The sequence below is a fragment of the Typha latifolia genome, chromosome 12 (assembly GCF_019914945.1).
Source record: "Typha latifolia isolate L0001 chromosome 12, TyphaL0001v2, whole genome shotgun sequence".
Classification (NCBI taxonomy): Eukaryota; Viridiplantae; Streptophyta; class Magnoliopsida; order Poales; family Typhaceae; genus Typha; species Typha latifolia.
Genome location: NC_133097.1, coordinates 1,192,716 through 1,264,804, shown reverse-complemented (window position 1 = coordinate 1,264,804; position 72,089 = coordinate 1,192,716). Strand labels below are relative to the sequence as shown.

Below are 72,089 nucleotides of genomic sequence, written 5' to 3'. Positions count from 1 at the left end.
TCTGTGCTTCCGAAGTCTGTCAAAGGGCTAAGGCAACCACATTGAAACCTGCTAGATTACTACAACCTTTACCTATACCGGACCGTGTTTGGGAAGACTTTTCTATGGATTTCATAGAGGGTCTTTCGCTAGTACGTAGTTATTCCGTTATCTTTGTGGTGGTTGACAGATTGAGCAAGTATGCGCACTTTTCAGCATTGTCACATCCATTTTCAGCCAAATCAGTGGCTGAAATTATTGTGAGTGATGTTGCTCGGTTACATGGTATGCCACGCACGATTGTTTCAGATCGTGATCGTGTATTTATGAGCGACTTTTGGATAGAGTTTTTCAGATTGCAGAGGACTCGATTGAAATTCAGTTCGGCCTACCATCCACAGACGGACGGCGAAATCGAAGTGGTCAATCGAGGCATTGAGCAGTACTTGAGGTGTTTTGTTGGAGAGATGCCGAGATGATGGTTAGAGTTCTTACCGTGGGTGAAGTGGTCTTACAACACCACCTACCATAGCAGCATTGGCATGACTCCATTTGAGGTGGTGTATGGACGCATGGCTCCGACGTTACGCGCTTATGATCTAGTGGCATCTATAGATCAAACGGAGGTGGATTTAGCTTTGATGGATAGAGATGCCACATTGAGGAGATTGCGTGCTCATCTTAAACTTGCTCAAAACCGCATCAAGCAAGTTTATGATCGCAGCCATAGGGAGCAGGAATTCGACATCAGCAGTTAGGTGTTTATGAGGGTGCAACCGTATCGATAGGTGACCTTGCGTCCGATGCGTAACCAAAAGTGTGTAACAACCAAAAAAAAAAATTCCTCCACTGCATGGCATGACAGCTCGTGCCATGCAGTGGCAGCTGGGTTGGGCGCCACGCGCCCCAAGCGCTGGCCCGACCAACCTGGCCGAGCCAGTTGGCACAGTGGGCCCCCGCCACCGCCACCACCGCAGTCTCCCCCCCACCGCCTCTCTCCCTTTTCTTCCTCTCTCTCTCTCTCTCTCTCTTTCTTTCGGGTTCTTTCTTACCTTTCTCTCTTTCTCTCTCTCTCAAACACACTTTCTCTCTCTACTCGCTGCCGCAACCACCTCCACTAGCTCCGGTGAGCCTCCATCCTCTCTCTCTCTCTATCTCTCTCTTTCTACCTGTCTCTCTATCTCTCTTTCTCTCTTTGTCGGCTTCCTCTCAGGACTGCCAAAGGATTGAGCCGTCGGCGAAAGGCCAGTCGCTGAGTGGCCACCAGTGGCCGCACCCCTCCCCTATGGCCCAACCCTGTTCTTTCTTCTTCTTTCTTCTTCTTCTTCTTCTTCTTCTTCTTCTCTTTCTTCTTCCTCTCCTCTTCCTCCTTCTTCCCTTCTCTCCTCTGACTGCACCCTGCAAGTGGTGCTGGGCTCGGCCCAGCGCCCTACTGTGCATGCTGCTGGGCTGAGCCGAGTACTATATATATAGTTATATATATATATATGCACAATTAGTTTAGCTTAGTTAATTTAATGTATTTAGTTTATACAAATTAAATAAAATTATATCATAGTTAGTATATAATTCTAATTATATCTTGTTTAGCAAAATACCTCCAATATAAATTACTATTTTAATCCTAAGTAGGTAATAGTAATTATTAGGATTATGTACTTATATTCTTATGTAATTATTTGTAGTAACTTAATTCTTATTCTCTTAATTGTCAAGGAGAATAATAGACAGATAAATTATATTTTAAATACACTATTAAATAATATAAATATGATTAATAAATAACAAAATAAATATAGAAATGAAGAGTACATAATTACAACAAGAAACTATCTTTCTTGCCGGGTTAATTTTAATGAATAGAAAGACTGACATTATTTGTTATAAATAATTTCAGATCCTGACCCCCCCTGTTCAAGACCCTGTGGACCTAGCTATCGAGGCTTAATCGTTGTCGTATCAATGTGAGCGAGTGGTTGTTTGGTATTTGTAGTGGTGGTGAGTAGTCTTATCCCCTAAACGTCTTTCTCAAATTATGTTATATTATATATTATGTACATACATGTTTTGGCCTCCAGCATAATTATATGACTTTATCTAGAGATGATTACAGTCGAGCATATTTTATCATGCATCTAATTAGGCTGATCTTGGATATGAGCATGATGATGATAAATAGAGATGATAAGAGATGATTATATTGTTATAATGTTATGTCCAGTTGATCTGTAGCATGAGTATGCATGTAATAGATTAGCATGAATATGCATGTGTTGACTACATGATCGGAGACTATATTGCATTATTTTTCTCTTGATTCCTATTCTACATAAATTCCTGTTATGCATTGACTTATTATCGAACTGGATATATGCATATGATCTATCATTTAGAAGGAAAGCATGAAATGTAATCGATAGGATAGTTGATAGAAAGCATGAGGATACCCGAGTGGGTGCGAGGTATAGTCGCGATCCTGTTGGCCTTACGTCTGAGGTCGTTAGTCTGTGTACGCAACAGATATTCGGACACATGTCGTTCGCTAGGGCATATGTGGTGAGTTATTCTCACAAGATTTCTATCAACTATGTGGGTGCCCGGTCTAGATGGATGTTGATACCCTAGCGGGTGGCGGGGTATGGTTATATTTGAGATACTCTTGCAGGTGGCGGAGTATGCTCTGAGCCTTCGAACATGATGTTGAGACTGGGTACCGAGTGTTAGCTGTGCACAATGGTCTAGTATGATGATATTATACCGACATGTCGGTGATGATTGTGATGTTGAGAAATGCATAACCAACCTACCACTTCTACCGTTGGCAAGGTCTCTCCCAACTTCTAATCTCCCTTGACTGTCGAATCCTACCTCTTTTTTGGGATCTCGACCACTTCTTTCCCTTCGTCTATATCCCTTAACCACATCCACCCTCCACCTTCATCTTCATAATCATCCATAACCTTAACATCCACTCCACCCGTCACCACCACCATCACCCACATTATTTCATATTTTTGTCTGAGTTGCAGTTCGAATATGCGAACAGTGTGAATACAAAAATTGTAGATAAGGGAGTTGTAAATCTAATAAACTTAGTTTCGTAATTTTTTAACTACAGGAGACTATATGATGAATATTTTTCCACAATTGTGCGGACTGATTCATGTAATAAATCTAGATCTTGAAAGAATCGTTCCGTAGCCGACCTTTTGGTACAGGAACCCATCACTATCTAGGATTAATATAGTAATTTATATTGCAGGTATTTTGCTAAATATAATATAATTAGATTTAATTCATATAAATTAAGTACATTAGATTAACTAAACTAATTAAATAATTAATAATATAATCAAATATAATTTAAATAGTAATCAATAATATGCATATATATATATATTAAAAATAACTATATACAGTGCTGGGCTGAGCCCAGCACCATGCGCAGCAGGGTGCTACCCGAGAGGAGGAAAGAAGGGAAGGAGGAGGAGAAGAAGAAGAAAAAAAAAGAAGAGGGCTAGGCCGTAGGGGAGGGGTACGGCCGCTAGTGGCCACTCAGCGGCCGGCCTCTCGCCGGTGGCTCAAACCTCTGGCGATCCCGAGAGGAAACCGAGAGAGAGAGAGAGAGAGAGAGAGAGAGAGAGAGAGAGAGAGAGAGAGAGAGAGAGAGAGAGAGAGAGAGAGAGAGAGAGAGGAGAGAGAGAGGGAGGCTCACCGGTGGATAAAAGGGTCGACGACAGCTCTTCTCGACGGTCAGTGACTGCGTGAACTAGAGGGAGAGAGGGGGAGAAAGCTAGAGAGAGATTGAGAAAATGCGGGGAAGAGAGAGAGAAAAAATATTAAAGAGAGAGAGATGGTCACACGGCGGCGGAGTGGCCGGTGGGTTGGGTCCCACCTCCACGCATCGTCGCGGCATGGAGAAGAGTGGCTCGGTGGAGGTGCATGGCACCTCCACCGCTGCCATGGCATGGTGGGCACGAGACCGACCACATCATGGTCGATCGTGTCGTGCCCGGCAATTTTTTACCCTGCATGGGTTATTACAATCCGAACCATGTCATTGTCAAAAGAGATGAAGAGGATTTGGGAGATAGCGCGGATAAAGGGGGCTTTTTTCTAGATAGCAAGAAGGGGAATAAGGCTACTTTGGAGAGCATCTAAATAGGAATGAGGCGAGACAAAGTGAGATCGAGGGAGAGGAGCAATTGAAGATGGTCAGCAGTGGTGGAGAAGATCTAGTTATCCTCATGGCCAAGGGGATGAAGACGGGAAAGGCGAGTTGAGGATAACGATCTAGAGCAGGTCGACATAGGGATTAGGTAAATTAGGGAGTGGGAGTGGGTTAGGGAAGGTGAAGGAAAGGAAGTGAGAAGGTTAAGAGGTGCTCCAACTCACTGCCAAGTTCCGGCCAAAGCTTATCTTTTTCTACCATTAGACAATAATTGCAATGAGAGGAGAGGGGGTGGTGGTAGAGGGCTGAAGGGGATGTGAGAAGTTCTTGTCAAAAATGGACGAGAGGACATGTTATAGAGGCTAGCGGTAAAAGGAGGGAGATGGTGAATTGAAAAATATGAGGCAATTGATGTTAGATTTATCAAAAAATGAGATGGAGTAGATAGCTTATAGGTTTAGTTATTTATATATAATTGGGTTAAAGGATATGTGATATCCAAATCCAAATCTAACTAACTTATTTAAAATTGTATCCAAATCTGAATCCAATTCTTTTAAAAAAAAAAATTTATCTGTATTCGGATCCAAATCCGAAATGGGTAACAAATTTACACCCATATCTGATTGGAGTTAATCCGACCTATTTTCAACCCTAGATAGTGCACATGTGTTAGTGTCATATTATTAGGTAAGTAGGGTGTCGACATAAAGATCAGAAAATATAATTACAAACACTATTATAATGGAAAAGTTATGTGATGTATGTTAAATATACTATTATGTGAGTAATATATCAACTTGGGAATTCTCCCACGCAAGGGGATATCATCACCATAAATAAATTGGTGATAGTAACACACACACAAACACATAGATAAAATTATCTAACAATCAAATAAGTGTCATGCTATCTCAATTATGTGCTATCATCTAATAATTCTACTACATTGTATATTAAGGTCATTTCTTTCCATCATGTGTAGTTAATCATAATCATTTATTCACATGGTCACACAAATGGAACGGGAAAAAAACCAATCTGAAAGCCCCTTAACTCTATTTTTATGGCATGATAAAGTAGGTTAATGCAGATGATTAGTATTATGATATGCTAGTCTACTAGCAAAGCACTTTTTTGCAGAATATATACAAAAGGAACAAGTGTGTTTTACTTTAGTAGCATGATACACTATGCTAGAGTTTTTTCTTATTGCATTAATTATTTATTTTTATTAAAATAAATTTTCTGTAAGCTGCGTTCGAACGCAAAAGGGTGCACGTTCGAACACCTGCATCAATTCACAAAAAAAAAGAGAATGTGAAATGTGTGTTCAAACGCGGTCTGGCACATTCGAAAGCCTACATCAGTTCGCATCGACAGAGAATGTCTTTTGTGCGTTCGAACGCGGTTGGGCGTGTTCAAATGCAATCAGTGGGAGTCCACTATAATTAGGGTTAATAATTATTATTTTGGCTTATTGGCTAGCCTCTATAAAGGTGTGGATGGCAGCCAAAATCATTATGCTTAATGAATATTAGTTTCTTGCCTCATCTATTCTCTCTCTAGTCTCTTTACCATAATCTCCCTCCTCCCTCTTCACCAACTAGCCACCTATACCGTTAGCAAAGTCTCTCTTAACTTATAATCTCCCTCGTTTGTCGAGTCCTCTCTCTTTCTTGAATCTTGACCACTTTTTTCCCTTCGTCTTTATCCCTTAAACTACATCAACTATTCACCCTCATCTCCATTATCATCCATAACCCTAACATCCACTCCACCCGTCACCACCACCTTCATCCCCACTATATTATGATTTTGTCTCAGTTGTAATTCGAATCTGTGAAGGGCGTAAATACAAAAAAAAAAAAAACGTAGATCAGGAAGTTACAGATCGATTTAACTTGGTTTCATAATTTTCTAACTACGGAAGAATATTTGATGAATATTTTTTCTCGATTGCATGGACTGCTTCTTACAATCAATCCAGATCTTGAAAGGATCGTTCCGTAGACCTATCATAGCACAAAGAAAAATTATTTCAGAGACCGTCAATACGAAGTAAAGTACCGAATAATTAACCAACTTTTATTGTAAATTTTGATATGAAAGTAGTATGTATACATACAATATATACATCTAAATATTAGATACATGACATAGTTCTATCAGATATCACCCCCAATATGCTGATATGGGGTTTAATCCAAATCCTATTATAAACCTATAGGTGAGGGCTTCATTAGCTCGTCAAATACTTTAATAAACCCAACAAGTTTATACATCAGAACTTGCATGTGATGCAGGACAACGTCTTGATTGTAGAGTTGAGAAAAAAAAGTAGGGAGAATATTTTATGCCTATATAAAGTAAAGGACTTGCAAAACTGTTAGTTAGATGGAAGTCCCCTTCCTTATCTATCAGATTCACCACTTAGCTTAGTTGAATATTTTATGCCTTGTTGAAAGGTGAATCCTGAATCTACCTACATTTACAATGAATTAACTATATGATATATTGTGGCTTGTGTAGGGCCCTATTAGAGTTATCAATATGATGTTGATATCTAGAGTTATTCTATAATTATCAGCAAGATTGCATAGGGATATAACTTATATGAGAGAATGGTTGGCTACGGATCTAAATCTAAGATGGGAACTGTTCATATACTATGATAGAAACAGGATATGAGCTTCTGGGTCTATATCTTTATGATTGGAAATAGAAAGCACATGAAAGTCATATTTTCTAAAGTATGCCAACCTCATTGAATGAGAAAAAGTTCACTTTGATCAAATAGAATTTTACCACTTAATTTTGTTGGTGATAATCAGGTCATAAGAACTTATTACAGTATAACTAATTCAGGGAAAGCAGTCATAGAAAAGGTCATGTATTAGTTTACAAAACAATAGCAATATAGATGGAAATGGATCTACTTATATTTTACTAGCATTGCACAAAAAATTACTTAGTACTTGACATGGCTCAACTTATATACAGTATTAGGGTTTTAATAATATATATGCGATAGAGGTACCTGATAACCTGAGTTTTCATTTGCAAGATGTGGCTATAGGCACAAACTTAGTATAGATCATTAGGAGGCTAAAGTTTGTATACTTAAATGTAGATGATTTTACACTTCTATGTAATCGATTCATCCAAATGAAGCATCAGGTTAGATCAGCCAATGACCTTACAATTACATTTATGTCCATTCATTTAGTAAATTATCATCAAATACTTCTAAGAAAAATAAGTATTCAAGAAGATCAAACACTTCTTGAGTGCATGTAGAAATAAAAATTATATTAGTTTTACCATACTTCCGTTTTTTAGTAATTTGTGCGATCTCATCCAATTTAGTTTTTTCTTTTAAAAATATAGCTTCTTTAGTAAGTCTTTCTGTTTCCAGTTTAGACTTTTCAAGAAGATAATTAAGCTCCAAAGGCTTTATTCAATTGAACTTGTAATTTTTCTTTTTTAGTTCTAAGTGCTTTAGTTTGTCAGGAGTCTTTGATGAATTTTTTTCTTCAATTTACATGTCTCCTGGTACAACTTATGATATGCCTTTTGGATGTCTATGTTATCATTCTCATCGTCCTCCTCAGGTGTGCTTAAATTCTCATAAGAATTGTTAGAAGATAACAAGGAAACAGTAAAAGCAATAATTTCCTTGATCAGATTCTAAACCATTATTCTTATATTTATTAGTATTGTTCCAAGAGGTTTGCATAGTCTTGCTCTTATTTTTATGATTTTAGCACACTTGAGCGATACGATCGTAACATTGGCATTCATAACATTGAACCACTCCCCTTTGATAATTGCTTCTAACCTTTTTTCTTGAGTTATGTTTAGAATTTTTACAAAATTTCTTAATCGTTTTCATAAAAAATCTCATTAACTTAGGATCAATATCATTACCTTCATCAAACTCTAAAAAATCATGCATCCTAACTTTCCAATATAAATTTTTGGATCGATTTAACATGAGAGATTTATTAATATCTTCCTCTCAAAATATCTATCTCCAAAAGATCTCTCTCTAAGCTAAGAGAGCCTACTCTAATATTAATTGAATAAACAATAAAATTTATGTAAATATTTAGGTATGCTATGATACTAATTGAATAGTATAATAAATATCCTAGGCGATAGGATCTATCACATGCTATCGATAATAATATATAAAAAATAAAATGTGAAAAAGACAATCACAAACATAACTTTTTACTTGAAAAATTCTAAATCGGGTAAAAAACTACGGACTCAAACTCGAATCAAAATTAATCACTAAAACTTGTAGCAATTAGCAAGAATCTTACAAATCACCTACCGATTCTCACAACTCAATTTGTACCAACTTTGCTCGCTAGACCCTGTGACACACTACTTTTCGTGATAGGTTTTCAAACTTCAGTGACCCTCAAGGTTAATCATTCTGTCTTAGTAACTCTCAAAACATAGTTTTTCTAAATTTGATGTGAATGCATTGAGATAAAAATGATTTAGTATGTTCCATCTAAAGTAGAGAATTAATTTCTAATCACCTCCAAAAGATGATATCTCAATTAATAGTAGATGACTTTCAAAAAGATGATTTTCAAATTAATACTTAATGACACTAACTCATAGGGTTAATTAAACCCTTTTATATGTTTCTTAGAGATAAGATAAATATCTCTTTAAGAATTCTCCACTAATTCTCCTAAAGATAAGATAAATACATTTTAAAGATAAAGTTAGATCTAAGTCAAATCAGATCTCACGTAACTCCAGAAGTTGAAAATTATATAGGAGTGTTTGAATGCAGCCCGAGTGCATTCAAATACAATCACTTGAAGTGTGTACACGTTGCGAATGCCCAAATATACATTTTTGTATGTGTAAACGCATTATAAACGATTGAAGGGTGTGTTTGAACAACCTAAAAGTATGTTCAAATGCTCTTCGAGTGACAAAGTAGATAGTTGGATGCAAAGTTGTTAGTCTTGTGCCCTTGGATAATTTTTTATACTTATCCAATCATCATGACACCATATAAGCACTTCAATAATGATTATAAAATTATTTTAAATACTTTGACTTTAAAATTAATCTTTTAGTTTAATATTTTTATCAAACATCTCATAACTTATTATAACTTGTGCATACGCTCATAGATAAAATCTAGACACATTACATGAATAAAATTATATTTTAAAATATAATTTATTAATTATAGAAGCACAAATAAAATCTAACATATATTATACACACATTTATACTACTATTCTCTTATAATCTTTCTAAAATTATAATAATGAAAAAGAAACCCAAGGTAGAAGATAAATCTGAAAACAAGTTCCTTAAGGTTCTCAACACAATACAAAATTTTCCCTTAGGTGGAGTACAACCTTGATTTGGCATTGTCTGTATGATAGATTCTTAAAAACTGTCATGTCAACTTCTTCTTTGTTGAGGACTTTCTTTTTCTCGCCTTCTAAAAGGCCTACAAACCTGTTGGTTCATGCTTAACTAGTCAAGTAGATGAACAATCCTATATTATACTATCAAGAGGATTAGCTGTCAAATGCATGTCAGTGCAAAAATATGTCTAATATGAAAAGAACTAAAAATTCTGAAGAACAAGCTTTACTCATCAACTGACAGAGTGAAAACTATCATTGTGCATAAATAGTGTTATAAGTCTTACCATTAATATGGATGAGCAAGATGACCTGACGAGACTCTTGAGCACCATGTTGGACAATGATCTAGCTATATTAGAGAGATAGATTACCTCAAGATTTACTCTTATTGTTGATATGTGGGAAATCACATATCAATCTGTAAAAAGTCAAAATTAAAAGTGTGCCTTTTATGATAAAAAGGAAGCCAAAGAACCATATTACATTGCATAAAAATTAACAAAATTAAAACTTCTTAACCACAAAACTTACATGATTATAACATGGCCTTTATATAGAGCACTTCATTATTTCTTATTCTAACTGTGCACTAAATAGAGGGGAAGGGGGAAGAGAGCTATCATGTGTGCACTCTACCTCATAGTATAAAAACTAAGAAAGAAGTATTAAAAAATTCTAATATCAAAGCTCTCGAAACAAAATTTTCTTTTAAAAAGAAATAGAAATTTGATGTAACCCTATTAACCGGGTGTTACACTAAATTGTGCACATTATATAATCGACCAAATCTACCTTAGATAGATCTAAGGTTTGAAATATAAAGAAATTATTTACCAACAATCTTAAAATACAAAATTTTCAATGCCAAAACAACTTCTAACTTTTCAACCATGGCCTTATGACTTGAGTTAACATAATTTGACTTCTTTCAACACATACTAAATATATTTAAAAATACATAAAGTACTAATTCCCTTTTAAATATACCTTTAATCAGTAATAAGATATACTAGTATAGCACCTCATGTATTAGTCACCAAACCCGAATATTAGGGACTTAATATTATCTATTAGCATTTATTTAGTTCCATTTCCTAAAGCTTGTCCTTGAGTTTATACTGAGAATGTTTCAAAACTGGTGATATTTTGCAATAAAATGATTATGGTGTTAAGTGTAAAGGCATCATATTATGAGGTATTCTTGATATCATTTATTAGTGAGTTTATCTTTTCTTACATGATGAACCTCTAATTTAGTTATTTATTTTTAATCTTAAGATCCAGGCTTTTTATGAGTTGTACTAGGAGTCAATTCTCCCCTTACAAAGCATATATGATATATATCAACAACCTCCAAGGCCACTAAAGACCATCACATCATTTAGAAAAAGAAAGGTAGCAACGACCTATGTCGTCTACGTGACTAGAGTGCACTATAACCTACAAAGCTAGTATAGTGGTGAAGTTAAATAACGCTAGAGCCAAAGAACTTGCATAGCACAGGGAGACATTTAGTGTTCAGGTTAATCGATGAACAATTTGACTTCTTTTTTCGAAGAACTTGTTGACTATCTTCAAAGGAAGGTTATTTCATTTCAAAAAAGAATCATAGGTTAGTGAAAAGTTAGGAGAACAAATCAATAGACGGATGACATTGAATCATCTCCTTTGTTATTTCAGCAAATAGCTAATGTATATCCGTTTCGATTCACTTATATCAAAATATCAATGTCTTAGAGGTTTTTCAAAACCCTAAAGCTAATAATTACACAAAAAACTAATTCTAATTGGGAATGATTTGTCTTCTTTATCCATAACAAATCACTCATTTATTGATATATAACAACATAATAAGAATTATCACAAGTGTGCATATCACAATTGTATATAATGTAACCAAAACTATTCCCTTTATTGAATAATCCTACATCAGCCATCCCAATCTAATTTTAAGCTCCCTCTATAATAGTTCGTAGTTAAATTGTAAGAAAAAAAATAAAACAATAAAACTTTTGAACATCTTTAATTTCTAAGATATAGAATGATCAAACCATGTATCAAGAAAACTAAACAATTTCTATCAATAAATCGTAGTTCTTGTGAATACGACTCAACTAGTTGATCGTAAGTACTGCAAATAGATATTACGATCAAGTAATAGATCATTGATAATAGATTATAGCACAAAAGTGAGAAACTCAATTTGAGATAAAATTCATAATTTTAAACTATTAATCTCACATCTAGGCCAATATTAACCATAAAAAGAGGAAATAAAGAGAATATAAAAAGATTCTCGATAATTTATTAGACTTGTATAAAACCTAATTGGAGATGAAAAATAGAAAAAAAAATGGTGAAAATAGAGGGTTTACATTTCATAATTAGCCAACAATTGGGAGAACATCGTCTTAAGGGATCTTTTGCGTTTGCATGTAAATAGGGCTCTTCCTAACTAGGAAGGTATAAGGAATAGGGACAAATGCAATTCGGTTGGGCTCTTATTGAATCGAGTTCGGATAGTGAGCGTAACCAAATCTATATTATAGTAGGCATTAGAGTTCGATGTATGAATGATATTAGGGCTGTCAAACTAATCAAGCTGACTCGAGCTTGGCTCCATGAGAGTCAATCAAGCTCAGCTCCTAGATAAGTCAGGTTTAATCAAGCTTGATTTAAGTCAAACTTAATTTAGATTTGAATTATGTTTGATTCTCTTTATTGAGTGGCTCAAAATATACCCAAATATATTCTCGAAATGAATCTATTCAATTTAAGCTTAATACTTTGGCTTAGACTCAAATATAATACGATGAAATGGTTATAATAGGAGTGAAATAATATACAGAAAATACCTTCAACTCGTTCTCCTATTGTAGGTTGGCATCCATCTTGTGAAATTTTGTGAGAGGTTGTTCATCGATTAATGTCAGTCTCTAGAACAATAGGGTGATAGCCTCTAACTTAACAAGGGAGCTGGCTTCCTAAAAAGTAGAAAGCATGGTTACATGCTCTAATGGTTGTTATCATCTGACAAATTTAGAAGTAGAGAAATAATATATGTTTTAATGACAAGAGGGAAAAACATGAAGGCTTTGTTTGTTTTGAGTTTAGGAATCTCTCTTGAGCTAGTTTAGGGACTCCTAAACTAGTTCAGTAACCAAATATATTTTTATCTTTTTTATATTAAATTAAGTTTACTCTCCAAAAAAAATCAAGACTAACAAATTAGACTAATTAATTAAGTTCAAGGCTTAGCCTCAAATCAAACAAGGCTGAAAAAATTTGGACTCGTGCTCTCACCCTCACTATTGAATATGTTGATATATCTACGTAGAACACATGAAACCCAACTCCTCTAACCTTCCCATTTGGTGGGAATCACCACCTTTTGGATAGTTTAAAATTAAGACTGACATCATTTAAGAACTAGAGTTAGGTTGGGGAAGCGGATTTTATAATCTAATAGGCTGATAATGCCCCTTACTTTGTAAGGGTACAATGTGGCAAATATAGTTCTATCTTAACTGCTAAAGATGTAGTGATGTGTGCTTCAAAGATGAAAAGATTTCAAATGCATAGATTAAATCTGATTTGCTTCTTTTGATCAACATTATCAATAAGACTAGTTAAGCTTCATAATCCATTAACTCTATTATTTTGATGATATTATTATTCTCACTCATAATTTTTAAAATTATTAAATTTTTCACATTTATAAAAAGGTCAATCATGTTGCTAATTGGCTAGCCAACTAAGGTAGAATTATAAATAATAGGTGTAGGTGTCATGGGGATTTTTTTTAACTATTTTATGTTTCCCGCATTCAAACTTTTTCATTGAGATGCATTACAAAAGTCTTTCTATTTAAAATCTTCTCCACTATTCCCCCACTAGATGTTCATAACATTTGTCTCTCGTGTAATAGTTCTTTAGAGTATGTGGACCACTTGCTATTAGGTTGTAGCTTTATTATGGTTGTTAAGTTTGTTAACTATCTCAACCTCAAATCAAACTAGCTCCCATCAAATTTGGAAACGTGGATCAGCATGTTGTACTCTTTGTCTTTTAGTTGATCAACTTGCATATGCTTTCTCCAACCTCTTGGCAATATAGAATGCTACAAATAACTAGATTCACAAACAAGAATGGTTGTATCTCCTTGTAGAACTGAAACTGGTTGCACATTAATCTTAGCCCTATCATTTATAATCATCCCTCTTTCGCAGCATTCCACTCTCCTCACCCCTAGCTCCATTAGTGATTATATCTGTTGGATTGATGCCTCCTAGAAAGCTCAATCGTGAGTGAAGTGGGCATCTATTTGATCATGTACCCCTCACAATTTTGCTTCTGTAAAATATTTTTTTTACAATATTGTGGCAATGCCTTGATAGGGGGAAGCTTTTGCTCTCCTTTCAAGATTGTAAGAACTCACCTTTTGTCTAACAACTTGTGTTTTTAGATTTTTAGCAATTGTCTCGACGTCATCAATTCAGTTAATGATATAAGAGGACATGTTAATTACTATCTCTAGTATTATCAATGCATATTTAGATTGTATTACTATTAACCCTAAGATCAATGTTTTGTACACCAACAAAAGCAACAATTTTGTAACTCATGCTCTTACTGAGTTTGTTATGCATGAGAATTGTGACAACAAGAGATTAATAGTTGCACTTTAGTCCTACCAAAGAGGGTAAGTGCTTAAGTTATACATGTTTCGTACAATTGAGCCAAACCACAAGATTAAAGTGTAATTTATAAAGAAAAAACATATAACGCATTACACAAAGCATTTTTTTTCATAGTTGTGTAAAGGGAATATAAATATGACTTGAGTTATTCTCAAACTGCTTCATAGTGATGGCCACAATGCTAAGACACTTGGCTATTTGTTCTTTCATTATCGCCTCTTTGTCCTCCTACTCGCTGAAGAAATCTCTTCCCCCCAATCCCATATTACGTGTGTCTTTTTACAGTTTTTCTTAATTTCTACAAGGTCTTTTTCTGATGTCTAATAAATACCTTTCAATTTGTTTTATCTTTTTTTTCTCGATTGAGCTCGATGATATTTCAATTGTCATTTTTACCCTACAAGATTAACAGTAAAGAAGCTATTGAGAAGAAGAAGGTGAATCTATGAGTTTTCTCCTCCCATTAACTCTTTTTGATCTTAAGATACAAGATCCATTTTGCTTTTTATGATGTTTAGTTTACTAGGAACATGATAGTTAAATTTTTTTTTTTGATTTAGTTGCTATTAGATAATACAAGTAAAGTTTTAGAAATATTTATTGTGCATACGATCATCAAGGCTGAAAATTATCTAACAATCTAAGACTTTTTATGGGAACTAGTTTGGTTTGAGGCTGAGATAGTTAATGAACCAAACAACCCTAGCAAAATTACAACTTAATAGCAAGTAGTCTATATACTTCAAAGTGCTATTGCATGAGTAGCAAATGTTATGGACAACTAGTAGGCAACAACGGACGAAAAAGTTTGAATGCAAAGACAAAAATAGTAAAAAAAACCCTCATCTCACGTACACCCATTATTTATGGTTCTACTATAGTTGGCTTTAGCATCACTCATCTATTGCCATCTTGGACAACTATCACTTACCATCATTATCACATTATCACACAAAGAGACAATAAAAGATTCCTACACAAATCTAGATGCTTGACAAAACTAATTAGAGTTAGACAAAAACATTCTATGAATGATCTCATGGAGGTAGTTGATATATAAGTATCATATTATTCAGTATAAATAGACAAAAAAAGATATATCAAGAATTAAGATAGACCTTTTCTTTGTCAAGAAAAAGGAGAAACTAAGAGGAAAGTAACTCTATATATGTTCAACATAGAAGTTTCTCAACATATTTAATAGTGAGGGTGAGAGCACGAGTCCAAATCTTTTTATGCTTTTCCATCTTATTAGTAAAATACATTATTTCGATACTTCTAAATTTGCTAGATGATAACAACTATTAAAGAATGTGCTTTCCACTTTTCAAGAAGCCAACTCTCTTGTTAAGCTAGAGGCTATCATACTATTATTCTAGAGATTAAGGTTAACAGATGAATGATCCCTCATCTTCCACAAGATGGATGCCAATCTGCAATAGGTGAACAAGTTGGGGGCATTTTTGATAAATTAGTTTACTCCTATTACAATTATTTTATCGTATTATATTTGAACCTGAGCCAAAATATCGAGCTTAAATTGATTAGATTTATTTTGAGCATATTTTTTAGTACATTTTGAGCCACTCGATAAGTAGATTCAAGGCTATTTTAAATCATGTCTAACTCAAATCTAAATCAAGTTTGACTTAAATCAAACTCAATGAAGCCTGACTTATTTAGAAGCCGAGCTTAATTGATCCTCATGTAGACGTGATCATCGGGCCTAGCCCGCCCGTGCCCCGCCCGGTTTGGACCGGGCTAAGCCCGGCTTGGACCCGATTTGGGTCCGGCCCGGCCCAAGCTCGAACTACCAACGGACGGCACGGGCCAGAAAGCCACCCATTTGGCCCAGCTCGAAAGGCCGCCCATTAAGGCCGCCCATTCGGCCCGCCCGCTACAGTGGGAAATTTTATACACTGTACCATTTTATAATTTTTTTAGCCTATCTCTCCCATCACAATTTAGCACAAGTACAAGTACTGTTTAAATTTTTTTACCCCACTTGTCCCTCTCCCATCGCATATCAGCCCATGTACTATTTAAATTTTTTAATATACTTTTTTTAAACAGAGAAGAATAGAAATATCTAAAAATAAATATGTAATGGTAAAAAATATTCTGAAAATTAGAAAAATAGGACCTCCACTTTTTTTTACCATTTTACTTTTTTAATAGAAATAAACAACTATTTTATAGGGGTATTTTAGTAATTTTAACTTTTTCCATGCTTATAAATAGATGATAAATTTTCTAAATTCATCACACATTCTCAAATTCTCTAATCTCTCAAGTTCTTTCCAAATTAAAGGTTTCAAGATTTTTAGTCATCAAATTAGCAAATTCTCTCCAATATGGATTCCTTTGATGATCATATAAAATCGCAATTGGAGGGCGGAGATTCAATTAATCATACACCCGCATCTCAACCTCAACCTGATTTGGAAACTCTAACTTCGGCTTTATCATCAGGAAGTTTTAAGCTATTAAAGTCCGAAGTTTGAAAGTATTTCAAAAGGATTGAAACGAAAGATGACCAAAGTAATGTTATAGATTGTAGAGCTAAATATCTTCAATGTAATCATAATTTTTCTGCATTAACTAAAAATGGCACTGCTCACTTAATGAGGCATATTAAAGACAAGCATAAAAAAGATCAACTTGATATTGGTCAAATGTTGCTTAATCAAGGTGCTTCCGAAAATATTTCTAATTTTCAATGGAATTATGAAAATGCTCGTAAAGAAATAGGTAAATATATTATTCGTAGAAATAAACCTTTTGCTATGGGTGATGATCCGAAACTTGAAAGTTGTTTACAAAGATTTTAATCCGGCTTTTAAAAGAATTTCTCGTCATACAATTAGAAGAGATGTTTTAAAATATTTTACTGAAGAAAAAGAAAAATTAATTTTAGATTTTGAAAAATTAAAATCTAGAATTTCTTTTTTTAGTGATATTTGGACTTAAAATTAAAATCTAGAATTTCTTTTACTAGTGATATTTGGACTTCATGCCAACGTTGGTCTTTTATGTGTATAACCACATATTTTATTGATGATAATTGGAAAATATAAAAATGAATAATTTCTTTTTAAAAGCTTGACGAGAGTCATACTGGTGAATATTTTTCTCGTACTATTATTCAAGAGTTAACAAGTTATAATATTCAAAATAAGGCTTTTTCTCTTACTCTTGATAATGCATCTAATAATGATTCCACAATTTCTAATCTTCGATGTTTTCTTCCTTTACTTTGTAATAGTGAATTATTACATAATAGATGCATGTGTCATATTATAAATTTAATTGTGCAAAGTGGTCTAAAAGAAATTGTTGGGCTAATTCATAAAATTAGAGAATAATAAAAGAGCTAGAACATTTGCAAATATGTATAAAATGTGTGGATTAAAAGCTAAAAAATCTCAATTTGATGTACAACATAGATGGAACTCTACTTATGAAATGCTAGAATTAGTACTTCAATATTAAAAAGCTATAATTTCTTATGTTTTTCTTTAGATATTAATAATGAACTAGAATGACCTACTGATTTAAAATAGGAAATATAGAAAAAATTAAAAAAAATTAAAAACATTTTATTGTTTTAATATTGTTGGTATGCAACTTGTTAATACTGTTCAACTTTTATTGCTTTTAAAAATGATTGGACTTTATATAAATATTTTACAAAAAATGGAAACTAAAATTTTGAACATTTTCCTTTACTTATTGGTTTTGGCATTTTATTAGAACCTCATATTGGCCTTTTTGATATTTTTAATGGTTTATATGAAGATAAACAAGATGACTATGTTTCTCGTAATGTAACTATTAAAAGTTATTTTAAAAGATTTTTTAATGATTATTCTATTATATATGGTACTTCTTCCTCTACGCCTTCATCTTCTGTTATTCCTCCTGAAAGTGGTAGTACTAAGAAGTCATTGCTTGCCCAACTTAAAATGAGGAGAACTTCATCAATGTCGGGGGGAATCACTGAGCTTCATGCATAGTACAATCATTTTGTAAGTGAGAATGAAATAGATAATTTAGTATGGTGAAAGGCAAATGAGACGAGATTTTCAATTGTTGCTCCTATAGCCTATAATATATTAACCATTCATTTGTCTACTGTACCTTCAAAATATCTTTTTAGTACAAGTGGGTTTTTGATTGATCAACGTAGATCATGTTTAGGAAAAGAAACAATTAAAGCGCCGATATGCCTACAAGATTGGTATGCTGTCAAATCTAGATCACAAATGGACGATCATTTTGTAATAGAAAATATAGAATTTGAGTTTTTAAATTTCAATGACTAATGTAATTTTATTTTATTTTTTACAATTAATGGCTAGATTATGCAAATGATAGATAAGTAGGTAGGTGCCAACCTAGTTGGGACGTGCTCATTCTATAGTGATGCAAAAAAAAAATCCTCCTAATTTTGGTGTAACTATTTGTTTAATTATAAAAATATTTCTATTTACTCATTTGGTTAACTATTTATTTTTTTTACATTTGCTAATTTATTTTTATTTTAATTGTAACGCCCCCGCCCGACATGGGCACATGTACGCCCACGCGCCCACACGGTACGCGCGGCGCACGCGACAGGTCGAGCGGGGTCCGTACACAAATACTCTCCTGTGCCCATACAATCATGACATCATCAAATACTACTTGCTAACATATCCATGCTCACATAATCCAACACCAAATAAAACATAATAGCAACCAAATAAACCTGTTAACATGTGAATATCCAAGTCCACAATAATATACACTAGACTACTAGTTAATCTAGTAGGACCCACACAGGCCACAACAAACTATTAACGTACAACTAAACAACTGATATCAGAGTACACTATAGTCTGACCTGTATTATACCAATTATCGTCTATACAATGAAGTATAAATATAAAATAATAGTACAACTCAATATCTGATTAAACTATCTTCTATACGATATCGCGTCTATAGATCACCTCATCTTTCTAAAATATCTCATCGGAATATCTCGAGTCGGTATCACGTACCATATTATCTGTGGGGGTTAGAAAAAAAAAGTCATTAGCAAAAGGCTCGGTGAATAGACCCTACCCTGAATCAGTGATGCCAAATAAAAAGTAATCATGTACTGGATAATATGAATCAGAAAGCAGTATGATGCCATGTATGAACATGTATATATGTATCATCAATGACATATATATGAATGAAATCAATTCTCATGAATGAACATATTATCTCCTCAACCAAAAATATGTCACATGATGAAATTACCATATAACATCACCGAATATAACAACATATCATGTATATCAATTATAATTCAATAATACTAGTCAAATCAATGATGATACATGATGCATGCCAACCACTAGATAATCGTATATGTTAGAGCCAGATATAATCCACATATCTCTCACTATCACAATCATCCGTCTCAACTGTGAATATCATTCACCATGCTGGACTACGGTACACGGCCCCAAACTCGATACACATCATGTCACAAGCTCAGAGCATACCCTGTCATACGCTAGGAGTATCTCTGTAGATAAATCATACCCTGCCATACGCTAAGGGTATCTCTGTAGATAAATCATACACTGTCATACGCTAAGGTATATCAATGATAGTTGTACCCTATCATAAACTAAGAGTACAACCATCAGCTATCACCATACTCTGTCATACACTAAGAGTATGTCCAATACCAGTCCGGACCAGATACTATTCCAGCCATCACATCATATCACATCACATACACATGTACTTTTATGATTTTCTATACATGATAAATCATATGCATATATATCCAGTACGACAACAGATCATGCAACTCAGGAATTTAGGTGGTAAAGAAGCTAAGAGAAAAATGATGCAATGCCGACTCTAACCATGTATCTAAAATATTTATACTTTTGCTAATCTATCACATGCATACTCATGATAGAGATCATCCCGACATAAAAACCATAACAGTATAATCATCTCTATATATCACCAATGTACTCATATCTCATATCAGTCTAATCAAATGCATGATAAAATTGATATGATCACACCTCTGGCTATGGAGCTCTGATACCAGCTTGATACGATCTCTCCTTTGGGGCTAAAGATCGATCTCTTCCAATTCTTAATCTGGACTAGATCTGGCACGGAACTTTGAAATAAGATCCCAAAATATTCCGCCGTTGGATCGATGTGAAATTTTGATATGTTGTCGCCCTAGAAAAGAGCTTTCCAACAAATTAAGTTTCAGGCGAATCGGAGTTGTGGATCTCGAGATACTGTCCGTTTAGTGGACGAACATCAGGATGCTCTATTTTGGATTCGTGGATGGAGGCACGAGATCCTAGGTAATGATGGTTGGTGGAGGACCGGCGTTAATGTGGTGGCACCGATGAAAAGTGATGGTGGAAGGGTTGTGGTTTATGGAAGGATTAGGGCAAGTGTGGGATAGATTGGACGAAGGGGGAGAAGAGGGCCACCCTTAAGGGACTAGGGTGATTAGCCGGACGAGGGAGGTTAGAAGCGGCGTCGCCGGGGATTGAAAGAACAGGAGCGAAGAAGACGAAGGAGGCAAGGCAAAACTCAATCTCAATAATCAATAATAATTTTGGTTGCCATACACATCTTTTTATAGGCTAACCAACAACTCAAATTAACCCTAAAACATAATTTTCGCCGACCGCGTTCGAACTCGCCCGACCGTGTTCGAACGCACCGAATTAGCTCTTCTGGATTTGCGAACATGATGCAAGCGTTCGAACACGGGAGCGAACGCACCTGTCGGTATTTGCGAACGCGATGCAGGCGTTCACAGTGCGTTCGAACGCACCACGTTTGAACGTGCAGTACACTATCTTCACTTACGTTCACAACCCTGTTCACAAACCGCGTTCGAACTCACTCTACCCGCGTTCGAACGCGACTTACAGAAAATTTATTTTAATGGAAATTAAATACTAAGACATAAAACAAAAACATTCCTAAAGTGAATCCATGCTCGAGACGACGTCGGTGAAGTCTGAATCGTATCAAAAATATGCTCGACTGTAATTATTAATAGATAAAGTCATATAATCATGTTGGAGGCTAAAATATGCATGTACATAATATATAATATATCATAATTTGAGAAAGGCGTCTAGGGGATAAGACTACTCACCACCACTGTAAATATCCAACAACCACTCGTTCACGTTGCTACGACACAATGATCACGCCTCAATAGCTAAGTCTACGAGATCTTGAACAGGGGGGTCGGAATCGTGTTAGTGGAGGTGGCGGCGGCAGCGGCGGCGGTCGCAGGCCGGCGCCGGCAGAGGAAGAGAGAGAGAGAGAGAAAGAGATATTTAGAGGGAGAGAGAGAGAGAGGTGGGGGGGGGGGCACGTCGTGCCCATGCAAAACTAGGTTTTTTTAAGGCTAGGTTGTTACATTAATTCTAATTTTTAATTTACTTTATTTACAATGTGTTCTCTGTATGTGTGCAAACGCCTGTGTTCGCGTTTGAACAACCTGAATGCATTTTCTATATGTGTGAACTCCTGAGAGCGCGTTCGAACGTGGTGTGAATTCAGTTGGAACGCAGGCGGCCAACTAGCAACTACTTGTAGTGTGTAAATTTGGGTGAATAATAATAATGGTGAAATATGGGGTATTGTTTTTATAAAATTCTTAAAAAATCCCACTTTGAGGCCAAGTGGCCGAGTAAAAAAAAGAGGCCAAGTAGGCAGTGGCCAATTGGCAGCAGCTAGCCACCACCCACAATGGCACAAACTCCACAAGTAGTGCTATACAACGCACTACCGAGGTAGACTCTCCTTCTCTCGGGGAGGCCGCAACCATGGGTCCTCGCCATCCCCCTACGGCGGCTTGGCACATCGCCGCACCGTGGCACCCACGCACTTCGATCACGCGCACGCCACCTTACACTCCTCCATCGTCCACGTCTCCGAGCTCGTCGCCTACCGCCTCGTCTTCCTCGACTCTGCGCACTCATTCTATGACACGCTATATATCGATAGCATTGTCGAGGCCCGGATTTGCCCTACACTCCATACGTTGAAACAGAATCTTATGCTCCTAGTCGACATGCTAACCGATCGCGCCTAGCCTCTTGCTGTCCGGGAGGTCATGAAGGCATCCTTCGAGGCCTTTCTAATGGTGCTTCTTGCCGGATGGAGTTAGTGAGCGTTCACGTGAGCCGAGTCACCGACATGGCGTAATCCACCACGACTTCAAGCCAGAAAATTTTCTCTTTGTAATGAGAACTCGCCGTTGAAAATCTTAATCGGCAGAGCCCGGCCTAGCTAGCCCGATATCTCACGGGCCGACGGGCGATAACGGGCTAGACTATTCTAGCCCGGCCTGGCTCGAGTGATTAGTGGGTCGGGCCGTGAACAAATACTTAAGCCCGGTTAGCCCGAAAAGCCCGGCCCGCCTAATGATCACGTCTATCCTCATGGAGTCGATCTCAAGCTGGCTTGATTAGTTTGATAGCCCTAATGCCTTGGTCATACATTATATTCTAATACCAACTATAATATGGATTTGGTTATGCTCACTCCCCAAATTCGATTCGTCAAAGAGCCTAATTGAATTGCATCCGTCAATATTAGGGGTGAAACAGGTTGGATTAGATCTAAGCTGACCTGATCTGGACCGAATTTAGGTTGGAAAATTCTATCTGATCCAGATACAGATTTGGTTGCGGTCAGGTTTTTAAAAAATATTCGCATACGAATGTGGGTCGGATATGATTTTCCAAATATGGATAGATCTTAGATATCCGTTTACATGCATAAATTATAAATAATTTACTTATGTTATATATCCTACCCGGTTACCCGCTAGAACCCGACCCTTTAGACTATTGCTCCTCTTTCAGTCTTTTCTTCGTCTCGACATCCCATCGTCTCGTCTCTTAGCCCTAGCAGCCATTGACGAGAGCTGAGCACCATCTTCATCTCCTCTGTCGCCAAGCCACCACCTCTTTGCCAAGCTACCACCTCTTTGCCAAGCTCCGCCTCCACCTCCGCCTCTTCGCCAAGCTCCGCCTCCCTTTCCTCTTCACCTGCCACTCTATGCTCCTTTTGACCATCCCTCTACCTCCGTCATCAAGCTCCGCCTCTCTGCCGTCGCTAAGCTACCGTGTCTCAGCCGTCTCCAACATCCGCCTCTCCGCCATCTCCAACATCCGCCTCCGCCTCCTCTTCTCTACCTCGAGCTTGCCTTCTACTTCGAGAGCCCTCTCCCTTCACGGTTAGCTTCCGCTGTCGCCAAGGATTAAATTGTTTTATTTCTCAATCATGTTTCTCAAATCGAATTCTCACAATGCTCAGATGTAATATTACTATCTCAGATATCCTGGGAGTAAATTTGATGCTGGTTTTGCTTGTCAGGACTATGTGCTTTGTGAGAATTTCAGAGATCAAATGTCAAGACTAAAGGTGGATATTCGTTTTCAGGACTGGTTTTAGAAATAATGTTGTCAATTTTGTGATATAGAGTGTGATGTCAGGTTGAAAGGCAGTTTTGAATTGCATTCTATATGTCATTATAGATCTTATTAATTGCTTGTGGCCTTTGGATTTTAATTGCAGATTGATGTTGCAGCTGGTGTTCTAAATGAGAAAGAGTTCATTGTCTGCTCATTAGGCCTGTTACCGAAGCTTACTGTTAGCAGAACTTACTGAAAGCTGGCAAGTTTTTTTCCTTTATAATGGTGAAATGAAAGTCTCCTTAAAGTAGTACTTATCATAATAGACAACACCCCTTAACATATATAGAGTTGCTTTCCTCTTAGTTCCTAACTTCTCGTTTTCTTGACAAAAAGGTCTACCTTGATTCCTGATATATTTCTTTTGGTCTGTTTATACTGAATAATATGATACTTATACATTGACTACATTCATGAGATCATTCATGGAAAGCCTTTGTCTAACTCTAATTAGCTTTGTCAAGCATCTAGATTTGTTTAGGAATCCTTTGTTGTCTCTTTTTGTGTGACAATATGAGAAGGATGGTAAGTGATAGTGGTCAAAGATGGCAATGGATGAATGATTCTAAGCCTACTAGAGTAGAACCATAAATAATGGGCGTACGTGGGATGAGGGTTTCTTTTTTTTTTTGTATTCCTCACATCTAAACGTTTTCATTGAGATGCATTACAAAAATCTTCCTATTCAACAAGTTGGGTCTGTTGTGCATGAGGGTCGTGATAGCAGGAGACCAATAGTTGCATTTTAGTCTTACCACAAGAGGGTTAAATACTTAAATTATATGGGTTTTGTGCAATTGAGTCAAACCAAAAAAGTAAAGTGTAATTTACAAAAAAAACGTGTAACATATTACTTGAAGCATTTTTCATTTTCATAGTTGTATAAAGGTAATACAAGTATATAACTTGAGTTATTCTCAAACTGCTTCGCAGTGATGGCCATGATGCTAAGGCGCTTAGCTATTCGTTCTTCCACCATCACCTCTCTGTCCTCTTACTCGCTGGAGAAATCTTTTCTCCTCGATCCCATGCTCTATGTGCCTTCTCGTAGTTTCCTCGATCTTTACAAGGTCCTTTTCCCATGTCTAATAATACCTTTCAGTTTTCTTCATTTTTTTTCTCAATTTAGCTTGGCTAATGCTTCAATTGTCATTCTTACCTTTCCAGATAGGCAGTAAAGAAGCCATCGAGAAGGAGAAGGCGAGGCTGTGAGTTTTTTTCCTCCTGTTAACTCTTTTTGATCTTGAGATACAAGATCCATTTTGCTATTCACAGTGTTTAGTTTACTAAGAATATGGCAATTGAGATTTTTTTTGGTTCAGTTACAAGTAAAGATTTAAAAATGCTTATAGTTCTGTTTGTTGAATCAGGTTTTAAGTATTAGAGGTGAGTCGGTTATAGGCATCATTATTAAGGCTGGAACTTATATGCTAATCTAAGGTTTTTGTTTGAATAAGAAGAAGCAATATGTTGGTCATGGCCCTGCATATATGCAAAATGGGCCATAAGATACAAGATTATATTTAATTTAATAATTTATGATGCAATGAAGCATTAGTATTATTCACTATAGGATAGAAATTTGGGCATTGATTTGATTTAAAGATTATGTAAACCTAATTATAGTGAATTAAGCTTATGAACAACAAGAAGGGTGTATTAAAGTGGAAAGAGAAAAATTCAACTTGGTACCTAGATATGAGAAAATGATCATCAATAATCCGAACAAAGATCCTTTGAAAAGATTTGTTGGCGAAATTTGATTCAAACAGTCACAAAATTCAATCCAATAATAGTAATAAAATTAATGAAATAAATTTATAGATTACAAAATGTAATATTCTGTATAAGTCAAGTCTATTGTTTAATACTATCTCCTTAAGACCAATTCGCTATTCACTTATTAATTTTGGAATAATGGGCGTCGATCTCCCAGGATAAAATAACTATTTTGCACATGAAAGAAATTGCTATTTGAGTGCTTGCCAAACCAGAATAGTGCAGTACTTTTCTCTTAATATAGTAGCAGAGGATTTGAAAATGTACAGATCAATTGAATCAGTTCTTATGCAAACTTCTATCCTATTTATAGAGTTGAAAAGCTATGACAAAAAAGTGCAAAATTCTGATTGCTTCCGCCGAAAGGAAGCATTTGTCACTGTTAATAGAAGCAACCACAATCGAAATTGACTTCCATAATCGATCACCGGATAGTCAAAGCACCTATCGAGGTAATGGCGGAAGTTAATTGAACTAAAATTAAATCAGACAAAAACTAGTTTGGGTCTACTAAACTAAGCTGAGCTGAGCTGGGCGAGGCAGCGCACGTGTGTGAGTTGATTTGCATAGATTATTTTATCTATAAAAATGAATATCTCTTGGGGCCCAAAGCCCAAATAGAACTTAGTACTTTATGTATTCTACTAACAGTTTACAAATAGTCAATGTCAAGGTTCGTCAGATCGGCCAATTCTGATCCGAATCAGGATTGGCCGATCTTGATCCCGATCTAGGCTCGATTCTAGTCATTTGACTGGGATCGGCCAGGATCAGTCGATTCGGATCGGGATCGGCCGGTTTAAATTAAACTGGGCTAGATCCATTATAGATTTGACCTAGATCCAACTTGGGGACATCAATACTTGATGTCCCCAAGCTCTTTCTCTTTCTTTCTTTACTCTTTTTGTCTCACTTTCTCTTTTTTTCTCGTTCACTCATTTTTCCTTTTCTTCTCACTCACTTTCTAACAGAGAGATCTAGCTACAACGAATTTTGACAAACTCCAACAAACTTTGGTTCATAAAGTATTCATTGTTTGAAATTATTATATGATCCATATGTTGGTTATTATCTTCCTCAGTATCCTCAGACACAAAATTTACATATTAATTATTATCCTTCTCAGAAAAATTAACTCATTTGATATGAATAATATGATACAATTACTCTTTGGAGCATTAGATCTTAAAATCATTGTTTATAAACTTATGGTGATTATGATAACGATGACCACAAGGATTTATGAGAGCCAGTTTGATATATATCGAAGTTTTGATTTTTGAGTAAGTTAGTGCCTTTGTTTATTTTCTAGGGCTCATATGTGAGTAATTATTATTTTTTTTAATTTTTTTTGTTATGTTTTCTAAATTTTTAGAATTTTTTATATTTTTAAATAATATTTAGAATTTTATGTAATTAGAAAAATCTGATCCGATATGGCTGATACGTATTGTTTTTTCGGAAGACCGATCCCAATTTTTTTGAACCTTGGTCAATGTGGTACTAAATTCATTTTTTTAATTTTTCATTGCCATGAGTCACTTTAAAGCTAATTTTCATTCACTTCTTTTCATGAATTTGAATGAATGAATATATGACATTAAAGTTCTCTTTAGTTTTTTTTTTAAATTTTACAATTAATTCATTATTAATAATATTTGGACCCCACTTAAATTTGGGCTCGAAGTTTGCATAAGATTCATGCTCAAATCATGAAGTTTTCAACAAAATTACTTCTATACTCTTTGATTGCTTCTTGTTCCATTTGTTACCTCTCTGATCACAACTTGCTTATTATTGTGCAATTGAAGTAAGAAACTAAGAATGCATCGCACAACTCATACAATTTGGTTTAAGTTCAGAAATTTTAGGTTTTGATTTGCATATGTTTCTTCTTTTTTGCTTTGTCATATTGCCTTTTCTTCTTACTTTCTTTACTTTATTTTCAGAATTTAGTACTACTTCTTCAGAATATATATCACTATGTTCTTTAAGCAGAAGATTAATAATGAGTTTTAAAATGTTCTAGTGCAGTTCAGATGAATTAAGTAGAGGATACTTCGCTGACATATCAGAGATTCGTAAAACTGGTGGTAAGGTGTGTTTTTTTCTGGTACTTAGGCTTGCATTACTATCATACGAACTAGATTCTGATATATGTAAGTTCCTGCTTTTAGAAAATTATCATCCGCACAAACTTATATTTGAATATTTCTGTTATATATGTAAGGAAGTGGGTGAAAATTCTCATATTATTATGCATACCCTGAACTAATTATTTCTGTTTTTTCTGCTTGTCACATCTCACAAGTATGTATTGATGGTCATCCACAAGGAATTTGGTATGAGGTGGATGGACATAATTTGAGTCATTGGGTGCTCTTGATATGCATGCTTCATAGAAAGTAGTTATTTATTGTGGAATTGACTTAAATTGCTGCATATAGCATATATGGGATATATACTCATTCTCTTTGCTCTTGTAGTATTTGGAATTGGAGTATTTTGTCTTTGTGATCTCAACAAGCAGGTGATGGCTGCAGGATCATAACTTGAAACTAAATGATATAGTGATTGCCATTTAGGCCTTATTTATTTCGTTCTATCTAGTACCATAATCTATTATTAAGCATGCATATTAGGTTGTATAAGGATGCAAGTGGTTTTGGATTATGCATTGCATTATTTCTTCCGAATCTGGTTAAGATGGGTATGGATCTTAAAAGGAAAATCCATTTATTAATTGGACCAGATATGATTTGACATATCCAAGAAGACAAGGAAATCAATCACTTCGCAAAATGCTATGTAAATATATATGGAAAAAAAAATTCAATTTCGCCCCTCTTTTTTTGCATTATTTCCATTTTGACCTCTCTTTTTTTACCTGTCTAAATCGACCCTTACTTTTCATTGTAAGTCTTTAAAAAGAACCCTCAGATTAACTTTAATCCAGCGGAACTGGACAGAATGATATTTTTTAATGAATATATATTTTAAAATATAACTTCTAAAATATCAAATTGCCAATGATACTTTACTAATTTGGTTGTATATCTTTTCATCCTTATCATTTCTTCCCTTTAGGGCATTTGAAGAATAGCACGATTGGAAAGGAAGACTTACAGGAAGATTTTTGAGAGGATTCTCTCTAGTGAATGAGAGGAGCATTGTTAGTGAGGAGCATGGTTGGGGAGGAAAGGTTTAAGAGGGTTTTCATTAGTAAATAAGAGGAGTACACTTGGGGAAGAAAGGTTTGGGAGGATTTTTTTAATTTAATAAACGAGTTTGGATTTACTAGTGGGTATAAATATCTAAGGGGATACTAGTAGTTTGAGTACCCTGCATTAGTTTGACTTGAATGTTAGTCAGTCTTTGTGATGGAAATTAACGACAATGGGTTTAGTAGATAGTAAATATAAAAAGCAGGGATCAATTTTGATAAGTGAAAAAAGGAGGGGTCGAAACGAAATAACATAAAAAGGAGGGAGCGAAATTATTTTCCCCAAATATATATTCATATGTACAGATAATAAGAAGATCATCACCTTTTGCTTAGGATGACAGTATCTGCTGTCTATTTTTGAGTCTGATTATGCATACGCAAGGAAACTCTAAATCACATAAATTTTCTATTGGATCTGTTCTACATTTGTAGTCCACTACTAGTGGGTAGATTCTTGAAGCAGATCTCCATCTTTGGTTTTTTCTGAAGGATTGAGCTTCCAATAAGGCTAGGTTTTAGCTCATCTCTCTCTCTCAGACATATCAAAGTCAAGTATGTTTATTTCTCAGAGAGCATGTGCATCAACTACATTATAGGTCCTTGATACTTAAGAAAGAGAACAGGACTTGGATCTGAACTTTGCAGCTTTCCAGAATATTGAATTTATAGCTACTAACATTAGGAAGAAAGGGCCTGTTTCTGGTTATTGTACCACTAAGTCATGCTGGATTTACAAATTACATGCTGAAGGTTTAAAATAACACAATGTGCCTATGTGATTAGGTATATATCTATTTGAAGTTTTCTGCTCGAACTGTATCTTCCAGATCATTCATGTCTCTAGTAACGAAAAACAATATCCATTATGAATGATAGTATAGAGTGATATGTCACATGGCCACAGGAAATATTCATCACTTTATATGTTGTTATGCAGGTTGCATTGGCAAATAAAACTATAATTCCGTCAGTGGTAGCTGTTAAGTTTCCTGATCTAGATGCAAACTTCCCTGACAATAGAAGGTTAAAGTTACCTGTTACTTCCACTGAAAATGTAACTGATGCCAGTGAAGTGCCTACTCCGTGTGCATCATTGCTCTGTCTTTCCTTTCGTGCAAGCTCACAGGTATGAGGAAATGAGGAACTCATCCTATAATATTAGATCTTTTCTTACTAATTAACTCTTAGATTGGGTGCTAGCTTACTAGGTTGCTTGGTGTCTTATGACATGCTATTTGTTCATAAGCTCCCATAATCCCAAGACTTTGTAAAACTGAAAAGGTTGGAAAAGTTGGAATGTTAGGTGTAACTTACTCTACATCTCTATTGCCTTGACAGAGAATGGCAGAATCATGGAGTCTTCCTTTTCTGGATTCATTCAGTGCTGATAGGAAAGTTCAAATATATGAGGTGATTAAAAAGTTCAATTCTCAATTCAGTTGCCTACTTTTTTAAATTTGAACTTTAAACAAGTAGTATGGAGCACATTTTGTTCCTTGGCACTTGAGAAATTTATGAAATTTTGTAACCTTGAAATTTCTACTTTTTGTGTTACTTCACTTATGAAGAGTAATACATTGGTTTGATGAAAATTTGCATTTTACTTCCAGTAGTGCATGTTTAAGCTCTCGTCTTTGATAGCTTAATCTGCGGTGTTGTCCAATTATTCGTATTCAGTGCTTTTAATATTTTCTTAGCACCAAGCGACCAAGTATTTAAAAAATTACTGAGCATTGGGTGATCCGTCACTTCTCAGGTATCATTTATAGATTCTTGGTTATTGTCACTGGGTCCAGTAAGGCACATATTTCTCAAGATGATGAATAAATCCAGTAATCCACAGAGACACATTGTTTATGCCTTTGGAGATCACTATGATTTTAGGAAGAAGTTACACATATTGAATCTTCTTACTGGGTAATATTTCCTTCAATTTAGTTAATTTGCTACATAGAGAGCTGAGTATATTTATACATATTTTATCTGAAAAGGTAACTGTTTTGTTCCCATGAAGATATATTTTTCTGCTTGATCGGCTTGGAAGAATAAGATGGCAAGGTTTTGGATATGCAACACAGGAAGAATTGTCGGCGCTTCTATCATGCACGGCCCTCTTGTTAGACGAGAAATGAGGTGTTTATTTTAATTTTATCAACTGATGAATGCTTACTGCTGCTTCTTTCAACCACTTAGTACTTACAGATGGGCGTCTATTTTCTTTTCTGTGTAATGCAGTATTAAATGTCTTTATTATAATGGTTAGTGTTTGCATCTATGAAGCATGGACACGTGTCGGACACGGACACGTGTGGGACACGTGTCCAGAGTTTCCCAAAAAAAAGAAAAGAAAATCATACACTGTTGGGACACGGGCGGGGACACAGGCGGTATTTTAGATATTGTTTAACGAGTCGGGTTGGGTTCAGTCAAATGTTATTAACCCGGATCCAAACCCGATAATAAAACCTTACCTTCACTGTTGAGTGACGGAATCGTTCGATTCGATCGAAGCCCTAAAACCCTCGAGCAGCTGCCGAGCGACGATCCGAGGCGTGACGGGTTGCTGAGCGAGTGCAACGACCGACAGAGCGAGTGCGGCGAGCTGAGCACGGCGAGGACGCAGGTTCTTGTCTCTCCCTGTCTCTGTCTCTTCCTCCCTCCCTCCCTCCCTCCCTCCCTCCATGCCCTCCCTGTCTCTGTCTCTCTTTCCCTGTATCTTCCTCCCTCCCTCTCTCTCTCTCACATTCTCTGTCTCTTCCTCCCTCTCTCTCTCTCTCGCTGTCTCTCTCTTACTGTCCCTCTCTCTGTCTCTTCCTCCTCTCCTTCTCTCTCTCTCTCTCTCTCTCTCTCTCTCTCGGTGTTTCACTCTCTCTCTGTCTCTCCTTCCCTCCTGCCCTCCCTGTCTCTCTCTCTCCATGTATCTTCCTCCCTCCCTCCTCTTATTCTCTCTCCTCTCTCTCTTTCTCTCTCTTTATTTCTCTCTTTCTCTCTCTCTCTCTCTCACTGTCTCACTCTCTCTGTTTCTCTCTCTGTCTCTTCCTCCCTCTCTCCCTATCTCTCACTCTCTCTCTCTCGCTGTCTCTCTCTCTGTCTCTTTCTCCCTCCCTCCCTCCCTTTCTCTCATTATCTCTCTCTTTCTCTCATTCTCTCTCTGTCTCACTGTCTCTCTCTCTTTCATTCTCTCTCGCTGTCTCTATTATTAAATTGTTAAATTAGATTAAAGCTTCTCTAATCTCTATCTGTTAAATTGTTAATCTGCTAATACATATCTCTTTACTAATGTAGTTTTATTGCGGTTGACGAAAAATGAATACTAAAAATAATCCTGATTCTAGTCAAAATACTGCATCTTCTGTGGATGATAATGCTCCCTTGTGGAGATATGTTAATAAGATGGAGAAATTGGAAGAAGGTGGAGGAAATCATAATTTTAGATGCAATTATTGTCAACAAGTCTACAAGAGATCATATTATAGAGTAAAGGCTCATTTACTGAAAATTAGTGGGCATGGAATTAGAGGTTGTCCAAAAGTGAGTAGTGAACATGTTATGGAAATGAAAAGGGTTGATATGGCCGAGTTGAGAATTAAAAATTCGATGCCTAAACAAATTTCTTTGCCAAAATTTGGACAAGCGGCATCTTCTAGTAGCTCAGTTGGAGGTGTAGGTTTTGATATGGGAGGGACATCAAGAAAAAAAAGAGCAATAGGAATAACACCTATTGAGAAGTCATTTAATTCTAGTGCTCGCAATCAATTATATTGTGAGATTGCAAGAATGTTTTATTCAGCTGGGTTGCCTTTTCATCTGGCAAGAAACTCTCACTATGTGATGTGGCATCATCTTTAATTTGACCAAAATAGAATTACTCGAGTCCAATTTTGGTCTAATTGTTGATTTTTAATTCAAATAATTAATTGGATTAGTCAATTGACAGATATGGTAGCCTATATACGGGGGATGTCCGTATTAAGTTATTACCTAAATTGGGTTAGTCAATTCAGGTAAGACTTAATCAATTAGGATCCTATTAGGAAATGAATTCCTATTAGAATCTCAATTGATAGTTATGGTAAGCTTATATGTGGGGGATGTCCACATTGATTTATTACCTAAATTGGGTCAATCAATTTAGGTAAGATGATCAATTAGAGTCCTATTAGAAAATAAGTTTCTATTAGAATCAGCTAGAATTAAAGTTGTTAACCTATTTAAGGGTTATTGCATGAGAAATAAGGACAAGTTGGAATAAGAATTATTTGAAATCTATCATTTTCTCTCCTATGGTCTTCTTCTCTCTCTCTCTCTCTTTCTTTCTCTCCCTTTCTTCTACTCTGTCTTAAGATTCTTCTCTAATCTCTTCTACTTCCTCTCTAAACCTCTCTTTTTCTTCAATCTCTACTTTTTTTTTGTTGGTTACCGCTGCTGTCCAGAAGATTCCAGTAGTGAAAGAGAATCTTTGGGTGCCCGGACGTGAAGAGAAGGACATGGTTTCAAAGTAAAAGCACTACTATTCCATTTATTGGTAAAACTAAACTCTAAATTCTTTCCTTACACCATATTTTAGGCCCTTCTACTATCAACGTACCTATTTGAGAGTTGAGGAAGCTACTGCCTTACCTGAGTGGTTTTCTCTCTTTCTATCTAGTAGTGATTCTTTTTAATCAATTAACTTTTTATCAGTTATTGCTTACTATATTTTACTTTAATTACTTGGTCGATTGTTCTTCAAAACATTGTATTCATACTAGATTTGCATCAATATGTTAGAGCCTTTCAATTTGTAGCAAATAATAATATTTCTAGATTTATGCCCCCTGGCTACAATATGTTGAGAACTACACTATTTCAACAAGAGAGAGCAAATATTGAAATGTTGCTAAACCCTATTAGAAGCACATGGGGAGAGAAAGGGCTGAGTATTGTATGTGATGGTTGGACTGATGCATAGAGGAGGCCGCTTATAAATTTTTTAACGGTGACTGAGAGTGGGCTTATGTTCTTGAGAGCTGTGAATTGTGAAGGAGAATATAAAGACATTTTTTATCTCTAATTTGATCATTAAAATCATTGAAGAGGTTGGATCTCATAATGTAGTCCAAGTGGTTACAGATAATGCATCTGTTTGTAAGGCAGCAGAGATGCTTCTTGAAGCAAGATTTTCTCACATTTTTTGGACTCCATGTGTAGTTCACACTCTCAACCTAGCTTTGAAGAACATATGTGTAGCAAAAAACACCGAGGCAAATGAGATTGTGTTTGATGAGTGTAGCTGGATTTCAGTAATTGCAGGGGATGTAATGTGCATAAAAAATTTCATCATGCAGCATTCAATGAGGTTGGCTATTTTTAATGAATTTGTCAACTTAAAATTTCTTGCTATTGCGGAGACTCGCTTTGCTTCGATGATTATAATGTTGAAAAGATTTAGAAAGATCAAGAAGGGTCTTTAATCAATGGTAATCAGTGATAAATGGAGTTCTTATAGGGAAGATGATATTGGCAAAGCACAGTTTGTCAAAGATAAAGTCCTTGATGACATTTGGTGGGATAAAATTGAATATATACTTGTCTTCACAGAGCCTATATATAGTATGCTACGGGTTGCAGACACAGATAAACCATGCTTACATTTGATATATAAAATGTGGGATACAATGATTGAAAAGGTGAAGACAGCCATATTTATGCATGAAAACAAGAAAAAAGGCGAAGAATCTATTTTTTATTTAGTGGTGCACAAGATCCTAGTGGATAGATGGGATAAAAGCAATACACCATTACATTGGTTAGCACATTCTTTGAATCCAAGGTTAATTTAATTTCTATAGTCCTCTTATGATTAAAAATTTTATTGTTCTTTTATTGCTATTGCTTACTAATTATATGATTATGTTAATAGGTATTATAGCTCATTATGGATTCAAGAGGATCCAAATCGTGTACCACCGGATAAGGATTTGGAAATTTCTAATATGAGAAATAAATGCTTAAAAAGGTTATTTCTAAATGCAGAAGAACAAAAAATGGCATATCAAGAGTATACTAGTTTCTCCACATCAACCAAAAGTTTTGCTGAGTATGATTCAATAGCAGATAGAAACGAGTTTGATCCAAACATATGGTGGGCTGCTCATGGTGCTTCTGCTCCTATTCTTCAGAATTTAGCTCTTCGATTACTTGGGCAACCTTGCTCTTCTTCAGGTTGTGAGAGGAATTGGAGCACCTATTCTTTCATCCATTCATTAAAAAGGAACAAGATAACTCCACAAAGAGCTGAAGATTTAGTATATGTGCATACTAATTTTCGCCTTCTATCAAGGATGTTTCCAAATTATTTGAGAGAGGAGACCAAGATGTGGGATGTTGGAGGAGATTCTTATGATTCCTTTAATAGTGCAGGAATGTTGGAGTTTGCTGATCTCTCAATTGATGAACTGAATTTGGAGACTATAATGCTTGTTGATGAAGGCAATGAGGCAGTTGAAGATGAATGATCTACCTTATGTTGTTATTTTGTAATGATTGTTAGTTTTCAAACTTCTGTGGAACTCAGTTACTTGGACAGTTGGACATGTTTTGCACTTTTGGGGCTTGTAATAATAATCTGATATCTTTTTAGAATTTTGTACGCTTTTGATTGTCTTTCAATTTTGTTATTATCTTTAAATTAGTTCTTACAGCTTGATGTGTACTTCTTAGTTCTTATAGCTTGATGTATGCATTTAACACTATTAGATTGCAAATTTTTACTTTAGATGTATCAATAATATATATTTTTATTTTTTATTTTTTTATTTCGCTGTGTCCTATGCCGTGTCCGTGTCCTATATTTTCAAAATTTGCTGTGTCGCCGTGTCTGTGTCGTGTTCGTGTCCCGTGTCCGTGTCCATGCTTCATTGGTTTGCATATGATGCTGATTATAGATTTATAAATTATGTTTCTCTTGTGCTTTGGAACTGGTATATTCATGAAAGATTAGAATGATGAACTATTATTTATCTGACTATTCTATTAATGAGGATATATTACATATTTTGTGGGTTTCTTTCCAGGAATAATAAGCTGAAATGGGCTTCCCTTTGCTAGGATTAATGGATAGATTGGTAGCAATGAAGCATGGATATGGACACGGGACACGGGACACGGGACATGAACACGACACAGATACAGACACGGCGACACAGCAAATTTTGAAAATATAGGACACGGATATGACAAAATAAATAATAAATAAATATAATTGATATTTTTCTTCATTTTTATTCAACCGCAACAAAACTATATTAGTAGAGAGATATGTATTAGCAGATTAATAATTTAATAGATAGAGAAGCTTTAATATAATTTAACAATTTAATAATAGAGATTAAAATAACTAATAGAAATTAAAATAATGAACAGTTTATCACACTAATTAGAATTAAAATAACTAACAGAAATTAAGACAACTAACAGTTTATCACATAATTAAAATTAAAATAACTAATAGTTTATTGCACTAATTAGAATTAAAATAACTAACATATATTAAAATAACTAACAATTTATCACATATTAGAATTAAAATAATTAATAGAAGTTTAAATTTAAGATTAAGCCCTCTCAGAGAGAAGAACCTGTCATCCTCGCCGTGCTCAGCTCGTCGCACTCGCTCAGCAACCTGTTGGCTAACGCGCTCACTCAGCAGCCCGTCGTGATCGTCGCCTTGGATCGTCGCTCGACAGCTCCGCTCGAAGGTTTTAGGGCTTGGATTGTTGCTTAGCAGTGAAGTGTGGGGATGACAATTTGGGTTTTAGGGTTGGATCGTTGCTCCGCTCAAGGGTTTTAGTTTTTTTTTTATCGGGTTTGGATTCGGGTTTACAAAATTTGACCAAACCCGATCCGTTAAACATTATCCAAAATTTTGCCTGTCTTGCTCGTGTCCCAACAATATTCTGTACATGTCCAATTTTTTTAATTTTTTAATTATGGATACTCTGGACCCTTGTCCCACATGTGTTCGATGCGTGTCCGTGTTCGACATGGACATCTCCTCCTGGGAGAGGTGTCTGTGCTTCATTGGTTGGTAGCAAAATGAATGAAAGTTGGGATTTGGTTTATAGATTGGTCATAGGAAAGTATTTCGTGTGGCTTGCAAGTCTTCCAAGAAGTTCAGATTCTCCAGCTTTCTATAAGGAATTGCATCGTTTTAGAAGCTCCCTATGTGTAGGAACTAAATCTCAATAGCTGGTTGTGGCAATAAGTTTAGACTTCAGTTACCTTGTTATTGTCATGGTCTAAGCTTGCTCTTTAGTTTGACGAACACTAAGTAGCATGAATCCTTGATAAGATATATACTGTTCCTTTAAATATGCATGGTACAATTGCTGTGGCCAGATGAAAGAAGTTTATTTCCCCTTTTTGGAGAAAGGATGTTACACTTCAAAACGGCTGAGGTTTATTTCCTCATTCAGCATAGGTGAATCAAAATACATAATTAAATAACTTCAGTTTGTATTAGGAGATCAACTTAGGAGAACGAATCAACTGATAAAAGGAATTAGAATGCAAGAACCTTCTATTTCTGCAATGGTAGCAGTGCATGCTTTGACCTACCTGATTGTCTTCTCTATGGATGTAAATGAAACAAGCTAGAGCTAAGGTAACCCCATATGTTGGCACAAAATCATGTCAAAGCCTGCTCCAAGATCAAGCTCTAGGCTTGGAGATCCTTAGCTCAAGCTTGGCTTGACCGGAAGAGGGTTCACATTGTATGCAGCCACCTCACCGCATAACGTCTAGGCCGAAGGTGGATTAAAAGGCGATCTAGCATTTTTAATATATAACAAATTAAAAATAATTATTTATGAATATATGATACATAACATATATCAGTATAGTTAAAAATCACCAATGCGACAAAATTAACACTAAGATTATGCATAGCTAAAAATCTGGAATCATAACTAATTCTTTTTCTCCTTTAACAATTACAAAAATCATAAAAAAACTAATAAAATTAGAAGATTCTCTTATCCTTATGCTACATCTCAACTGCCAGCCTGCCGTCCATTTACAACAACTCAGAAAGGGGCTAAAGTGCAAACATAGGGAAAAAAGGAAAACAAGGGGAGTAAAGAGAGCGAGAGATGAGATCCACTTTCTACAAAACTAGAAACATAGGGAAAAGAAAAGGAAAAAGATGGGGGAGAGAGAGAGGGGATGTAGGGCACACGACGTCGGAGGGAGAGGAGCTTGATGCAAACTCCACTGCTGCCTTGTGCCATCAGTTGGTACCGCTCAAGAGAGGAGGCATCAAGAGAGATATCTTTGAGGGCTCAAATCGAGGGAAGAGGTACGGAGTGGATTGAGATTTATTTTTCAATAGTTTAAATCTCAAACCCATTACTCGACCCACTACCTCAAGGTGGTTGCCATGGCCGTGAACAAGGTGGTTGCCATGGCCGCCTTTCAATACAGTGGCTAAAGTAATTGGCATATAATTATTATTTATATTTTCCTTGATTGTGAAAATCTATGGAGAAGAAAGAAAATGATATAAACTTTTGTATGGTAAAATATTATTTAAATTATTCAACAAGAAGAAAAAGAACACATGACTTCTATTGAACTTTTAAGTATTTAGTTTCAATGGTTAGATATTGAGACTTAATATTTGAATTTGAACAGAAAGATTTTTTCTTTGTACCACAAAGAAGTCTGAAAAATGTGGGAGAGCAAGTCATAAGAAATTAATTAGTCAGAAAAAAAGAAATATTTGGTGCTGATTACGATATCAGCACTTTGTCATTAAGAGGAGTCAAATTTACGACCTAACATATTAAAGAGATGTTCTGTACCATCAGAACCATATAGTTTTGTAAGTCTAAGAAATGATCGATATATAATATTTAAATTGAGCAAAATCAAGCTGAGCTTGTGTGAGCCAAGGTCACCTTGACATTGGCTTGATTAAATAATGAGTCCAAAGTCAAGCTTGAACTTTCCTGATTCAATATCAAGGTTGCCTTGAGCGGCTCACAAGTCAACAAATTAGTTTGACACCCCTAAACCTTTCATTACTTCCTCGAATGGCAAGAAGTTGTAAAGAAAATGATGATTATTATTACAGTATAAACTAGTTGTTGGTATATGACTATATGGTATTGTTGATTTGTAAATTCTGTAACTTAAACTTCTCTGTTCCCCTTGTACTTTTCTTTGTTTGCTTTTATTATGCTTAGGATTTTAGTTACTTTGATTTGTTATTCTAAGTTAGAACTCCTTTCTTGTAAGCAGCTAAGGCTGTGAGCAATGTGCTACAACCTTCAGTTAATCTTTTGTTGTTGGTTCAACAGTTAGATGGCATGAGGCTGCTAATGCAAAGAAGACCAAACTTCCATATTATCTGAAGCTTTTGATTGGAAAAGTTATTTCAGACATAATTGTCTTGGAGCCCATCACTTGAAACTGCTCAATATGATGGGCCTTATCAAGAAATCCTACAATATTATGAAGCAGTGCATGAAGCAGGCAATCTATATACAGTTCTTCAGTCAGTTTCTTTAAATTATCTAGTAGGCTATTCTGTGGAAATAGTTATCATGTTTCTCCAGATACGTGCTTTTATGCTTTTCTTTTTAAATTTTAACTTTTTCTCTGGTTGTCATAGCGGGCCATGCCTGTCTAGATTTCAGCAGTTACATTATTGTTGGAACCAAAAAATTTTCAACTGACCTGAGGTCCTTCTTGTTGGATTCTTTTATCTATGATGCAAATTTGTTGGAGTGAACCTTCTCCTAGTTCTGGCCAGTTCTGGCCCTTTTCATGGTCCTTCTGGACACAACACATGATATGTGCCTGGTTAAGCTGCTGATATGTCATGAAAAGTAAATCTTTACTTAGGTATTTTGCAGTTCTTGGCCACATTGCAATTGTCAGGTAAAATTGCATATCACTGCAGAATTTGCTCCAATACAAATAGAACAAATATTATGGACTAGGGAACATATTTCCTTCCTAGTTGTATGACAGGTTAACTCTAGAAGTAGTCTATAATAACACCTGCAGCTCAACATCAGTAGTCTAAAATCATACAATGATAAGCTGTTTCCTTATCATGGATATCTTTTGTGATGGTTTTCAAGTATGTTGATAGGTTTTCACGTGAGTTCTCAATTGTGATATATTTCTTTTCCATAATATGCAGGACTAGGACTAAATCATGTTTCTTTCCTGTATGATTTGTACGCCGAGTGACTTAGATGGGTGTTAATAATAGCTTCTGGGTATTTGACTGCTTGTTTCTTGTGATTGTTAATTGAAATTGGAAAAGATGGGGGACAAATTGTATGATTGTTGGGGAGAGAGAGGGTAGTGTGACAGAGTCTGCCCCCAGGTAATGGTCTTTTGGGTCATCCAAGATGCTTGCTTCTCTTCTCTTGCCGGCTGCAATATCTATTGGCCCTACTGCCAGAGAATTGTAACCAAAAAGGGGGGTGCTAAGATCTAGGAGCTAAAGGAGAGATTGTAAAAGGACCTGAGAAGCCAAAACTGGAACGAAGAATACGTTAATCTGAGGAAGAGGAGCATCAGTAGGAGCCAGGCACACACCTTTGAAAATCCCCAGCTTTCATATACTATGGTCTGGCAAACAAGGCTTGCTACATTGTTTGCTATGTTTATGTGGTTTGGATGCATATGTTACTCATGCTGGATGCTCCCTTTCCAACATTTTCCATAGTTTCAGCTTATATCTTTCTATGCGTAAATTATGTAAATTATGTAATACTATGAGTTTTCTTCTCAAAAAGCCAAAAGGTCTAGGGGTTCTGAATCACTTGATTGTTGTACCCCCACACTCAAAAACATCAATGATTTGCTTGCCAAATTATACATAGTTGAACTATACGAATGTTCTTTTGTTTGTTTAAATTTTTTTATTTTTTATTTATATAGATCTCGAGTCTAAATTATATGCCTGCCTATAGTGTTCTAATAGAAAATTCACCAAACATTGTTCACATGTATGACTTTCTTGTCCCTAAAAGACATCTTCAGTTGTGAATCGATAGTTGGTGTGAATTTTTATCAGATGTCTGTTTGGCCTATGTGGGCTTGTCATCAGAGAGTGATTTTCATTTTCTAACATATGCTTTGAGTTGCATGCCCTGTTGAACAACATCCATCCTTTTGGACCTTCATGCATCTCACATACCGAGAAACATGTGGATATTACATGCAGGTGGCTTACAAGACACTGATAGTGGGTTAAAGGAATTCTTGGATGCTAAATCTAAGGATTGTCAATTGGCCCAACCTGATAGTCCATATGGTTGGGAGGTGATCCCCTCTTCCATAGGGCTGGACCAAGATAAATTAATAATATGGATCATTTGATTTCTTGAATTAGAAATGTGAAGCGCAGTGTAATACTCTTATGGGATTCTAATGGGCCTCATCTTGTCATATGGACTCATGGAGCTCAATTCTTGCTCAAGATTGCAGCTGCCGTGATTTTAGACTGCCTCATTTTACAGAGTGATGATATGCATTGGAATTGGTTACCATTCTTAAGGACAACTTAGAGGCGCCTGTGGGAACTAGAGAAATAAGACAGCTTAGGCCTGAGAACCTAGCTGGACACTGGTAGTAGGACTAGGAGCAAGGATTTTTTGACCAAACTACAACTACAGCTCTTTTTTATTTTGTTTATAAAAAAAATTAAATAAGATTTGATTCATTGTAGTCTTAATAAAAATATTAAACTAATCAATCTTTTTTAAAATGCAAATTAGTTCGGTCGATATTTATACACATAAAACGCTATAAAACGTTGACAATGTTGTTTTTGACAGAAATGCGAAACTAATCAATCTATGTTTTTAAAAATGCTAATGAGTTAAGTGTTTTTAAAAATGCTAACCAGTCCGCATTTTTAAAAATTCTAATTAGTTTAGCATTTTTATTGTCGGAATTTATATACATAAAATGCTAATTACTTCAGCGTTCTTGTTTGGTCTCAAAACGCTGAACTATTTTATGTATGGATAAGATACCGATTAGTTCAGCATTTTTATTAGGACTACAGTAATTAAATTATATTTAATAGTAAATTTAAAAAGTAGTCTATTTTAATAAAAATAAAGTTCGGTCAAATGAAAAAAAAGTGTGGAATGCCTTTATTAGTCAACATAATAATAGAAATATCAATTATAAAAATATATGTCATATCTCGTACTGAGAACATCAAAAGAGTTTCAAGTGTCAGGTCAGACTTGGGTTTTCATAGATCCATTTTATATTTTCATAGCTTTTGAAGTTACATTACCAATACTTAGATTCTTTGAGGAGAAATAAGTGTTAATCACTACATAAAAAAATATTTTTATTTTTTACCTGATTGAGAAATGTGGATACCATAATGGAAATCTTTTTAAAAGAGGGAAGAAAGTAGAATAAAAAAAGATTAAAAAATAGCTTAACAGTTTTTATCTTTGAACAAAAAAAACTATGTGAAAAAATAAAAGATGAATGATACGATCACGTCTCAGGCTATGGAGCTCTGATACCAGTTTGGTACGATCTTTCCTTTGGGGCTAAAGATCGATCTCTTCCAATTCTTGATCTGGACTAGATCTGGCACGAAACTTTGAAATAAGATCCCAAAATATTCCGCCGTTGGATCGATGTGAAATTTTGATATGTTGTCGCCCTAGAAAAGAGCTTTCCAACAAATTAAGTTTCAGGCGAATCGGAGTTGCGGATCTCGAGATACCGTCCGTTTAGTGGACGAACATCAGGATGCTCTATTTTGGATTCGTGGATGGAGGCACGAGATCCTAGGTAATGATGGTTGGTGGAGGACTGGCGTTAATGTGGTGGCACCGGTGAAAAGTGATGGTGGAAGGGTTATGGTTGATGGAAGGATTAGGGCAAGTGTGGGATAGATTAGACGAAGGGAGAGAAGAGGGCCACCCCTAAGGGACTAGGGTGATTAGCCGGACGAGGGAGGTTAGAAGCGGCGTCGCCGGGGATTGAGAGAACGGGAGCGAAGAAGACGAAGGAGGCAAGGCAAAACTCAATCTCAATAATCAATAATAATTTTGGTTGTCCTACACATCCTTTTATAGGCTAACCAACAACTCACATTAACCCTAAAACACAATTTTCGCTTACCGCGTTCGAACTCGCCCGACCGCGTTCGAACGCACCGAATTAGCTCTTCTGGATTTGCGAACGCGATGCAAGCGTTCGAACGCGTGATCGAACGCGCCTGTCGGTATTTGCGAACGCGATGTAAACGTTCACAGTGCGTTCAAACGCACAGTACATTCTCTTCACCACGTTCACAACCCCGTTCACAAACCGCGTTCGAACTCACTCCACCCGCGTTCGAATGCGACTTACAGAAAACTTATTTTAATGGAAATTAAACACTAAAACATGAAGCAAAAACACTCCTAAAGTGAATCCATGCTCGAGACGACGTCGGTGAAGTCCGAATCGTATCAATGAACTAACCCATATGGGGTAATCTATATTTTATCTTTTATACAAAACTTATAGTAATTTTTTGAGGGAAATTATATTTTTACCTCTTTAATTTTTATTTTTTGTGAAATAATAAGGGGTTAAGCAACGCAAACAAAACTTTTAAGAGAATTACTTTAAATTCTAGCATGACTATTAAGAGTGTAATATCTATTAACTCTCACAAGAGTTAGAAAAAAAATATATCATATATTGCAAGAGAAATCAAACATATGAGATTAATTATATATTTCCTTGTCTCAATTAGTCAATCAATGCCCACTCAATCTGAAGAACAAAAAATAAAGAACATATTTCTTCATTTTCTACATTTGCTATCCATTAATTTCTCATTCATCTAAAGAAAAAAAAAAAAAAAAAGATGAAATCTTCTCACCATCAAGTGATAATTCTTCATCCTTATTCTTCCAATTTCATCAAATCATATGAAGCAGTGCCTGCAATACCCCCTAAAGTTGGTGCCACAAAGTATATCCAAATCTTTTTGTAGTTCCCCGTTGCTATTGCTGGCCCCAACGTACGGGCTGGATTCATTGATGCCCCAGTTGATGGACTGCATCACACCGTCCATTTTTAATATCATGATTTTATATAAATCATATGAAAGAGTTCAAAATCACAAGGTTTCTTTTTTTTTTATTTATTTGCTTACCATCAACTAAATTTTATCCTCATTAATTGCAAGAAGAAAAAAAAAAGAGGTTAAAAAAGCAACAATGTAAACTACTTGTTTGCAAAGGTTGTTAACTAAGGAGATGTGATCTTCTCCCAAATATAACTCCAAAAAAAAAAAGGCTGAAATATAGGTGGAGATATGCTAAAAAACAATTCACAGAGAGAAAGAGGAGGAGAGTAAACATGGTACAAGAAGTTAGAAAAAATTATAATAAAAAAACCTAATAATTCATGCGATAGCGTTAATTTTCTTTTTATTTTACCTTAATCTAATAAACCTTATTCAAGGGTATTAAGGTTAATTTGCATCTATCTGATAACTTATCAGTAGTGTTTTTTGGAGTCATTTTAAGTAAGATGTACGGGTGGAAAGATAAATATCCATATGCTAGAGTGTGGACGATAATAAAAGAAAAATACTTCACATTTTTAATAAAGTTTTGAAAAAGTTAATTAGATGGAAACTATAGTTTACACCCACTGGCATTTGGCCCAATTTCAATTTTCACATGTGTACTTCAACCTCAAGCATTTAACCTCCCACTTATCTACCATGTTGTGACTATTAGATTTTTCATCCAAATGTAATGGCGCAAGTGTTAGATTTATTTTTGTTATAAGGAAGTTGCTAAATAACCAAACAACTCCTTAGGGTAATTAAGTCTTTTTATATCCTCGTTAATGGTTGACCGACGGTAATAACTTAGTACTGTAGACCTACTTAAGAATAAAGCCACATGAATAAATTGAAATTAGGTCAAATTAATAACAGGTGAGTATGTATTAAGATTCTAGTTTGCTACTAACCCGGCAATCAAGATGTTCATGAGCACAGTAGCACCAATTCCAATCCCTGCCAACTTCCCAACCTATTGAGAGAAAACAAGGAGAAAGTTAAGAGAAGTAGCAAGAGAATCCAACAATTTATGCAAGTAAATCAAGAGTTAAAGCAATGTACAGCTCTAGCATCAGTAGCAACTGCAGTGATGACAAACAAGAGGATGTAGGAAACTATGAACTCGAGGAAGAAAGCTCGCGGAGTAGTGATTGAAGGAACGGTGACTCCACTGGAGTGGAAGGGATGGAAGATGCCTTTGAGAGCAAAAGAGGCACACATAGATCCTAACAGTTGAGCTGCTATATAGGCAGGAACATGAGCTAAAGGAAAATGGCGAAGGGCAGCCAAAGCTATGCTGACTGATGGATTGAGATGTGCTCCTGAGATGTGTCCTATGGAGAGGACGACAATGGTGACTGCTAGGCCGGCAGATGCTGCTTTCCCCATTAGGGTTTCTGCGCCGTCATACTTGTCGTCCACTATGGGAGTTGCCACTGCACCAAAGATCAAGATGAAGGTGCCCACAAACTCCGCAGCCACCTATATATATATATATATTTATGATCACTTATTAATTCTTCAACTAGTTTTAGATAAGATGGTAAGATATATAATTAGTGATCATTAGAATAACTCATGCAAATTAAGTTCAACACACTGATAGGTGAAACAAAATATTTGATGATGGCACAAAATGTATATGTTATTATGATGTTAGCTTCTCTAGTGTAGAAAGATATACATATGAGCCAACTGAAATGTTAATGCTTAGTGTTTCAGCTATGGTATTATATTCTTGCAAATTAGACTTTGTTATAAGTTTCGATTCGTTTCAATAATTCATGCAAAGTTCAACACACTTATAGTTGCAAGTATGACCATGCTGTTCATTTCTTTGTATGTAACTTTGTAGATTTAATGGAGGCATTAAGAGGTTTTATTAGTTTACTTGGATCTCATTTACTTCCAAATATATATCTGGTGATAGCTAGTGTGCCAATTCTATGCTTATATATATATATATATTATTCATTATGAAAGTCTTGCATCTTTTTCCTCAAGTAAATAAATTTAGAGGAAATAAAAAGAATAAAAAGATGAGAATATATAATTAAAGAAAAAATAAAGGAAGAAAAGCAACATTTCTAAACATAATAATTGACTACCAAACATTTGGAAATGCTAACTCCTCGGAAAGAACAGTGAGTTGGAGGCTTGAGAGATTTCAAGAGCAAATATTCTAAAATGTTAATTGGAAGGTTGATTCATTTAAGCCAAAGAGAAATAAAGATTTAAGTCATCTTATCTAACTCTTGTCAATATTACTATGAAAGCTAAGACTAATACCGTAATTAATAGTCTACATGAGTTTCTCGAGATATATAGTAGATATTGCAATAAAAAGAATGCCATCTCTTGTTTGTAAACGAAAACATAGAAAGCTAGCTTCTTTTTCTTATCCTCTTCTCCACTTTTTATCCTTATCCTTATCCTATCTCTTCTGTTCCTATTCTCTCTCTCTCTCTCTCTCTCACACACACACACACATAAAATATAGATAGCTTTGCAAGATATATATATACAAACACCATCACGTATACAAATCTTAGTGAATTTTCTTTTGCATTCAGACATCTACCTTCTTCATAAGGGAGGCCTCTGGCTTACAAATTTTACCACACAGCCTTACAAACGGCGCGGCCTGCCGGTCCACCGAAGAGCTCTTGCTATTCGCCATCCTCCTCTCTAGCTTCCAAACTTCGATCACCGAGGTCGATCACTGAAAGAATGGCCTCGGGTTATAGCTCTCTCCATTAAGCAAGCTTCTTAAAGATGACGGCAACTACAAACATTTTATTTGCTGTCATAACCAAAATAGAGAAAATAAAAAAAATGAGATCTTTAAAAGAAAAGAAATCTCCACCACTCGGAGATGGAGGAGTTGACATTGACTTGGTATTCCGAAGTCGTAGTTGTAGATGAGCAATCAAATAATGCATAAGGATTACTTGATCACCTCTCGATCTCTCTGGCCCTTGGCAGATAGCTGAAGGTCTGCTGACGAAGTATTGAAGCCAAAGAGAAATGCAAGTTGTTGCATTGCAATCAAACATGATTTTAATATAATCGATGCAGGAATAGATTTCCTGAAGTCTTCGACTAATTGGCTGCCAAAATATAAAGATTATCTTCAATTTTATCTCTTAGAGGTTCAAAATACTAAAAGGATGGATTACATTAGATCGAGTGCACCTAGGATTAATAATTTCTAAAAAGTTCCTTTCCTGCAGTCATGCCTGTAGAGGATCTGTTACCCCTATTCGTGAAACTTAATATACATCTACCATGTCTATTTAGAGAGAAATAAAAAAAGAATTATTGACTGATATGTTGAAATTAATAGTCCCTATCATGGGGATCAAATTGGGTATTCATCATGTACTTTATACTCCATGTTGAATATTTCCACTTGGTTTTCTTTTTGGTGCAAGTTTCCTACCAAGGTTTTGGCATTATTTCATCTGGATAAGGTTATATTTAGACACAAAACAATACAAAATTGAAAGAAAAGAAAACCCTGCCTAAGACTAAGATGGAATCCCACAAAAGTATACATGTTGACAATTTTAATGAGAGCTAAATTAATTATACTTAAATTAAGCTTATAATTATTTTAACATGGTATAATACCAGAATATTGGAATATTCTGATTCGGAACTCCTCTCTGACCTAATATACTAATTAAAAAAAGAACATTATTAATTTACATCCACGTCTCAAGCACAAACCATTTAGGTTTTCTAGTGGGGTACCAAGAACTTTGGCTCTTTCTCTGTGAGTTGTGAGATCTTCCTCTAGACATGGACTTCTTGTATATATATATATATATATATATTAGTAGAACCCTTTATTTTTCCTAAAGTAATGCAAGTTGACTTTTTTAGTTGGTCAACTAGTTTTCGTGTAGAGGAGGAGTTACTCAAGTTGCAATTGTTCTTATTTTTTGTTAACATTTTTGTCATCTCTCAAAGTTTAGGGAAATTTATTAAATACACCCTACATTTTGCCTATATTATTATTTACATCTGATATATCATGTGGATATTTATTATTCGTCCCTAGCATTTTGTTGGTGTTGTTAATTATAAATATAAAATAACTTTAATACCCTCGAGTTAGTTTGTTAAAATTAAAGTGAAAATAAAAGAAGAACACAATTTTAAGGTCAAATGAAGGGTATTTTAGATAATTTTTCTTTTTTTTTTAATTTCTATTGGAAGATAACTATCCGCATATTAGGATATGAATGATAATTAAAATAAAGCATTAGGTGTTTTCTATAAATTTCTTAAAATACTTCTTCTCAACAGAGTAGAGTTGACAATTGGAAGCCTAGTTGTAATGGCTTTATGTTCTTCATTGAACTATTTATATAGAAGAGAAAGAGAACGAGATAGAGACCTCAGAGAGAAAGTTTAACATATGGAAGGCCAAAGCAGGTAAGAGTAGAAGTACTACTACTTCTTCTTCTTCTTCTTCTTCTTCTTCTTCTTCTGGCTTTGTTACTAATTCTCCCTTGTTACAGTACTGAAGATATTATTGCAACTGTGACTGTGAATGCTCATGAAGCTCGATCTCTCTTTGGATCTACTCATCGTTACCTGGATGTGAGGTTGTTAGGTGCAATTCATTGATATATATATATTATGTTGATGGCCATTTTCTTTGAATTTTATTCAGTTTATCATATCTATATCTATGTGTTTAGGTTGGCAAAGGATTTTGAAAAGGAGCATGTAGAAGGAGCCATTAATGTTCCTTTCTACTCTTCTGTCACTCCTCAGGGTTGGTTTGATAATAATACATGATCAAATTTTCTATCAGTTTTTATGGTTTTTTTTTTCTTCTTCTTATCTCATTGATCATTTGCAGAGAAGGTGAAGAACCCTCAATTTGTTGAGCAAGTTTCAGAACTCTTTGCAAAGGATGAGCATTTCTTTGTGGTAATCAATCTTTTTTTTTATCTTCTTTTATATAACAAATTACAGTTTGAATTCAAACTTTAATTTCTTTTGATCTGAATTCTTTCCTTTTTCACACAATTGTGAAGGCTTGTCGATCTGGAGTTCGATCGAAGTTGGCAACTTTAGCTCTTTTTAATGCGGTAAGACTTTCTTTATTAATTTTAGTTACATCACTTCTTAATTAGAATAGGGCCTACTAAATATTTAATCCTTTAGAAATAATTTTATTAATCCTTCAGTCATAATCCCGTAATTGAGATGATTAAAATCAAAGAGGGCTCAAGCAAAAGAAACAGGAGGTCAAAATCATCATTGTTTAATTACAACTAGATCGTGAATTATTGCTCGTTTTCATATAAATCCTCTTATATATATATAGTTTTTTTGACACTTTTCTCTTAATTATTTAATATCTTCCTCGCCGCCTAACAATAAACGTAAAAATATTAAATGATCATTTTATCGTCAATTTCTCTCTCTAAGAATAAAATGGTCCTCTAATTATAAAAAATAAAATAAAAATGGGAGAGACAATTGAGAGATTTTAGATCAAAGTGTAATAAACTTAGTGTCTCTATATAAAAATGGGCAATAATTTGCAGAGTTAGCTACTTGTTATATTATTTTAACCTAGTTAGCAAGAATGAATTCAAACTAGTCTACGATTCACATGGAGCAATTAAGTTGTTACTCTCTCTCTCTCTCTCATACACTGGAGAAAATTATTATTTAACTTCTAGTTGTTATCAGGAAGAGGATCAAATCATTATAATATTAATCTTGAATTCAAAAAATAGGATGATATAATACATATCCAATGCAAATAGTCTAAACTATGATCTTTTAATAAAAGCATATTCAGAATAATGTCAACTATAAGACCACACTTTTTTTTTAAATGTTTTCAGTTTCCTTGAAATTATAAGTTAAGATGATCATTCTTCTCTTTTGATGCAGGGATTTAAAAATGTGAAGAACATGGCTGGAGGTTATCTTGCATGGATGAAGGCAGAATCTGGGGAAGCATAAATATTCCTTTCATGTTTGATGTAACAAAATTGGTTGATTATGTTATAAATATCTATAGAAATAATTGGGATTCTATCATGAAGAAATATGGTGTATGCTTGTTGTGTTGCTGCTGTAATTAATAAAGATGGTTATGCCAACATTCTATTAGCAATATATTCTTTTTTTTCATATCTGCAAACATGAAGTAATATAAGTTCAATACTACTATAGCTATGCTAATTTTTAATACTAAAATTATTCTTATGTTATTTTGTTAATTAGTACAGTGCGTAATGATATTTTGGCGAATGACTAAATACACTTCATAATGAATGGATGAGGAAAAGATACGAGAGAGAGAGAGTGTGTGATTGAAATAATAATTGATTAAAAGTGATACATTTTTAAGAGTAAAATAGTAATTAATAAATATAAAAATATTGAATGATAGAGGAAAGAAAAGAGAAATAGGTATTATTATATTAATATTGTGATAAGCGATTACTTGCTATACTAGTACAAGAAGACTTATACCATAATAAGATTTTTTTTTAGGAATATATAATTCCCTTTCATCCTCAAATTTCTTTTTAATACACAATAACCCCGTGGATTATTATAAATATCTCACCCACTTAATGTCGTGGACAGAATTGGTGAACCGACCAAATTGCCCCCATCACTTATAATGGCAAGATAGTTAAGTGACTTAGCTACTATTAAATATTTTAAATATTTTAAGAGAAATTTGCATATAACACACTGCCTTTTAACAAAATTATGATTTAGACCTTATATTATCATTATTTGTAAATTAAGCTCTATGATTCAACAAATATATATAGAAAATATCATGTTGTTATATATTAAAAAGATTACAAAAATACCCTCAGCTAAGTTACCCAACCTATACTCAACTCAACTCTAATCCAACCTAACCTAATCCAATCCAATCTAACCGACCCAACCCTACCTAACTTTATCTTCTCTCTTATTTATGCAGTCCTATATTAGGTCCTACGCAACATACCTATATTTAATATTATTGTTTCTCAGTTGTTGGGGCTTTTAGAGTTACTATTTAGTCACCGTAGATTTTTGGAGTTACTATTTAGTCACCGTAGATTTTTGGAGTTACTATTCAATCACTTTGAATTTTTGGAGTCAACACTGCTAGGATTTAATACCGTCTCTTTTTAGTTCAGCAAGACAAGTATTGATGAGAGTTAGAATTTTAGGTGGAAGACTAGATAGGTATATCTCAAGTTACAATCACATCGGCAAATACGGGTGCAAGTGCGGGTAAACAAGAAATTTAATGCTCATTTGAAATTATTGAAGGAATTGGACCGATGGCGTACCGTTTACGTATTTCGGAGAAATCACAAATTTATCTAGTGTTTCATCTCTCTCATTTGAAGAAGCAAATCGACATGGACGAGCGTAAGAAAACCAATTTGTCCTAAATTGCTAACAATGGAGAAATTGTTTTGGAGTTGAAAGATATTTGGGAAGTTCATCCGGTCAAACATTACGTCTTGGTGCAAAAAGACATAATCATGTGGGAAGTATCGTCAATGTAGGATGCTACATGGGGAATTCTGAAGACTTGAAGTAATGATTCCGCATAGAAAGCTCGAGGACAAAGTTCATCTTTAATGGGAGGGAAGTGATAAGGAATGGCGATCTAATCACTCAATTCCAGATTATTTATCACCGTCGATGCCAGGCAGAAGATGGAGGAATGGATTCAACAGTAGTTTATGAGCCAAGAGTTTGAACACCTTGTTAGGTATCTAAATGGCTCAACAATGCAATTTCTACTCTCATAAGCATTTGAACATCGGAGCATCCATTTTCTATGCATTCGAATGCTCTGTTAGGCTGTTCGAACGCCTAACGGATAATTTGTTAGGTTATTTAATTATTTTCCGAGCTTGATTGAGTTTGAATTTGTTTTCTTTCCTTAAATAATTAGTTCAATTAGAGGACTATAAATATGTCATTTTATTTGACTTTGGGAGGCAATAAAAGTATTAGTTTTCTTTTTCTTTAGTTAATTAGAATTGCATTAAGAGCAGACAAGGTGCCTAAAAAAATTACAAGCTATTGCCTGTGAGGTGAGCCAGCAGTAGCATCAAGACATAAAATGGATATGAACTCAGGCATATCTGAGCCATCCCATAAAAGAGGAGAAAAAGTTATCCTGGACTAGTTTGCCAACCAATTAGCAATAAAACTTGCTTCTCTATGAATGTGATTAACGGTAACGCGCTGCCCTTGGCAAGGAGCTGAGTTTAGGATTTGTGATTTCCTCTCTTCTACCCTTAATCTGTTATCGTATTACTTGTTCTGTTTCTCTTTTACCATTAATCAGTCATGGTATTACTTGATAGGATTCCATCTAATCAAAACGTATTAGTTTCAGACAAATGATATCATGCACAACAATTGAGCTGCGGCGCCGGTGTCAAGGTAATAATATGAACTGTATTATAGTTGACATCATTTAGCCTGAATTATGCCATGCTATTGATCTGTGAGTTTATTTTCCAAAGGGAAACATCCAGAAAATGGAGCAAAAGTTCAGTTCTTCGTTAATTCTCCGTCATCCATGTAATAACCTTTCTTACAATATCAAAATGATAGAAAACACAAAAAGAGGAAACAAAAAGGCAAAGCTAAATTTAACCTAGAACAAATAAGGGCATCAGAATCTCTTCAAGTTGGTACAAGATAAAAAAGATACATCTCGTTTTTGTTCCTATAGGCTTACTTAATTTTCTTGGCAACAAGCTGAATATGACCAACCTGTAGACGCGTAGTAATAAAAAGGACAGAGAAAGTCATAATCAACATTCTAAAATTTCATTATCACATATCTAAGTTTCAAATATAAATGACTTGATATGAAGTAACATTAATCAGCAGCATCGAATATCCAAGAAGCAACATGTGGACATTTTTGTTTTAGAAATAAATAATGCGCATAAGAAATCAGTTTGACCTCTCTTTTCTTTTTCTCAAAATTTTGAGATTTATTTAGCCTTTGCCCATTTTAAGATGCACGCTTGCTACTTGCTGATGAAAAATTTAAGCTCTTCTTAGAGGGACATTTAGAAAAATAAAGAAAGCTATCAGTTTTTTGCAACATCCAAATTCCAAGGTTCTTTTATACAAATTCCTTGAGATCTATAATAGTTCCAAGCATCCAACAATTCCTTTGCATAGTAACCCATGAATAATGGAAAATATTCAGGCATTTATGACTTCACCTTTGCATATGTTTTACTTTTACTTTTATAAGTAACCAACTTAAATGAACTTTAGAATGAATAATTGTAACAAAATCTGGGTGCTTATTACTTACAAAATCTGGGCATTCATAATCAATGCCAGCGGCCTTTATTCGCTTATGCCGCTTCTCATCTCATCTCGTTTTTAAATTCCTTGAATCATCCGTCGGTGCTCTTCTGCTGTTTTTAACCTGAAAATATCATAGCAATAATTGTCTCACCAAAATGGCATATAAGAGATTATTAGTAAACTACAACATTGACAGTCGAAAAGATTGGCATTACCTTGTTATGCTGATTCCGTGCAATGTCTACCCAATTCAAAGGTTTATATCTCTTATTCACTCCTTTCCATCTAAACCAAAAGAAAGTATAAATGACCAATTAAATCTGCAATCTTTCGTACGGTAAGGAAGGACTTTACAACAAACATAAAATGTAGCCAATAAACAAAAAAAAAAAACCGACCAATTAATCTAAAATCTTCTGGACATTAAAAGAAGGCTTCTATAAATATGATGAAGGATTTAACTTCAATATATACTCCATTTGTTTGCCGCTTTTTATCTGATGACATGATGACAAGTGCGTGTAGGGATTGTTTATAAATTTAATGTGCTAGAAGATGATAGACAAGCAAACTGGTGTCAAGATGACAATTTTGACACTAGGTATTTGCCCAGATGTCAAGACCCATACATTAAAAATAAGGTCTGACGACAAGTCCAAATTGTCTCAAAGAAGAAAAAGGAACCTTTTATATCAATTAAGATTGCAGTCAGTACTCAGTTGACATGAAAATGCATTATATATAGATAAAAGTTTTGCAGGTCAACAAACACAACCATATCGGTCACATCTGACAATAGTCCATAAATCCATCTTACAGTCATCTTTAAGTAATGCATCAACATGCAGACAGCTATATGGTTCCACTAAAGGCAGGAACCAGAGCAGTGGCCTCAGGAGTATCTTAGGACACTGTATAATTTAAGTATCCTATGTAATCTTCATGGAAAAGTTTCCAAGAAATAACTTGTGTCATCCGTATGACATTAATATGAGTAATTTGTCAAAGTTAAAAGAGATAAAGATCTAGTTGTTTGTTATAACGTTAGGAACATGTAGGCTTTTATGAAAGCATAGCCAACAGAAAGACGTAACTTTCCTCACCCATAACTTGTGATTTTACTTTCCTCACCCATAACTTGTGATTTTAGCATAGTTTGAAGCATGGATGACCGATGCTGGCGGCGTACCGGCACATGGCACAAAGAGTGCCGCACGGCACCCCTCCTAATAGTTTCGCCGCTCGCCGTCGAGCTACCAGTTGCCGATCACCGTCTCCGTCGTCGCCTCCGTCACCTATCGTCGTTGCCATCTCCGTCGTCGCCTCCGTCACCTATCGCCGTTGCCATCTCCGTCTCCGTCGTCGTTACCGTCTCCGCCTCCGTCGCTGTCGCCGTCGCCGTCGCCATTGCCGTCTCCGCCTCCGTCGCCGTCGCCCGAGCGCGTCGGGTGCCCTACCCCGAGAGAGAGAGAGAGAGAGAGAGAGAGAGAGAGAGAGAGAGAGAGAGAGAGAGAGAGAGAGAGAGGCTTTTATGAAAGGATGGCAAATAGAAAGATGTAACTTTCCTTTGTCCAGAACTTGTGTTTTTAGCATAGTTTGAGGTTTCACACGAGTCAGAACAGTAACGAAAAAAATTTAACGAATACTAAAACCAGAACTATTGAAAACATGACATCAACATCAAGATGGAAACTTATATTGCTTGACTAAAGGCAGGATAGGATCTCAAACAAAGCCTCGGAAGCATAGTTATCAAAATTGGACGGATATTGACCTAGTTAGAGGTTGGGTTACTAGACTATTGCTTCAACTATTTGTCGCCCGATCAAACTGCTGATTTATCTAAGAAAATTTTGAATATTTAAATAATGTATTTATAGTTCTAAATAATTATAAAACAAAAAAAAATCTATAAAAGCAATATAATTGTATGTCTTCTATTATTTAGCCATTTTAAAATAAGACTTAATTTTAAGTACATTAAATCATATGACTTATATAAAACCATATCTTAATTTCACTTTTACTTTTTTATAGATATAATTACTTTAATTTTAGGCTAAATTACTCTTAGGTAAAAAATAAGATAATTAAACATTAAGAACAACTAGGTAATTATGGAAAAATGAGCAATCCAAACGAAAACCGTTTGAGTTGCACGGTTTGCTTGTTGATTGTCAGGTTCTCCGTATACTGAAAAGAAGGTAAATCAGTATTCCGTATACTGAAAAGAAGAAAAACTGTGTTGGCCCCATGCCCCTGGAAGCAAGAGGAAAAACATCTAGAAAATATTGAATTAGGTCAATTCATAAAATAGCAAGAAATTCAACTGTCAGCAATATCCATCAGGAGGACTTTTATCATCATATCAATTCTTAAAACCTAAATAAATTAAGTTTTTTGTTTCACTTCCTAGCTACTGCGAAACAATAACAGCAACAACAAGAGGGCAACTAAACCCAAGCTATATGGATCCTTTTCCTCCATTCAGCTCTATTTAGTGCAAAGTTCAAATCAAATGCTATAATATATGTTCTTACTATTTATCCCACAATAGTTTTGGTCACCAACTCCCTCCCACAACATGAAATTACCCATCAGTAACAGTGCACCATGGATATGTCCACTCCAACATATTTATTTCTCACCTAACTTGTTAGGTTTTTAGTGTTGGCAATTATGTACAAAATATTCTAAGTGATTTTATACATGTACATGAGCATTTATACAAATCTAGAAAGTATTTGGTTTGAAGAATTGTAAGGTCAAAGGAGAAAAGATTTCTAGTTCATATTGCGTTCGCACAGACAGAGAGTGGCGTTCACAAGCGCGTTCGAACGCGAGCACTGACGTTTGCATAGACAGAGAGTGGTGTTCACAAGCGCGTTTGAACGCGAACACTGGCGTTCGCACAGACAGAGAGTAGCATTCATAAGCGCGTTCGAAGGCGAGCGCATTCGTTCGCACAAACAGAGAGTGCTATTTTTGCGCGTATTCGAACACAGTCATAGGCCATTCGAACGCACCCTATTACGTTCACAGCGCGTTCACACATCCAGAGAAGTGTACTTGCCCGTTCGAACACAACCTATGAAAATCAAGCTGCCGTGTTCGAACGCACTTGGGCCCGTTCGAACGCACCTGAGATCAAGTCAGGCTATTCGAACACACCCGGGCCGCGTTCGAATGCATCTACGAAGTTTACAATTTTTGGACTTTCGTGAGTTTGGATAAAACTTGGATTTGGCTCTATCTAGGAGATCTTATATAAGCATTATGATGTCCTAATTCTAGGGTGGTTGGTGAAGCAATTTGAAGGAGAATTCTTGAGGCTACATCGCTTCTTCAACGAACAAGGTCCGACTCTTCTACAAGGTTTAAAACTTTCGTCTTAAGGGCTATCTAGACAAAAGATAAATCTTGAGGGCTACTGAAGTTGGATATCAATCACAAGAAGCGGTGAATCGTGGGTTCTAGCGAGCAAGATTGAGAGGAACATCGTGGGGATCGACGGGTTGTTTTGTGAGTCAGTCTTGTAACTACCATTATTCTAGTGATTAGTTTTGATCCGAGTTTGAATTCGTTGTTTTTTTCCCGTTTAGGTTTTTCCATGTTAAAATCTTGGCGTTCATCTCTACTTTTGCTTTTTAATATTTCTTCCGATTTTTACTTAAGCAAATTAGTGATATCATTGCTTAGGGTTTAGATACATATTGTGTCTGGGTGTTCTTTCAATTGGTATTAGAGCATGTTCTCTTACCCTTAGAGAGAGATCAGATAGGTATGAATCTTCATAGAGATGGACAATCGTCTATTAGACTTATTCTAGATGGATCAAATTATAGATATTTGAAAGCTAGGATGAGCGCTTACTTGAAGTCTATAAATAAGCGAGTATGGATTGCCGTTGTGAATGGTTGGAGTCCACCAATGTACATGGTGAATGATAAGCTTGTTGAGAAACCAATTGAGTCGTGAGATATGACAGATTATGAAAATGTTGGCTGGAATAGCAAGGCAATAAATGCAAAATTTAGTTGTGTTTCCTCGGAAGAATTTAGAAGAATTCTTACTTGTGAGATAGCAAAAGAAGCTTGGACGATCTTATAAACTACTTACGAAGGAACTATGGCTGTAAAACTTTCAAAACTTCAAAGGTTACTACTAGTTTTGAAAATCTACGTATGAAGAAGAATAAGACATTTGATGAGTTTTATGCAAAGCTGAGTGATATAGTCAACTCCAGTTTCAACCTAGGAGAGAAAATTTCTAAAAACAGAATTGCTCGTAAGATCCTTAGGTCTCTCCCAGAAAGGTTTTAGGCGAAAGTTACAGCTATTGAGGAAAGTAAGGACATCGATTCTATAAAGGTTGAACAATTGGTAGGAAATCTACAAACGTTTGAGTGCAGCCTTTCAAAACCTAGGAAGTCCAAAGGGATGGCCCTATCCACTGTTGAACAAAAATTTAGAGGAGTCTGATGATGAAGGTGATTTAGATGTTGAGATGTTGGCCATGTTTATTAAAAAGTTCAATAATTTTTTTCGGAAGCCAAACAAGTTGAATGATGAAAAACTTGAGAAAAATAAAGCCTTTGTGAAAAAGAAGAATCTGTAAATTCGAATACTTGGGATGATCAACAACAATGTGAAACAAAAAAGTAAGAGTTCTGATAATAAAGTTCGATGTTTTGAATGTTCTGGTTTTGGACACATCGCACGAGAATGCCCTAATTATCTTAAGAGGAAGGATAAATCTATGAAAGTCACTTGGGATGACTCAGATGAATCGATGATGATTCTTGAGAAAGACGAAGAAAACTTTGTAGCTTTCGTCTCCTCTCTTTTTAATACTGACTTTGTTGTTGATTCTGATAATACAGATGATCAGGATGTGTTACCTACTAAGAAAGATAAATCTGAAATATAAAAGGCATATAATGACTTGTACTTGGAGTAGTTCAAACTTAAGAAAAAGTAATCTTAGACTACTTCAACGACTCAAGGTAATCGAACCAGAAAGAAATCAATTTGAGGAGAAGTACAAATTGAAACTTGAACATGTCAAAAACCTTACTCAACAACTTGACAATGCGAAAGATAAGATGAAGGCTGGTGAAATTGAACTAGAGCGATTGCAGAAGAAAGTGGCATTTCTTAAAGAGAATAACAAATTTGACGAGATTTTAAATGCTCAGATTTCTGGAAAAGACAGGTATGATATTGGATACACTGGTAATTCAAATAATAATAAAATTGTCTTTGTTTCTACAGGTATACAAAAGGAAGAAAACCTGAGGTCATCAACCATATTTACAAAGCAATCCTGGATGAATGTCTCTAAACTGAAGTTGAATCAACAAATTGGTAAATTTTCAATGGCGCCAAAGGTAAACTTTAGACACACTCCTCCACAAAAGGTGAGTAAAAATGGTTTGTTTCGACATGCTTTCATTGTGGCATTCTAGGGCATGTTCGACCTCATTGTAAATTTTTACAAAAACCTAGGAGTGCCTTTATTTATAGAGTGAAAACAAAGGTCATATGAGTCAAGAAAAGTGATTTGAAATATTATGTTGTGCATACAACCTTGAAAGCTTTAAATTCTGACTTGTGGTATTTAGACAGTGGCTGTTCCAGACATATGTCGAGCGACAAATCTTTATTTTCTAATTTCGAAGAACATGAATGGGGAGTTATGACATTTGGAGATGGTAATTCATTCAAGGTAATAGGTAAGGGAAAGGTAAGTACTTCAGGTGTTCCTATTCTTGAAAATATTATTTATGTTTAAGGCCTAAAAGCAAATCTACTGAGCATCAGTCAATTTTGTGATAAAGATTATAAAGTAATGTTATATGTTTTGGATCTAGAACATCGATAACTTGCTATGTTGTTAGAACTTCACATAAACTGAAATGTAACAGTGCTTCTTTTAATATTGCAGATCTTCGGCATCAACGTCTTGGACATGTGAATCACAAGAAATTATTTAATCTGTCCAAACAAGAAGTGGTAAGAGGAATACCTAAGATAAAGAAAATGTTAAAAAGAGTGTGGTTCGTGTCAAATTGGAAAATAAATTAGGATCTCATATAAGAAAGTAAATGCAGCTACCACTGACCGTGTGATGCAAATCTAGTATGAATGCAATATTTTAGAGAACAATCGACCCAAACAAGTAACTAAAATAAAATCTAGTAAGTAATAACTGATAAGAAGTTAATTGATTAAAAGGATCACTACTAGATGGAAGGAGAGAAAACCACTTAGATAAGGCAGTAGCTTCCTCAACTCTCAAATATGTATGTTGATAGCAGAAAAGCCTAAAATATGGTGTAAGGAAAGACTTTAGAGTTCAGGTTTACCAATAAATGGAATAGTAGTGCTTTTACTTTGAAACCAAGTTCTCCTCTTCGCGTCCGGGCACCCAAAGATTTTCTTTCACTACTGGAATCTTCTGGACAGCAGTAGTAACTAACGAAAAAGTAGAGATTGAAGAAGAAGAGAGGTTTAGAGAGGAAGTAGAAGATATTAGAGAGGAATCTTAAGATAGAGTAGGAGAAAGGGAGAGAAAGAGAGAGAGAGAAGAAGAAAAAGACCACAGGGGAGAAAGTGAGAGATCTCAAATAAATCTTATTCCAACTTATCCTTGTCTCATGCAATAACACTTAAATAGGTTAACAACTTTGATTCTAGCTGAGTCCAATAGGAACTTATTTCCTAATAGGACTCTAATTGATCATCTTACCTAAATTAATTAACCTAATTTAGGTAATAAATTAATGTGGACATCCCCCACATATAAGATTACCATAACTATCAATTGAGATTCGAATAGGAATTTATTTCCTAATAGGATCCTAATTGATTAAGTCTTACCTAAATTGACCAACCCAATTTAGGTAATAACTCAATGCGGATGTCTCCCGCATATAGGTTACCATATCTATTAATTGACTAATTCAATTGATTATTTAAATTAGAAATCAATAATTAGACCAAAATTGGAGTCAAACAGTTTTATTTTGGTCAAATTGAAGATGATGCCCACATCACCGTGTGTTACAATTAGTCCACATGGACTTAATGGGTCCAACAAAAACAGAAAGTCTTGGAGGTAAACGGTATATATTCTTAATAGTCGATGATCACTCAAGATATACCTGGGTTGCCTTTTTACGTGAGAAATCTGTAACCTTTAAAATTTTTAAATCACTATGCTTGAAACTGCAGAATGAAAAAGCTATTACCCTAGTTACGATTCGTTCTGATCATGGTAGAGAATTTGAAAATAAAATTTTGTTCATATTTTGTGATTCTCTTAGTATTCGGCATGAATTTTCAGCTCCTATAACTCCACAATAGAACAGGATTGTGGAAAGAAAGAACTGTGTTGTGTAGGAAATGGCAAGGGTTATAATTCACGCTAAAAAGGTTCCTCAAAAGTTTTGGGCTGAGGCGGTTAATACAGCGGTACATGTGATAAATCGTATTTATCTAAAACCAGGTACAAAAATAACTACATATGAAATCTAGTAAGGTACACATGATGAAGACATTGAAAATGAGCTTGATCTAGCAATTGAGAAACAGGTCGAGGATAAGGTTGAAATGAACAAAGATAATTGCAACGTACTAAAACTATCAGCTAGAGTGAAATTAAATCAACCACTGTCACAAGTGGTCGGAGATGTGAATGAAGACAAGACGACAAATCCCAAGTGAGGTATCATTTACTTGTTATACATCTTCTTTTGAACCTAAAAATATGAAGGAAGCATTGTTAGATGATTCTTGGGTCAATGCTATGCATGAGGAACTGGAGCAATTTTCTAGGAATAATGTTTGGTATTTAGTTCTTAGACCTACGAATGTGAGCGTAATTGGAACAAAATGGATATATAAGAATAAAATAGATGAAAATGGCAATATAGTTCAAAATAAAGCCAGACTAGTAGCACAAGGATACACTCAGATTGAGGGTATAGATTTTGATGAGACATTTTCTCGTGTTGCAATATTAGAGTCTATTCGTATACTGCTTGCCATTGCTTGGCATTTAAAATTTAAATTATTTTAAGTGAATGTTAAAAGTGTTTTCTTGAATAGTACCTTGAATAAAGATGTTTATGTAGAACAACCTAAGGGTTTCGAAGATCATAAATTTTCTTCTCATATTTTTAAATTGAAAAAGGCTCTCTATGGGCTAAAACAAGCTCGAAGAGCTTGGTATGAGAAGTTGATCACTTTTTTAGTGGATGCGGGGTTCACTCGAGAGGGAGTGGATAAGACATTGTTCATTAGACGTGAGAACAAGAGTTTAGTTTTAGCACAAATATATGTGGATGACATTGTCTTCGGGGCATGAAATCAATCTTTAGCTAAGGAGTTTACATATCTCATGCACAGTCATTTTGAGATAAGCATGATAGGTGAGTTGAAGTTCTTTTTGAGACTTCAAATTACTCAATTGGAGAGAGGGATTTTTATCGCTCAAACCAAGTATGTTAAGGATCTTGTGACAAAATTCGGGTTAGAAAATGCAAAACATTCTAGAACTCCTATGAGTACAACTACTAAACTAGGAAAGGATATTTCAAGAAAAAGTGTTCAAACACTATATAGGAGCATGATTGGTAGTCTTTTGTACTTAACTACTAGTAGACCAGACATTGCATTAAGCGTCAGTGTATGTGCTAGGTTTTAGTCTAAACCTAAGGAGACACATTTGTTTGCCATGAAACGCATCATAAAATATGTCAATGGCACAGTTGATTTGGGTATCTAGTTTACTTATGACTCGGGTGCTATCATATCATGATACACAGATTTTGATTGGATAAGTTCATGTGATGACAGAAAAAGTACCTCAAGTGGATGTTTTTATGTTGGAAACAATCTGGTTGCTTAGCATAGTAAGAAACAGAACTCGATATCTTTATCTACTGCAGAGGCAGAGTACATTACACCAAGCAGTTGTTGTTCTCAGTTATTGTGGATGAAACAGATGGTTAAGGATTATGGTCTTGAACAAAATACTATGGTGCTTTATTGTGACAACATAAGTACTATTAATATATCGAAAAATCCTGTTCAACACTCGCGTACAAAACACATTGATATCCGACATCATTTTATACTGGAATTAAATGAAGACAAAGTAATAGCACTAGAACATGTTAAGACGAATAAACAGTTAGGAGATTTGTTTACAAAACCTTTGGATATATAAAGATTTGAGTATCTTCGTAATTCTTTAGGGATTTGTGCTTTGGACAGATTTCTTTACAGATTTTGTTTTGGTTTGCGTGTTTTTATTTCTTTTCATTTTTTTAGATTTTCTTTTACTTTGAGAATTTTTTTTGGTTTCAGTTTTAGTTTTGTCGAGAGTTTCTTTTAAAAAGAATGATGCACTTCTAGATTCAAAAATATATTCTTGACATATAAATATAATTTTTTTTCTTGTTATCTATGCTCAACTTGCATATGCATATTGTTATGATCAATCAAGATTAATTTATAATTTTAGTGATGCATTAGAGTTGATCATAATATGCTCTTGATTATTTGATTGATCCTCACGACTTTGTTCCTCTCAGTTTTGCTCGTTAGAACCCACGATTCACCGCTTCTCGTGATTGATATCCAACCTCAGTAGCCCTCGAGATTGATCTTTTGTCTAGATAGTCCTTAAGACGAAAGTTTTAAACCTTGTAGAAGAGTCGGACCTTGTTCGTTGAAGAAGCGATGTAGCCTTAAGAATTCTTCTTCAAATTGCTTCACCAACCACGCTAGAGTTAGGGCATCACAATGTTTATATAAGATCTCCAAGATAGAGTCAAATCCAAGTCTTATCCAAACTCATGAAAGTTCAAAAATTGCAAACTTCGTAGGTGCATTTGAACATGGCCTGGGTGCGTTCAAACGGCCTGAGATCTCAGGTGCGTTCGAACGGGCCCAAGTGCATTCGAACGCAGCGGCTTGATTTTCACAGGTTGTGTTCGAATGGGCAAGTACATTCCTCTGGATGTGTGAATACACTGTGAACGTAGCAGGGTGCATTCGAACGGCCCATGACTGTGTTCGAACCCGCGCATAAACAGCACTCTCTATCTGTGCGAACATCTACGCTCGCGTTTAAATGTGCTTGTGAACGCTACTCTCGTCTTGTGTGAATGCCAGCGTTCTCATTCGAACGCGTTTGTGAACGCCACTCTTTGTCTATGTGAACGCCAGTGCTCGCGTTCAAACATGTTTGTGAATGCCACTCTCTGTTTGTGTGAACGCGCTGTGAACGCGATATGAACTAGAAATCTTTTCTCCTTTGATCTTGCAATTCTTCAAATCAAATACTTTCTAGACTTGTATAAATGCTCATGTACATGTATAAAAACACTTAGAATATTTTGTACACAATTGCCAACAATAAAACCTAACAATCTCCCCCTTTGGCAATTTGTGACAAAACATTTAGTTTCCAATAATTACAAAGAATCCTAAATGAGCATTCAATAAGTCTAAAAGTTTTAGCACTTCAATCCTTGCAAATAAAAAACATACCAATCCAAGATCAAGTGAAAATAACTTGAAGTGTAAGATCATACATAATAAAAGTCACTAAACAATTCAAACACAATAATGCATGTCAAATCACTAAGGAAATTAACATACAATGAACTCCCACTAAACTCCTAAACTCACTCCTTACTCCCCCTAAACACACAATCTCTACTCTATCCCCCGTTTTGACAGAAATTACCAAAGACTAAGAACTAGGAGGAAACTGACGATGGAGGATCGACAACACTAAGTCGAGCACTATCCCCTAACGAGCTTGCTCAGCCCGTAAATCATTCACGGCCAACTGTAAGTCCTGCACCTGAATGCTAAGCTGAGCAAACCGTTTAGTGAAATGTAGAAAATCTCCCTCAAGGTGATACGAGTCATCGTCAGAGCTGTCTCGGTGTGATCGACATTTAGCGGCGGAAGAGGAGATTGGCTTGTAAGGAGACGCTAGATCATGAGCTTGACTCCTCTTAATTGTGATCCGATCCAATGGTTTTTGGGCAAAAACTAATGCTTCTGTGGTGTCCACTCTCACACCACTCTGCGTGCACAATTTGGTGATGAAAATATCCAACGACAAACCTTCACGAGGAGCTTCTTTTTGTGCAGCTGTCAAAATAAAATCATATATAATAGCAGCCAAATCAATCGAAACTTCTGACAGCATCGCATAAAGGAGGAAGACCCGGTCCTGACTGATACTGGAATGCCGAGTCTTCAGAGTGATGTTGTATGAACAAATGAGATGTAACATGCGAGCCACAGATGTCAGTTTCGCATATGGCATCATGTTATCTATCCACTCTTCCCCTTGTATTAATACATCACTAGTATAATCTTGAACAGCAAGAAGAGGCTCAGAAGATGAATACTCGAACTCGCAATTAGGAAGTTGGAATTCAGCACGGATGACTTCAGAGTCCAAGTACACGGATACCCCTCGAATGGTGGACCGTATACATTGTTCCAAAAAAGTGACATTACTATAAAACTCCCGGACTACCTCCACATACACTGTCCCATCCATTCGACACACTAACAGCCATCCTCGCTCAGTGAACAATTTTTCAATCCCCAAAGCAGTAAAATCTGAGATAACAACTGGCCTTTCATAGATTATCAGACGAGTTCCAAAATTGTGTTTGTATCTCCCTGCAGCATTTGATGAAGAGAACTTGGGAGCCGAAGATGCTGAGGAAGGCGGCCTTAGCTTCTTGGAAACTGCAGCTTTTTTAGGCATTCTAGAAAGAAAAACAAATCGCAAGATTCAACACATGCCCAAAGCATACAAAAAATAACAAGAAAGCCAAAAATATCCTAGAAACCAAGAAAGCCCTAAGTGAAATCTATCTTCCACTAGAAAAAGCAAAGTTGTCACGTTCAATCGCTCAAGAAACATCAAGATATAAACTTTAACGTGATCAAAAATCGAAAATGCACGAAATCAACCAAGATCAGGAGGCTAATTTGAATAAAAAAATAAGAATTGTATGCACGATCATACCTTGCAAAAAGTAATGAAAATCTTGAAGATTCAGGTGAAAAACTCTAGATCCGGAGGAGAAATAGTTTTTGAAAGAGTTTGTAGTGAAAAATTTGGTGAAAAACGTGAAGATCTTGAAGATTTGGGAGAGTGGAAAGAAAGGGTTTCTAGGGTTTGAAATAAGGAAGATGAAAACCCTTGGGTTCGGACGCAATATTTAAAGAACCCCCGAACGCATTTGAACGCACCAATCTGCATGTTCGAACGTGGCAATGACCACGTTCAAACTCATAAAAAAAAATAGCGTTCGAATACAGGCTTCTTGAGTTCGAATGCGGTGACTGGCGCGTTCGAACACGCAGGCTGGTGCGTTCAAACGCACTCGGGGGTTCTTTAAATATTGCGTCCAAACCCAAGGGTTTTCATCTTCCTCCTTTCAAACCCTAGAAACCCTTCCTTTCCACTCTCCCAAATCTTCAAGATCTTCACGTCTTTCACCAAATTTTTCACTACAAACTCTTTCAAAGGCTATTTCTCCTCCGGATATATAGTTTTTCACCCGAATCTTTAAGATTTTCATTACTTTTTGCGAGGTATGATCGTGCATACAATTCTTATTTTTTTTATTCAAATTAGCCTCTTGATCTTGGTTGATTTCATGTGTTTTCAATTTTTAATCACGATAAAGTTTATATCTTGATGTTTCTTGAGCGATTGAATGTGACAACTTTGCGTTTTCTTGTTATTTTTTGTATGCTTTGGGTATGTGTTGAATCTTGCAATTTATTTTTCTCTCTAGAATGCCTAAAAAAGCTATAGTTTCCAAGAAGCTAAGGCCGCCTTCCTTAGCATCTTCAGCTCCCAAGTTTTCTTCATCAAATGCTGCAGGGAGATACAAACACAATTTTGGAACTCGTTCGATAATCTGTGAAAGGCCAATTGTTATCTCATATTTTGCCGCCTTGGGGATTTAAAAATTGTTCACTAAGCGAGGATGGCTGTCGGTGTGTCGAATGGATGGGACAGCGTATGTGGAGGCTGTCCGAGAGTTTTACAGTAATGCCACTCTTTTGGAATGATGTATACGGTCCACCATCCGAGAGGTATCCGTGTACTTGGACTCTGAAGTCATCTGTGCTGAATTCCATCTTCCTGATGGCGAGTTCAAGTATCCATCTTCCTGATGGCGAGTTCAAGTATCCATCTTCTGAGCCTCTTCCTGCGGTTCAAGATTATGCTGGTGATATATTAATCCAAGGGAAAGAGTGGATAGGTAAAATGATGCCACATGCGAAACTGACATCTGTGGCTCGCATGTTACATCTCATCTGTTTATACAACATCACTCCAAAGACTCGGCATTCCAGTATCAGTCAGGACCGGGCCTTCCTCCTTCATGCGATGTTGTCAGGAGTTTCGATTGATTTGGCTGCTATTATATATGATTCTATTTTGACAGGTGCACAAAAAGAAGCTCCTCGTGAAGATTTACCATTTGGTATTTTCATCACCAAATTGTGCACGCAGAGTGATGTGAGAGTGGACACCACAAAAGCATTAGTTTCTGCCCGGAAACTATTGAATCAGATCACAATTAAGAGGAGTCAAGCTCATGATCCACCGTCTCCTTACAAGCCGACATCCTCTTCCGCCGCTGAACGTTGATCACATCGAGACAGCTCTGATGACAGCTCTGACGATGACTCATATCACCTTGAGGGAATTTTCTACATTTCAGTAAACGGTTTGATCAGCTTAGCACTTAGGTGCAGGACTTACAGTTGGTCGTGAATAACTTACGGGCTGAGCAAGCTAGTCAGGGAACAGTTCTTTGACTCGGTGTTGTCGATCCTCCATCATCAATTTCCTCCTAGTTCTTAGTTTTTGGTAATTTGTGTCAAAAAGGGGGAGAGTAGAGATTGTGTTTAGGAGGAGTAAGGAGTGAGTTTAGGAGTTTAGAGGGAGTTCATTGTATGTTAATTTGCTTAGTGACTTGACTTGCATTATTGTGTTTGCTTGATAACTTGACTTGCATTATTGTGGTTGAATTGGTGACTTGACATGCATTATTGTGTTTGAATTGTTTAGTGACTTTTATTATTGTTTAGTGAATGTATGATCTTACAATTCAAGTTATTTTCACTTGATCTTGGATTGGTATGTTTTTTATTTGCAGGGATTGAAGTGCTAAAACTTTTAGACTTGTTGAATGCTCATTTAGGATTCTTTGTAATTATTGGAAACTAGATGTTTTATCACAAATTGCCAAAGGGGGAGATTATTAGGGTTTTAGTGTTGGCAATTATATACAAAATATTCTAAGTGTTATTATATATGTATATGAACATTTATACAAGTCTAGAAAGTATTTGGTTTGAAGAATTGCAAGATCAAAGGAGAAAAGATTTCTAGTTCACATCGCGTTCGCACCGCGTTCACAACGCATTTGCACAAAAAGAGAGTAGCGTTCACAAGCGCGTTTGAACGCGGGCACTGGCATTCGCATAGACAGAGACTGGCGTTCACAAGCGCATTCGAACGCGAACGCTGACGTTCACACAGACATAGAGTAGCGTTCACAAGCGCGTTCGAACGCGAGCGCAAGCATTCGCACTAATAGAGAGTGATGTTTTTGCGCGCGTTCAAACACAGTTATGGGCCGTTCAAATGCACCCTGCTACGTCGCTCACATATCCAGAGGAGTGCACTTGCCCATTCAAACGCAACCTGTGAAAAATTAAGCCACCGCGTTTGAATGCACTTGGGCCTGTTCAAACGCACCTGAGATCAAGTCAGGCCGTTCGAACGCACCCGGGTCGCAATCGAATGCATCTACGAAGTTTACAATTTTTGGACTTTCGTGAGTTTGGATAAGACTTAGATTTGGCTCTATCTTGGAGATCTGATATAAGCATTGTGATGCCCTAACTCTAAGGTGGTTGGTGAAGCAATTTGAAGGAGAATTCTTGAGGCTACATCGCTTCTTCAACGAACAAGATCCGACTCTTTTAGAAGGTTTAAAACTTTCGTCTTAAGGGCTATCTAGACGAAAGATCAATCTCGAGGGCTACTGAGGTTAGATATCAATCACGAAAAGTGGTGAATCGTGGGTTCTAGCGAGCAAGACTGAGAGGAACAAAGTCGTGGGGATCGAAGGGTTGTTTTGTAAGTTAGTCTTGTAACTGCTATTATTCTAGTTATTGGTTTTGATCCGAGTTTGGATCAATAGTTTTTTTCCGTATGAGTTTTTCCACATTAAAATCTTGGCGTTCATCTCTACTTTTGCTTTTTAATATTTATTCCGATTTTTACTTAAGTAAAGTAGTGATATCATTGCCTAGGATTTAGATACATACTGTGTCTGGGTGTTCTTTCACAACTTATAATCTGGCAGTTCTAAGCAATACGGTTTCTATCTTCTCCGGTAATCACACTCACCGATTCAACATCCTCATCCTCTGTAGGTGCTATGCCCAACATTTGTTAGATAAAATTTGAATACTCACAAAATGAATGAACATGCTGTAATTATTGATTTCATCAGCCACAACCTTAGCCACCTGAAATAACCGGCACATATCAAATGGTACTTTATAAAATGAGCTAATATTTTAAACAAAAGGACAGTGTAAGCGGTGAAGTACTTTACCTCAGGATTTTCAAATTCAATAAACCCATAGTGCTTGGAGTTTCCTGTCTAGTAAAGCACAACATGGTTAAAACTAATACAGTAAAGCAATGCCACTTATATGGAGAGATAAGGAACAGAGACAGGTGAAGTATAAACTTAATCCAAGAAAATGGTTTTCATGTGGAAGTAATGATTTGTGGAACCAATGTCTGTTAGCTATTGTACTAGAGAAAAACAATATCATGGGACATGTAAGTACATGCAGAAGAACTAATAATCAAGACATGTAAGTCAGCACTATTAGAGTCCCTTGCATATCATCTATTTACCACAATTCTATATTATAGGTGACATGAGAATACATTGAAATTCAAAACAATGGGCACCTTAAACGTGCCACAGTTAGCAACAGAATTTGATTATTCAGAAATAACATACCTTCCACCAACTAAGCGTAAGTAGATTCTAACTCAGTTATGTTCGCTTAGAACCATGAATATAACTCAGGTATATTCAAGTTGACCTGGTAGCATCATATTTGGAGGAGGAGCCATGAAATGCCCAAACCTAGATGTCCAACTAGCCAATTAGAACAAGTTACGAGCAAAGTGAATAACCCTTGTAGCATAGGTTGAAAATTATCATCACAAACATATTTCCTAACAAGGTTGGCAAGCCTCATGCTACTGTGCACTCACAAACTTCTATGGAACATGAATCTTATTTTCTTCAATTACACAATACTAGGAAAAAGAAAAGCAAATGTAATGAATTTATTTTACAAGAGAAAGTACATTTAATAAGGGCATAGTATCGGATAAACAATATACAGTTAGGGCAATGCGAAAGAAGGTGAATCAATCATCAATCACTTAATTGATGAGTGGATGACCTTTCAGATGTTGACCAGTCATTCTATTGACTGATAGGATTCAATGATATCAAAATTTTCCAGATTCATGGTGAAGAAAGAACTGCATACAAAATTTGCTAACATAACAAGAACGTGTGCAGAAAAGAAAAGGTACCTTTTTGTTTCGAGCGATTCACAGTCTCTTAATATTCCCAAATTGCTTAAAGAATCCTATAACACCAAAAATGGAAGCATTATATTTAAACTAATCACAAGGACTACTTTGCTTTCAACAAGACTATCATATAAAGCAAAATACCTCGTAGAATCCATGAGGAATATGCCCGATGTATAAAACCGTCGCAGTATCTTGCACGGGCTCCTCTTGTCCCGAGATTGTTCTTCCAGGACCCCCTTCCAAAGGCTTCAATATACAGAGAAAAAAAACAAAAGACAACAACTTTATACACACATAAAGAAAAGATATGGAGTAAAAATCATAAACAAAAAAACACGAGATTGAAGGAATGCCAAGAAGTCGGAAGACTCGCTCTTCCGACGAGAGACGGAGAGACGAGTAGAAGCTTTGCTCAGATTCTTCTTCAACGCCTTCTTCGCCTTTGCTCCCATCCTAGCCGAAAAATTAATCTAAAAGAAACAGAATTTTCACGAAATCGGACGAAGGAATCGAAGCAAACAATGAGAAGAACAAGATTTTCTCAACCTAGAACGAAAGAAAAGAATCCATGGAATACCAGTGCACTTACCTAAAGCAACGAAACCGTGGTGGCCAAAAGAGGAAGGGAAGGAGGAGGAATGTATACAAAATATAGTTAGTAAACAATTAGTAGAAACCCATCGACCCGACCCATTAACAATTTAACTTCACTAACCCTACCCATCTCTATCTTTCTCCCTCCCTCCCTCTTGGCAGCAACTCACCCTCTCTCCCTCTTCAGTCTTCACCCTCTTGCTTCCATCTCACTCCCATGACTCTCCCTCGTCTCCCGTCGGTCGCTGCCTCCATATCCCTCAGATGACTATTCCTCTTTGCACGTATAATTTTCATCTGAAATAAAATAATAATAAATAAATAAAATACTTATCAGTTAGAGATAATTTCTGGAGAGTGCTTTCAATGGTCATTGTAGTCTGTCTCCATCAGAAAGATGACAGCTTATAAAGTTTGAAGATACCTCAATCACATTGTAATCAATCTTCACAGACGCTATATCAATTGACAAACCAAAATATTATCCAGCATCCAAGAATATTATCCAGCATCAGAAAGATGATAGCTTATAAAGTTATGATAACTCTTTTGCAAGTAAAATAAAGAGATGCCCAACTCCAAAATATTATCCAGCATCCAAGAATATGCTAATTCCTAATTAGTGATATATTAGCATTCATATTAGATATTTGTTCTCACACATATTTCTATGATAGCCTCATAAAAATTCTGATATAGCACAGTGATACAAACTTAATAATATGTTTTAACATTATCATTCTTATTTATTCTACATTCTCATTCTTGAGCTTGAGCTTTTCATTTTCATATTTATGGAGCAAGCTTTTAATGGCTTTGATTTACACTTGTAATGGTAATTAGGATCTTGCATTACTCATTGCACATCCTAGAATAGTCTTCTTCTCATTCCTGTTATCTGCTGCATCGTAGGTAAATAATGCAAAGAATCAATAATGAGAAGAAGACTATTATGCATGCATTAGAATATATGATGTGCATTAAGATCAGTGAACCGTACAAATTATAATATTCACTGAGAAGTTAAATGATGAAGAAAGTATATCAATACATCAACAACATTACTAGCCACACTACTCATAGAAAGAAGACCATTGTTTATAATCCATTGCACTTTACGAAAGTAGAGAAAATTCAATGAACTTAACTATTATGAAAGAAACTGCCTTCATAGACATTGCACATTGCACGCTAAAGCTAAGTTCCCAAAGCAAAATTTTTATCATCCATCACCTCAACAATGATTCATTTTGGTGAGATAAAAGTGGAAAAATAAGAAGCAAGATGCTATAAGCAAGTTTATTAGCCTACTTATATATCTAATGCTTTCAACTGAGGTAGAAACTAAAGTGCATATTGAAAAAAATACTTAGACACACGTATGTATCTAAATCCTAGGCAATGATATCACTTCTTTGCTTAAATAAAAGCGGAAGAAATATTAAAAAATAAAAGCGAAGATGAATGCCAAGATTTTAACGTGGAAAAACTTAAACGGGAAAAAACTATGAATCCAAACTCAAATCAAAACCAAT

The 72,089-nt window shown here is 35.6% G+C and overlaps 3 protein-coding genes and 1 long non-coding RNA gene across 15 annotated transcripts; 2 read left to right on the top strand and 2 right to left on the bottom strand.

The window, feature by feature from the left end:
- Window positions 1–23,150: 23,150 nt before the first annotated feature.
- On the top strand, window positions 23,151–39,565 carry LOC140798806 (mitochondrial ATPase complex subunit ATP10-like). Of its 11 annotated transcripts, none has more exons than XM_073152861.1 (11): window positions 23,151–23,553; window positions 23,694–23,741; window positions 23,895–23,993; window positions 24,725–24,861; window positions 24,959–24,999; window positions 27,605–27,668; window positions 29,734–29,922; window positions 30,135–30,206; window positions 30,553–30,713; window positions 30,811–30,929; window positions 39,137–39,565. In XM_073152861.1, the coding sequence occupies exons 4-10, from the start codon at window positions 24,727–24,729 to the stop codon at window positions 30,926–30,928; spliced, it is 780 nt and encodes a 259-aa protein (XP_073008962.1). In that variant the 5' UTR covers window positions 23,151–23,553; window positions 23,694–23,741; window positions 23,895–23,993; window positions 24,725–24,726; the 3' UTR covers window position 30,929; window positions 39,137–39,565. The 11 variants fall into 11 exon arrangements, with proteins under 11 accessions (XP_073008962.1, XP_073008961.1, XP_073008965.1 ...); XM_073152860.1 differs by having other exon boundaries at window positions 23,654–23,741; XM_073152864.1 differs by lacking the exon at window positions 39,137–39,565 and adding an exon at window positions 35,852–36,793 and having other exon boundaries at window positions 23,654–23,741.
- Window positions 39,566–42,387: 2,822 nt separating this feature from the next.
- Window positions 42,388–46,657, bottom strand: LOC140799168 (probable aquaporin NIP5-1). The gene is made up of 4 exons (XM_073153336.1): window positions 46,484–46,657; window positions 44,965–45,384; window positions 44,814–44,875; window positions 42,388–43,884 (listed from the first exon to the last, which is right to left on the bottom strand). Exons 1-4 carry the CDS (start codon window positions 46,580–46,582, stop codon window positions 43,731–43,733), a joined length of 735 nt encoding a protein of 244 aa, XP_073009437.1. The 5' UTR covers window positions 46,583–46,657; the 3' UTR covers window positions 42,388–43,730.
- A 1,623-nt stretch (window positions 46,658–48,280) lies between these two features.
- Window positions 48,281–50,053, top strand: LOC140799098 (protein HIGH ARSENIC CONTENT 1, mitochondrial-like). Of its 2 annotated transcripts, none has more exons than XM_073153243.1 (6): window positions 48,281–48,345; window positions 48,432–48,518; window positions 48,615–48,691; window positions 48,779–48,849; window positions 48,957–49,010; window positions 49,828–50,053. In XM_073153243.1, exons 1-6 carry the CDS (start codon window positions 48,329–48,331, stop codon window positions 49,897–49,899), a joined length of 378 nt encoding a protein of 125 aa, XP_073009344.1. In that variant the 5' UTR covers window positions 48,281–48,328; the 3' UTR covers window positions 49,900–50,053. The 2 variants fall into 2 exon arrangements, with proteins under 2 accessions (XP_073009344.1, XP_073009345.1); XM_073153244.1 differs by having other exon boundaries at window positions 48,302–48,345; window positions 48,432–48,513.
- A 19,327-nt stretch (window positions 50,054–69,380) lies between these two features.
- Window positions 69,381–70,672, bottom strand: LOC140799213 (uncharacterized). Its single transcript, XR_012110960.1, has 4 exons — window positions 70,550–70,672; window positions 70,102–70,430; window positions 69,958–70,013; window positions 69,381–69,496 (listed from the first exon to the last, which is right to left on the bottom strand). It is a non-coding gene; the product is annotated as an uncharacterized lncRNA (long non-coding RNA).
- Window positions 70,673–72,089: the final 1,417 nt, after the last annotated feature.

Coding starts and splice junctions, on each gene's coding strand:
- LOC140798806 (XM_073152861.1), top strand. CDS start 24,727: ATGGCCATGATGCTAAGGCGCTTAGCTATTCGTTCTTCCACCATCACC. Junction 25,000..27,604: donor GAGAAGGAGAAGGCGAGGCT/GTGAGTTTTTTT, acceptor GTTCTAGTGCAG/TTCAGATGAATTAAGTAGAG. Junction 27,669..29,733: donor TTCGTAAAACTGGTGGTAAG/GTGTGTTTTTTT, acceptor GTTGTTATGCAG/GTTGCATTGGCAAATAAAAC.
- LOC140799168 (XM_073153336.1), bottom strand. CDS start 46,582: ATGGCGAATAGCAAGAGCTCTTCGGTGGACCGGCAGGCCGCGCCGTTT. Junction 45,385..46,483: donor AGGCCTCCCTTATGAAGAAG/GTAGATGTCTGA, acceptor ATATATATATAG/GTGGCTGCGGAGTTTGTGGG. Junction 44,876..44,964: donor TTGCTACTGATGCTAGAGCT/GTACATTGCTTT, acceptor TTCTCTCAATAG/GTTGGGAAGTTGGCAGGGAT.
- LOC140799098 (XM_073153243.1), top strand. Junction 48,850..48,956: donor AGGATGAGCATTTCTTTGTG/GTAATCAATCTT, acceptor ACAATTGTGAAG/GCTTGTCGATCTGGAGTTCG. Junction 49,011..49,827: donor CTTTAGCTCTTTTTAATGCG/GTAAGACTTTCT, acceptor CTTTTGATGCAG/GGATTTAAAAATGTGAAGAA.